Below are 72,089 nucleotides of genomic sequence, written 5' to 3'. Positions count from 1 at the left end.
TTAATTTTTATTTTGTGGAAATCCTCTAATCGACAAGACGTTGCTAAAGTTCCTTTTAACTCATTATTTTTCTTTTAATAATTTTTTATTTTCTATTTCTAATTTACAAGAACTTTTCGACAATATTTTTATAAATTCAAACAATTTATCTAGAGGTAGAAATCGTAACCAACTTACCTTTTCGATCTCAGACGCTCCCTCTTAAGAGCTGCTTTCCTTTGATGTGCTCCCCCTTCATCGATACTTTTGATGCTCATTTATGATGAATTTTCATTGGCTTCAGGTAGGTATTCAGCTATAAGAGCTATTCCAATAATTTCCTTGGTCTCATATTCTTCTAACGACTACTCGGTGTCTATCAAGGAGTCTGATTCGACTTCTTTTGGTTCTTCGTAGAGCTTCAAGAATCTGTCGAGATCCTGGGCAGGTAGAATGCTCAGAAGGTGGAACTCAGCCTTACCATTTGCCATAAAATCGTTGCCCTGCTTCTCAGTTCATCGATGCTCCTCAAGTTCTTTTCCTTCTTCGCATTTAGGCATATCAAAATCATATTTAATCGTTAGTAAAATATTAAAATCAGTTTTAAAATATACCTCCATTCGACGTCTCCAAAATGTAAATTCCCCCTCTAATACTAGTGGGTCCTTCTAAAGTGACCATTTCTTATACTTTGGTCGGCGGTTAGTCCTTCTAAAGTGACCTAGCTGTAATACTACTTGTTGGTCCCCTGACGGCCAACTAGAGGGGGTGAATAGCCTGAAATAAAAAACAAATATCTTTCTCTGACTTTACAACTTAATTAACATAAACACTTGCATAAAAGGAATTAAGAAACTGATTAAAAAGAGAAAGAGGAACAGATATTTTACTTAGTTTACAATCAGGGGAATGCTAATCCAAGACGTTGAAAGTTCACTAAAGTCTCCTTTAGGCGGAGAAGCCTCTTACAAAGGTTAAAGCACCAAATTACAAAGCTAAACTCAAAGTAGATTGTTTACGAGTATTCTATTTAGCTTCTAGGATCAAGGCTGCATTTATAGCCCTGATCAAGGTGTCTGGAAGGGTCCTAGGTACCTGGACGTGGATAGAATTTTATCCGCAACAGATCATGCCATGTCAAGTTTTGATAAGATTTTTGGTCTGGGCACCTGGACTTGGTCCAGGTGCCCAGACCAAAGTCAACCTTTATGTTGACTTTTTTATCCGGGCTCTCACTCCTGCTCCACTCGGTTGGGCGATTTTGGCCATCCGGAATAGGGCTCATCTGAACTCATTTCCCGGCCTTCTCGAGCAATCTTTTGCTCCGGTTTCTTGTCCCTCAAAATCATCGCGTGCTTCCTTCTCGTCTGTCGACATACTCCGTTCGTTTTATGTGATTTCGGCCATCCATAATAGGGCTCATCCAAACTCATTTCTCGACCTTCTTGAGCAACCTTCCACTCCAGCTTCTTGTCCCTCGAAAATGTCGCACGCTTCCTTCTCGTCCGCCAGCGTACTTTTCTGCAGCATCTCGTCCCTCAGACGCACCCAGCCCTTTGACTCTCTCCCGTGTTGCCCTTCTCGTTAGTTGTATCTTTCGCTCAACCTCCTATGCTCCTAAGTTCCTACACACTTAGACACAAGGATATTAAAACATAATACGACCTAACTTGACTTGGTTGATCACATCAAAACTATCACGGGGTATTTGCACACATCAACATACTTTAGGCACATGGACTGGGTCGTGGTGCATGGAACTGATAAGTCATTGACAAAGAGTCATTGCGGAGTGGATTAAGGTGACCATATCCAGGTGTCAGGACAGGCTCCAGGCACCCGGGAGTTGCCACTTTAGCAAACAGCTAGTTCGACCAGTGGGCTATAAATAGAGCCCTAGTCTTTGATGTTAGATACAACAACACACTCAGTATTTCATTTACTATATTGTCAAGTCGTATTTTAGTTTTTCGAGTTTTCAAAGTTGTAAGAGGTTACTCTACCTACACCGAAGGGGACTTTCTTTAGAGAAGCTTTAACTTCCTTAGATTAGCAACCTCCCTAATTACAGATAAAGTAAAACTCTTTGCCTCTTATATTTTATGTTTATCTTAATTAACTAATGTGTGTTTATCTTTGCTAAGTTTAGAAGCAAGAGAAAATTTTAATTTATATTGTAGGCTATTCACCCCCTTTAGCCAGCCGACACGGGTCGAACAGTCAAGTCTCATAGACCCAACTGGATTTCCTTCCAGTTATCAACCTATCTGGGCTTTCTGTTAGTTATTAGGTCCTCCAAACCTAATTAAACTTCAGTCTGGTGTCAGATTCTATCAAATCTTTCATTTCTGCACACTTGGTAATTCGATTATAACATACAAGATCTAAATTTAAACCATTTATCATTCATCAAAATCTAAGTTTGACTATCAATGGTGATTGTACCAACAATTTTTAGATCATGTAAAGAAATTTATTATCGTCGATCCTAGTCCAATGAGTATTGTATTAGATAGATATTAAGGTATTATATCAGTAGTTAGAATGGTCTACCCAACTGTCTATCATGCTTTCTGTTGCTACCACTTGGATTGTAACATGTTGACAGATACTCGGGATATGTTTGTTGTAGGCTTATTTTGGGTAGCAACAAGAGCAAATATAACATTTCAGTTTGACCGTGTAATGCAGTCCATTCTTGTAAGAGATCTAGTTGTGTATCAGTGGCTACATAAGATTGATTCTAAAAGATGGGCTAACACACACTTTAGTGGGAGAAAGTACATAATGCAAACTACCAATTGTTCAAGGAGTTTAATGTTTGTTTAAGGATACACATGAACTCAGCATTAACAGTTTAATTGATAATACTAGAAGAAAGGTAACTTAATGATTCTTTAACCATAAGGAGATAGCTTCAAAATGTTATGGGTTTTTAACAACTTATGCTACAAAAGAAATTGATTCAAGGAGACAAAGAAGTTTTCAATATATAGTCCACCCTTACTCCCAAACTAAAATGAAAGTACAAACATTGAGTTTTTCATACATTGTTGATTTGGAAAGATATTGTTGCAATTGCGGTGGATTTCAAATTATAGAAATTCCTTACTCACATGCTATTGTCATGATCATACATTGGAACACAAATCTAGAACCTTAGTCAAAGCATTATTTTGAGTCACAAAATTTGAAGGACATTTACACGAATCGTATTTACTCATGCCGAAGTAAGAAATTTTGGCCTACTAGTTTAAACAATATTATATTTCTACCTCCTTGTAGCCTTGTGCAACCCGGTAGGTGAAAGAAGACACCCATTGAAACCAAAGACAATGGAAAGATGAAAAAAAATGCAACAATTGCAAGCAACTTAGTCATAATAAAAGGTCTTGTAGAATGCCACCAATTCCACCAGCTCCACCATCTACTGGTTCTTGAAATGCAAAGTGCAGTCCCCAAGGGTTGGTGCAGTTGATACTTGCATGGATGCTTACCACATGAGGTATTGAGATCAATTCCAAGCGGATACGAAATGCCTCGTTGGATTCCTAACCTCTTACATGCAAAGAACCACTGTGTCAGGGCTTCACCTTTTTTTACCACTTGAAATGCAAAGTGTAAGAACAACAAACATTAACTCTGTTGTAATCTTGTTGTTATAAGCGAAATTGTAAAAAATAATGTAAGTGTTTACATTATTGAGAGTGTATAGGGTTTATCTTCTAGAGTTTCTCTATATTCTGTTGCAAATCTATTTACTTGCAAATCTTTTCATAGATAGTGGTGCTGGTTTTTGAAGACTAGTACCACTGTGTTGCTGATTTGAGGATTTCAACACAACAGTAGTGTTGATTTTTGAAAATCAGTACCATAGTGGTCAAAAGGTTTTCAAATAGTTTCAAGCACTACTTGGAAGACCTTAAAACAATAAAAGAGGGCATATTCATATTCTTGTACATTTGATTAGCCTACATGATGAACCTTAGCTCCAATTAGAGGTTTTTAAGGTCATTAATAGATTTTGATTGAAACTCATTGAAAGACATAGGGGCTCAGATTATGAAAAATTACAATGAGATGGAAAATAATAGTGTGAAGAATGTATGCATAGTGTCCAGCCCTAGTTCTAAGCTTCATAATTAAAGTTATCAGAGTGTGACAATTGACACAAACTATGAAACTTTTTAAACCCTTTTAGAAATGCTGAGATTTCTTTAAGATGATAAATGAGGGCACATTCGAACTCCAGGGAACTGAAAATATCCATAGGAGTTGGAATGAGCCTGATTAGAGCTCTCTAAAGCCATCAATGTATTTTGACTGAAATCCATTGATGATCTTAAGAGACTCAAATTTTGAAAAAATTAAAAATGGGATGGAAGATAATAGTGTGGAGAAGGTATATATGACGTCTAATCCTGGTCCTGAGTGGTTGTGGTCTTTCTAAACCAACACCATGGTGATGATTATTCTGGAACACTGTTGTGCTGGTTTTCTAATATCATCACCACGTTGGTGTTGGTATTTAGAAACTAGTACCATTTAGTTTCGAAACTTGAAACCCAAAACTCAAAAATGCCTAACCCATAAAGTTTAAATCAAGGTTCCCCTCTCCTGCTCGGGTCCATCACTCTCGAAGTTACTGTTCGTCTTCCTGTTGGAGCAAGCTATTTGGCGATCTAAGAGTCTCGAGCATCCCTTCATCCAATCATCATGTGTACGTTGCTTTAGTATGTCACATTAATAAATTATCCATGATTTTTTGATAGTATATTTAGTATTGCTAAATTTTAATTATCTAGTGTAGGGTTTAGTATTTTCGGATTAGGATTTCAGCTGGAGCAAGAGTATAGGGTTTTAGGGTTTTCAATTCACCTATATAGTATGTTAGGGTTTTACAAATTAGGGTTTCTGTTTATAAAATTAACAAATATTAAGGTTTCAAGTTTTCAGCACCATCATCATCCTATTTGTGGTTTTCAGCACCATCATTGTATTCACAACATATATCTTGTTTTACAGTTGAGGATGGCTTCAGATACATCATCATGAAGTGATGAGGCTACTAGAACTAGTGGCAGAGGTCGACTGAAGAGAATGAATTGGAAAAGCAGTCTTTTCCAATTCAAGAAATTTATTATATTTGTGCCACCTAATAATGAACAAGAAGAGCTTATTAGAAGCACCCCCTTCGTGTGAGTCATGGACACCCCTGACAATTGGGATCCTTGTACAAAATATGGTTGATAACTGGGATCCTAAGCAAAAATGCTTCATCTTACATAGAAAAAAAAAAATAAACTTCACAAAGACCAATATGATGCTCCTTCTTGGCCTACCAACTAATGGAGAGTTAATTCCACTTTAATCTAATGAAGCCTCCATCTCACTGTATTTGTAGCATTTCAAAGATATTAATTGTACATACAAGGAATTGGAAGAACCGATAAGATGTTCAAGATCTGCTGAAAATCCAAGATCTGACAAGTTGTATTGTCAGTTATTATTTTGTATTTTTTTACTTGTGTTCCTTTTTCTGCTACTAGCAGTATTGCTAAAATACCTATGCTATCCTTAATCGATTGTGTAGATGATTTTGATAACTTAGAAAGGTATAATTGGTGTAATGAGATTTATAGATACATGACTCCTCAAATAGAGAGTCAATTGATTTGGCAGTTATATTGCGGCCAAAATCAAAGGGAGTTGGTTCAACAACTAAGACCATGCTAAAGGGTTTCACAACTATTTAGCTATAAGTTAGATTATTTCTTCATACAATTATTTTTAGATTAATTTTGTTTGCATAATATGATCACATTTTAGGTATGGATGTGTGAGCAAGTTCGTATCATCAATCCACACCAGCCACATGTTGTTCCTAAATTGCTGAGATGGAGGACTATCTCTCATGTAGGCATAGTTGAAAGAATGATAGACTGTCTAAGTCCAGAGAAAATAATCATTGACATGATTTTGGCATCGTCAGATGCTATCTACTATCTGAAATTCCTCCACCAACTCAACAACCTGAATTTGTTGTTGAACTTCAAACCAGTCGCTTGATACATCACAGCAGTGCCCATTGACTGAGGTATATTACAGACATTGTAAGGATATGGTGATAATCATTGACACTTTAACCTCAGAATTGATTGTAGCAAATAAAGAATTAAATACCAACTTGGAATCTAAAGACATGATCATCTCTCAGAAGGATAAAGAACTTCAAGATCTACTTTGTCATGTGAGGAGGTCAAAAGAGATAATTACTTGATCATCTCTGAGAAGGAAAAAAGAAAATCAAGATCTTCTTCACTATATGGTGGAGGTTAAAAGAGATATGGAGAGGGTGATGTCTGAAAGAGACAAAATTATACATGAGCAAAAATTACTAATTGCTTAAAAAGACAGTTTGATAACTTCAAAAGGTTTACAAATTCATGGACTGGAGAGTCTGATATCAAAAAGAGATCAACAAATTGCTACAAATGAGGCTTCAATAGTTGAACTACAAAGTGATGTTGATCAATCTAGGACAGAGCATCTAAGCACCCCATCAACACAACAAGAAAACATTTTAGAAATAGTAAAAACCTTCCTAGCACTAGGAGAAAGGTTTGCACTAGAAAAAGTTTTTCCTACTAGAGGGCACCCAAAAAAATGAATCTTGATAACCAATTAGTTGTTGTAGAGTCTATTAAGTGGGGTGGAATTGTAAAGGAAGATGTTGAGGATTTTCGGGTGACCAAGACTCCAAGAGGTAACTAAAGAAGCCAATGTAGAAGTAACTGAAGAAGTTGTGGAAAAGGGCAAGGACATTAAAGAGTCGTCCTCTAAATCGAATCTACTTGAAATCCTTGATGCGATTATGAACATAGTTATGGAGGTAGCCTAATTTATTTTACATAGGAATGTTTTAATTTAATTTAACAAGGATTTTTTGCATTTAATATGTAGCAAGCTTATAAACATTTTGGCAAAAATATGGATCTAGTGGTTGATGATACACTGAAAAAGATGAAGAAGTTGAAGTGAGATAATTGTTCTTACAATCAATTTTTTTTTTGTTTCAGTAGTCCTAATTTTATGCATTGTTCTCCTTTGATGTAATTATGATTAGTTCTTCGATTTTTTTCTGGTCCAACTGCACAACAAAGCATATGCGCTCATCAGATTTAGTCATATTACACATGTAGTCATTCTTAACAATATTTGACTATAATTTGTTGATCGACGGGGAAAGCCTCAATGTTTATTTTGTCGTATTAGCTGATGAGGGGAAGCACGATAATGGTTTATACCACCCATCGATCTTCTGTGGGATCGGATTTCTGGTATGTTTAGTTTACTTTCTAATAAATGCAAAAATTTGTTAAATATTTATTATATGATCCTGGTTTAACTTGGATTTCAGCAATTTTCCAAAAGGTGCATCTAAAGTTTGAGAATATCCAAAAAAACATACATAAGTTTCATTCTTCTTAAAAGTTACACTTAATTCTAATTTTACCCCTCTAACAACTTTTAATTTTTTTTTCTTCTTTTTGAAGTCATAAACAATCGTGATTAAAAGGTTTTCAAAGTTTTAGATTTTAAGGTAATTGACACATACACATAACTTATCGTAGAGATGTGAAAATCAGGATTGGACACCATATACTTTCTACACACTTATCCCTCCCATCGCATTGCAAGTGTTCATAAATTCAAGTCCCTTAGGTCAATCAATGAGTTTCGGCCAAAATTCATTGATGGACTTAAAGAGCTCTGATCATATTCATTCCAACTCATGGTCCATCAATAGGTTTCGGTCAAAACTTATTAATGGACTTAAAGAGTTCCAATCAGACTCATTCCAACTTCTATGAATTTATTAGGTGAACTTGAGTCTAAATAAACCTTCGTTTACTCTTTCAAAGCTCTCCCAATTGTGCTCAAAATGATTTAAAACCTTTAGAACACTGTGGTGCCATTTTCTAAAGACTAACACCGCTATGATGTTGGTCTTCGAAAATTGGCACCACAGTACGTGATCAGGACCAACACTATGGTGTTAGTCTTCAGAAATCAACACCATTGCGGTGCTGATCTTTGAAAACCAACACCATAGTCTGTACTAGTTGGCATGCGATCATAATTTTACCTACGTGTATTAGGATAGAATTGGACACCGTATATACTTTATGCACACTAACCTCTCTCATCGCATTGCAAGTTCTCAGAAATTCAAGTCTCTTAGGCCTATCAATGGATTTCAGTCAAAATCCATTGATAGACTTAGAGAGCTCCGATCGAGCTCATTCTAACTCATGTAGGTTTCTACAGTGGCTAAGAGTCCAACCGTCGTTTACTTTTTAAAGCCCTCTTGCAGTGCTTAAAACGATATGAAACTTTCAAAATACTATGGTGCTAGTTTCTAAAGATCAGCACCACTGTGGTGCTGGCCTTCGAAAACGAACATCATAGTCTGTGATTAGACCTAGGTGACTTAAATTTATGAAAACTTACAATGAGATGAGAGAGGTAAGTGTGTAGAAGGTATATATATGTCGAATCCTGGTTTTGACATCCATATAATAAGTTATATGTATATGTCAATTGCCTTAAAATCTAAAACTTTGAAGACCTTTTAATCACTGTTGTTAATGACTTCAAAGAGAAGAGAAAAAATTAATAATTGTCAGAGGGCTAAAATTGAAATCAAGTGTGTCTTTTAGGAAGAATGAAACTTATGAACGCCTTTTGGCATTCTCAAACTTTAGATGTTGTTAGTACCCCAAGGTAGTCTTGATGTGATCAACCAAGTCAGGTTAGATCCTGTTGGTTTTTAACCCCTGTGTCTAAGTGTGCAGGAACTTAGGAGCACAGGAAGTTGAGTAAAAGACGCAGCTATCGAGAAGGACGACATGGAAGAGAGTCGACGGGTTCAGTGTGTCTGAGGGATGAGGTGCTGCGAAAGAGTACGTGGGCGGATGAGAAGAAGGCGTGCGGTGTTTCTGAGGGATGAGAAGTTGGAGCGGAAGATTGCTCGATGGCCAGAAGTTGGGTTCGGGTGAGCCTTATTCCGGATGACCGAGATCACCCAAGCGAGCGGAGCCGGAGCGGAAGACTCAGACTAATGCGAGCGGAATTGAAGTGGAAGACCCAGACTGAAAGTCAATAGGATGTTGACTTTCTTGGTCTGGGCGCCCAGACCATGATTTTTATCTGGAACGCATCAAACAGGATCCGTTGTGATGGGGATAAAGTTTTATCCCCCTCTAGGCGCTTGGAACCCCTCCCCTCCAGGCGCCCCGACCAAGACTATAAATACATCCCTAGTCCTAGAAGCTAAATACAATACTAGTAGTAGATTCCTTTTGAGTTTAGCTTTCTAGTTATGAGATTTAATTGCTGTAAGAGGCTTCTCCGCCCAGAGGATATTTTTACTGAGCTTTTCATCTTCCTTAGATTAACAACCTCTCCGGTTGTAACCTTGTAACTCTTTCTGAGCCTCTTCTTTTTTTATATATATTTTAATACTTTTTATGCAAGTGTTTATTTTGATAAAGCTATAAATCGAGGAAGGTCTTTTCGTTTTATTGTGCAAGCTATTAACCCTCCCTCAAGTCGGTCGCTAAGGGACCAACAAGTGGTATCAAAGCCCAACAGCTTTAGGAGGACTAACCACCGAACGAAGCACTGGAGATGGCCGGACTGAGCATCTTCCCACCAAAGTTCGAGGGAGAATTCATGAGCTGGAAGAAAAGGATGGAGGTATTCTTTAAGATAAATTTTGATTTACTCTTAATAATGAAATTTGGTTTTGTAGCACCCGAAGGAAAAGAAAAAAACCAATGGGCTAAGAAGGAGCAAGCCGACTTCGTGCAAATGGCAAAGCAGAGTTCCATCTGCTAAGCGTCTTACCGTCACAAGAAGTCAATCGGATCAGAACCTATGATCTGCTAAGGAGTTCTGGGAGAAATTTTTGGAACTACACGAAAGAACCTCGAAGGCAAAACTTGTAAGATGGGATCTGTTCAGAAACCAGATCAGCAACATCAAACTAGAAGAAGGTGAAACCGTTACACATCTTCACTCAAGGATCAAGGAGCTCATCACCGGACTCACAAATCTCGGAGAAAAGATAAGCAATTGAGATTCGCTAAGGTACACGCTTAACACATTCCCTAGAAATACTGAATGAGCATCATTAGATATGTTTACTATATATCTAAGGATCTAGAATTAGCTACTTTAGAAGAATTATTTTCAACATTTGAAGTCTATGAAACAAGATGTGCAGATCTGAAGAAGGAGCCAAAGCACAACATTGCCTTGAAGGCAAAGATGGATGAACGAGATTCTGAATCGCCTCTCGATGACGATGAAACAACACTCATGGTAAGAAAATTTAAAAAATTATTTAAAGCTAATAAATTTAATCAAGTGCAGGGTACAAAAAGAAAAAGGTGTTGGGACTGATTATGTAGCTAGAGGGGGGGTGAATAGCTCAGCGCGATCCTCGCACTTGACGTTGCTTGTTTCTTCAAAGATATGCAGCGTAAATACAAGAAACAAAACATACAATACTAACAAAAAGAATTTACTTGGTATCCATCTCAAGATGAGGTGACTAATCCAAGGATCCACACACTCACGCACCCTCCACTATGAAAACACTCCTTTATGGTAACTACCAAAGGCGGAGAAGCCCTACAAGTTCACACTACAAGAAGAAAGGGAAAGGTAACAAAATACAAGCTAAAAGCTTACAAGTTAGCACAAGAAAACCCTAACCCTATATTTCTTCTTCTTGCTGTAGATCCGCCTTTTGACTTGGAAATGCCTCCAAGAACCCTTAAGATCTGGCGGTGAGAACTTTGTGAAGTTGCTGTGAAGATCGCTGAAAAGAAGAATCGAAGCCGTGGAAGTTCTACCGAGAGAATAGCTCGCCAGCAGCTAAATACGACGCCAACGGTCGGATCCCAATCAATCGGATTGCTCCCAATCGATTGGGAAGGCTTTGGATCGATCGGCTGATCGATCCAGAACGCCTCTGTGCTCCTGGAGTTGCCTGGATCGATCCACCAATCGATCCAGGTCCCATCGCGCGAAATCGTGCCTCCCAATCGATCACTCGATCGATTGGGGGCTCTGGATCGATCGGTCGATCGATCTAGAGCTCTTCTGTTCGCGTGACACTGATCGATTGGGAGAAAGCTTGTCGCGGGGACTCACCCAATCGATCGGTCGATCGATTGAGCATGTGCCAATCAATCGGCTAATCGATCCAGCTTCTTGTTTTTACCCAAAAATAAGTCCAAAGTCCCCTAAACCAACATTTGGTTAACCATGACCTGTTGGTTCATCATGCCTAGCATCCGGTCACCCTTGACCAGCTAGGACTCGCTCACCAAGTGTCCGGTCAATCCCTTTGTCCCACTTGGATTTTCCTCCTCGTGCCAAGTATTCGGTCAATCCCTTTGACCTACTTGGACTTTCCACCTCATGCCAAGTATCCGGTCAATCCCTTTGATCTACTTGGTCTTTCCAACACCAGATGTCTGATCAGCCTTGATCTATTTGGATTTTCTCGTGCCTGGCTTCACTCACCAGGACTTCCAACTGCCTAGCTTCACTCACTAGGTCTTTCACCTAGCTTCACTCACCAGGATTTTCAACTGCCTAGCTTCACTCACTAGGTCTTTCACCTGGCTTCACTCACCAAGATTTTCCTTCTGTCTGGCTTCACTCACCAGGACTTTCAACTGCCTAGCTTCACTCACTAGGTCTTCCCATTGCCTAACTTCCCAGTTAGGACTTTCCATCTACCTGGCTTCACTCACCAAGACTTTCACCTAGCTTCACTCACTAGGATTTCCATTCAAGTATCCAGTCAACCTTGACCTACTTGACTCTCCTTCACAATCTCACCATATGAACAATTGCACCTGCAATCTTCATGTGTTGTCTACATGTATTGTCAAACATCAAAAGCCAAACATCAAGACTCGAGCTTGACTCAATTCAAGCTCAGTCAACCAGGTCAACCTTGACCTAGGGATATTGCACCAACAAAAGAAAAGTAAGATGTTACCACTATAATGAAGGACATGTCAAAGATAACTGCCCAAAGTTGAAGAACAAGGACAAGGTCAAGGAAAAGAATAAGAAGTCAGTCCAACCCGAGTATAATCTAAAGGTGACGTGGGACGACACGTCATCCGAATCGGAGATAAAAGCCCTCGCCGGACTTGCGCTAGTAGCAAGTCACCAAGAAGACGAAGACGAAGCAAGCTCGTCCGAAATAGCATCGAGAGCATTGATGAAGGGGGAACGACATTGGAAGAAAGCAGTACTTCAGGGGAAGCTTCAGATTACAGAATTGACAAGGTAAGTCAGGTATGATCTCTACCTCTGGATAAAATGTTTGAATTTATAAAACTATTATAAAAAATTACTGCAAATTAGAGAAAGAAAATAAGGATTTAAAATCAACCTTAGCTGGCTCTTATCGATTAGAAGAGTTTGACAAAGTAAAATTAAAAAAAGAAAAATTGAAAAAGGAAATAGAAAATTTGAAAAGTCATGCATGCTCAAAGTTTATTCCTTCTAATTTTAGAAATTTTTTAGAACTTAACTGGTATCTCAAAAATCATAAGGGTCAAATTAGAAAATATTATAAAAATATACTCCTAAGAAATCCTTGATTAATCCTATAGGAAGCAATTTATATTGGGTTCCAAAATCATTTTTAGACTTAGGGTTTTTCAGAGAAAAAATTAAATATTTAATTTCTTTAAAAGACTTTGTCTAGAAAGTAGTTATTGTTCCAATAATTAAGAAGGCCTAGTGCCTCGCTATAGCCTCAAAGTCAATTATTGAAATAAATATTTAATTGACTTACTGTGAAGCATTTGACTAATGTTTTAATTTGTTTGTCAAATTTCTGATAGAAAAATTCTGATCATTAAAATTTATTTAACAAAAATTATACTTGTTAGAGTTATTTTAACAATTTTTTCTGTGAAACTTTATCTAAATAATTTTTTTTTCTTAAAATCCAACTTTTTGTGCAAATTTTGTTTTCCTGTTCAACCCTTGTTAAATTTTTCAACAATTAAAAGAGTTTTTTTTTATAAAACCAGAGTTTTTTTTTAAAAAAAACTTAACCTTTCATACTTTTTCCGTTTTCCCTTACAGCCTGTTTGGAATGATATGGAATTCAATTCCTTTTAGAATTGGAATTGAATTCCATGCTTTGGAATGATTTTTTAGCTAAGAATTGATATGGAATTCAATTCCAATTCCATCAAACAAGGCAAAAGCAAATCACACCTCTTTATGTGTGATTTAGATAGGGAATTCAATTCTCCATATTATGTCCATTGTGCCCTCATTCTCTCTTCTTTGTAAAAAAAAGAAAAGAAAAAAGAGAGAAGGATAAAATGGTAAAATATAAGAATTCAATAACTTAAGTTGCAATTCATTCCAAACATAAGAATTGAATTCAATTGCTTATGGAATTCAATTCATAATGGAATTCAATTCAATTCCATGACTTAAGTTATTTTCAAACAGGGTGTTAGACTTTAAATTTAGATTTTCCAAAGTCATTTCCAAGTATCCTATTTAATGTGATCAAAGGGGAACAAAGAAAGATTAAGTGTAAGGGGAGGGTAATCTAATTTTTTGCACATTAATGAGTTACAAATTTATTACCTGCGATCAAGGATCGCGCGCCTTGGAGTAGGAGTCAACCTAGGCTTCGAACCAAGTAACCAAACCTGTTCTCTACTTTTTCGCTGCACGACTTTGATTTAAATGAGTAAAAGAAAATTTTTTAAAAATGGGTTACCTATAAGAATGGAATGGAAAAAACTAATAGTACATAATTTATACTACAATACTAAGATAAACATAAATCTTGTATGCTCACCACTTCTTCAAAAACTGATGATGATTTACCATTATGTACAAGAGAGTTGTAATAATTGAAAGTCATTGAGTTTATGTCAATAACTAGCAAGTGAAAGTGTGCATTACCTGTGTTGATAGGTATAAAAATATACCTAACGCCTCACTCTTTCATATCGGTCTCTATGATATACATCGTGGCATAATTCAATAGCTATTTTGATGTTGACTGCAATTGTGCAAAGATACACATAAGTAATCAGTAACTAATTAATATAATATATTCAAATATTTTATCTTATCAAATGATTTAAATTTCTTACAATGTAGCCGGTAGAACAATATACAACCTTGCTGTATGGCCTACCTGACGAGGAGGCCCCCCAAACAGAATCGAACAATATGTATCAATTAACTCTCATTTTATAAAAATATTACCATTTACACTAAAGAAGAAGGAAGTCATAGTTAAACTAAATGGTCCTTTCGCCCAAACAAATTCAGTAGTAGTCCTGCAAAGAAAATGAATTACTTCCAATAAGTAAACTAAATATCATAACATGTGATTTAACAAAAGTCATGACAGAAATAAATTAACTATATGATGAAGGGTTGAATCTACCATACTTTAATTTTCTAATGTATTTAACAAATATATCACATCTTTATCTTGATTTTTCTTCTTCATTATCTTAAATTGTTTCTTGACATACTACCATAAACAAAAAAAACATATGTGATTAGTGATTGAAATCAAACTAGTCAAACTAATTGATGTGTAAATACAGACTTACGACAATAGCTTCCAATCTCATTTTGTTAATTGTGCCAATCCTCGCTACCTCCTTCTCGGCCTCTTTTTCAGAATTGCCTTAAAAAATTGAGATAATATCTTCCTCTTCTTACATATCATCCATATCGATTTTTTATTTTTCCGATCCTGAACAACTTTTGCTCTTTGTACTGTTATGTTCTCAGAAGACTTGTAAATTTGTATCTTGCATCTCTTCTTCTGAGGTAAAGCTTGTGCTAAATTGGACTATCAATAGGAGTATTTCAGTAATCATAGCGAGTTTGATCACGTCGGCTTCTAGTCCTAGTTCTAGAAGCAATTGATTCCGGATTTGGATTGACTATAAGGTCGCTTGATTCAGTCAATTTGTCTTGATTGTCTATTATTTTAAATAATTCTTTCACCCTTCATTTAACTGAATGTTCTCCGTCATTAGCTCCTTGATTCGATTTTGATGAATTATGTAGTTGGGGCATTCACTATCACTCGGGCATCTAGCTTCTATAGCATGTAATGCTAATGTCTCTAATGGATTTGGAGTATCATCAAGGTAAGAGAGGTTCTCAAACATTGCATTTTCAGAAGGGGTATGGACTAGTTCAATAATAACCTATCAAAAGCCCTAAAAATTTATTTATCAACTTCATATGAAAGAAATTTAGTTGACAACCTCCCTCATTTACTTGTTCAGGTGAGACTTGGCCCATCAAAGTTGTCACCTTGCTAATATGTGAGGAGTAAATCTTCACTTATTTATTCATGGACTTTTGGTATTATATGATTTTTTTAGATTGACACATGCTTCAAAAATCATGTCTACTTCATAATACGGAATGTTACATACATATTGATGTGCATATAAAAAAAAACAAATTTATCATTAAAAAAGAAACTTACAGTCAAAAGACCAGCAAATTCCTTTAGGTAGGAAACTGATGTGGGCATTTTATATATCTTACTTGATGAAAAGAGTTCATCGATGGTAGATAATTGGAGAGCAATAAATTGATTGATGACTTCAACCCAATTGAATCTTTCTAAATTTTACAAATCATCTACAATATCTACAAGACTTATAGAGGCCTTATATGTACTAGAAGAAAATAACAAATAAATAAACATATACAAAATGTATAATTTACAAAAGACTAAAACATCATAATCTACTTCAACTCTATGAGAATGCATTTTAAGCAATTTCTCTCTATTCTAGATCTAATATATTCTTTTTTATTAGAGAAGTAAGAAAATCATCACCCGATGCATTAGTTGAGTTTATAGGAACGAAAGTACCTTTCTCTACAATACCAAGCAAAAGAGACATATTTCTTCTAGTGAAAGCAACTAGGACACCTCAAACTAATTAGTTTTCTATTACGAGCTAACCAAACTAAAAAACATAAGGTAACTTTACTTTCAAAACTTGAAAATGTACCTGAAAATATAAAGGTTTGAGATGTTGAATACCAACTTTGAAATATATTTGCCAATAGACCATGAATTTGGTGAATATCTTGTATGTGTAAAAAATTGGCAAAAGGGGACTATTTACTGATACATTAGTTGAGTTCATAGGAACGAAAGCACCTTTGTTTGCAATACCAATAAAAAGATACACATCTTTTCTAGTGAAAGTAATTGGGACACTTGAAAATGATTAGTTTTTTATTATGAGACGATCCAAGTAAAAAAACATAAGGTAACTCTACTTTCAAAACATGAAGATGTACCTAAGAATATACCGGTTTAAGATGTTAAATCCCAACTTTAAAATATATTCATCAATAGATCACGAATTTGGTAAATATCTTGTATGTGCAAAAAAAAATAGCAAAAGGGGATTGTTTAATTATCACAATATATTGATCATGTAAATGAACAAACCCACGATGCTTTCTTTTTATTGTTGGAGCCAAAAAAAAATAATTAAAGTGACCTAAAATATTGGTCCATTAGAGTTTCTTGCCAAAATTAACTAATGACTATAATTTTAAAAAATATAAATTATTAACATGAAAAAAATAAATGTCCAGATGTACAAACAATGGTTGTAAAATTTTGACATTAAAACACTATATCCCTCGACTTCTCTATCTTTAGCAATAGTGATGATGTTTTTTCAGAAACAACATCACGTTGATCTAACCTTTATTTTTAAAAATTGGATGATACCGGTTTTAGAACAGCAACACCACTATTGGTTTTTGAAATTCAGAACCACCTTGTTCTGATTACACAAGAATTACTCTTTAGGATGGTGTTGTACTTTGAAATCTAGCATCAAAGTGTTCTTCGGTGTTGGTTTGTTAAATCCAACACCATAGTAATAATAGTTTGTTAAATCCAGCACCAGAGTAATGATGGTTTTCTATATATATATATGTATGTATATTTGCAATCTAATGAATTTTGACTACACCCCTAACCCTAAAAGGCACATGTTGCAGATTATCAAAGAATGCAAGTTAATGTGAAAGACATACCGTAAACATGTCCAACAAATGGGTACTACATTAGAAATGTAATACATACCTTTGGAGATGAACAACATCAAGAGGTTGAAGGACCTAGCACCGTCTGTAGAGAAACGGGTCGCCGTTGACAAACAGGATGTTAAGGCAAGACTAAACCCTAATTTTGAATGGAAGAGTTCTTATCAATAAGTGAGCTTTGATGAAAACCCTAACTCACACCCTGCAAGCTAAGAATCTATAGGTTTTCAGCTTCTACAATTTTCAACGACGAGAGAGAGGAATTGTTTTAACCGAGCAGAAAAAGAAAATATTTGTTTTTGTTTTTCCTTGCACTAAGAGATGTGAAGGTTACGTGAATACAAACCAACAAACAAATTTTAAATTAAAAAGTGGTTTGAATGCATTAGGACACTGCGAATGAAGTAAGCGGTTGAGGGGTAGAATCAGTATAAAATACACCTTTTGGGAATTGTTAAACTTAAGTACGCTTTTTGGGCAAAACTAAACTTGACATCCGTTCTTTGGGAAAAAACTGAAACTAAATATATTTTGCATCGGATTTGATATCCTGTTTACCCACAATGCACAACACTCATGGATGATTTAGTATGCGAGATGTCCGGAAGTATTCCGGATGCTCAGAAGAATACTTAGTCACCATGTATGTCACACATCAAGGATGTACAGGGTATCCATTCCCTATATATCCCAATAATTCCTTGAAAATGGCATAGTTCTTGGTAATAATTTATCTGCACCAATTTCGAATCACTTACTTTATTGCATAGAAAAAGATGTAGCCATCACCCCTCCACATATTTTGGAAAAAAAATTAAATCACAAAACATAATTTACTCAGTACAACGGCCTTTGAATAAGAAAAGTAGACACCTAACAAAATATTTTCATATAAAATTGACTCCAAAATTTATTACAGTAAAAACTCGTCAAAATTCCAACTACACCCGTGGGACTAGTCACGTGCTTTACAAGTCTACTGGAAGTATCATAAATAAGCACTAAAGGCATATAAATTTACTACCAGTGTATTTATTGTATTCAAAATAACATATAAATGGTGATTCTACAAGCTCTGAGTTTTTCAAATTGAATCAGTTCAATAATATGTATAGCAGAAAATAACTGGACTGAGAGAGACTCAACCACAGCCGACGGTGAGTGAGTAAAATTTATCTAAAAGCAAATACAAAAACACAAAAATTGCACAAGAAATGCTTGCGGTAATAATATGGCTCCCACTCTTATTAATACGGCAAGAAGTACTTGGAACAGATATATATCTGCATAACAAGCTTGAAGAAGCATTTAAATGTGTTCCACATTTCCTGATGTGTATGGGAAAAACTGAAGGGCGATCATTTTGAAAGGCCAAGAAGAACAGCAGCGGACGAGATTTGCACCTTAAGGTCTGCAATATCAACATCATGGCCACCTTCTACAAGACCCCATCTATCTATCTGAAGGAACATTAATCCAAATTCAGAACCTATAAATAGCAAAGAGACCAGAGAAACCATACCATGTCACAGTGACAAAGCAATAAACTAATGTTTGTTATGAACCTGTTGATCTTCTTCAAGTCGTATCAATTTGATGGCTTCCTCGATTCCTATCCTCCCGAAGAAATATGCAAGAGGAATAACTATAGAATGTGCATTAGCAGCAAGTGCATCAATTGCAGCCAGTTCAAAGTCATTTGTTCCTTTTAGAGCATCTTTGATAGCTTGAGCAAGACCCTTATCTTGCTTGCCTCCAAACAAACTGGAATAAACTGCTGGTTTAAACCCAAATTTTGATTGCACCCAATCAAGTATAGGATCTAAATTTTCTTCTTGCTTTTCTGTAAATTATAGATCAATAATTGGAAAATATTAGCAAGAGATTCTAACATCCCAAGACAATTAAATCTCAGTGAAAATTTTAGAACCATTTGGTCAATGAGAATAAATAGAATCAAATGTAGACCCAAACTTGTATAGAACATAAAAGTGAGGATAAACTCTATCCTTCATAAATATTGAATATAAAGTTAAAAAAAAAGGGAAAAAATTTAGTGTTGTATTGGTGCATTCCAATTTACTTACTTTGTGTCTACCTGAGAGGAAGGGAGACCAAACAAAGGAAACGAGGGAAAGCAATCAATTCCCTTATCTACTTTGGTGGAAAAATAAAAAGAAAAGAGAGGAACAATTTGGCTCTCTTTTTCCTACTTTTAGTACGTTGGTCCTAATTCTTGTTGTTGTGTTACAAGCTGTAAATGTTTCTTTCCTAACATCTTAAGTAGTTGTATTTGTTTTTTAAGTTGTGTCTGGACAGTAATTATTTGATGCATTAAATTTACATGAGGTACTGATTCGTCTTCTGTTTCTATTTCAGGTATCATTGACGTTGGTTGATAGCTAGAAAATCTTACAGAAAGTTGATTCTTACTATCTTTATACATAAGTGGCGTAGTAGGTTTTAAAGTGGCGTCATGGTTTTGTAAATTGATGTTCCATTCTAAACTTGCTAAGGTTTCTGAAGTGTATTCTCTTGGTTTTAAAAAGTATATGCCTTTTGTTGTTAAGGCTTCAATCATATCTCTAACAGATATTTTAAAGTGATTATGCATATGGTTCCTGGTTTTTCCTAAGAAGATAATATCTAATGGAAGATTATCTCCTTGAAATTGACCATACCCTTTTGCTTGGATATGTATTTGAATATGTTTTACAAAATCACGGATAGTCATATTAAAGTTTGGACATAAGTAAGTAATGCCTAAATTAGCATTCATATCAACCTCAATAAGGCCTATAATAGCTTTCTCTGTATCTGAGAAACGAGTATCATGTAACACTAATAAAACTTTTCCTCCTAATTTGGCTCGAGTTAGTCCTCTTAATTCAAAGACAATAAGGCCAAGATGTATATAGTTGTGTTTTCTCGGATAGAGGCTTTTAGTAGCCTCTTCTGTCATAAGACCAAGTTTGACTTCACCTCCATTTAGAAGATAAAGAGCTTCTTGTCTATAATGTCTGTATACAGAAGTGGAGAAATTTAAAATTCCTTGACTATACAGTTTCTTAGGATTTAAGGCATTTAATTGTTCATTAGAGAAAATTGTAAGATCTTTATTCACATCAATAACTTCTTCTAATCTAAGAGCATCCACACCAGCTTCCCTATCCAAAATGCATAATTTAGGGTAAAAAAGTTACTTTATTAAATTTGGATATCCATTTTTCAAAATATCATATATCAGCTTCCCTATTTCTTCTCTCTCCTCTATAATGTTTAGGGAATGGAATCCATTCCCTAAATTTAGAGAAGTATTGTTCATAAATGCATAATTTAGGGAATGGATAGGGTAGCTGATGCAAAGATTTTTTAGCTACCCTATCTAAAATTTAAGGTAAAATATTTAAATAGGGTATCTGATGCAGATGCTCTAAGAGGTCCTAAAGTAGAAATACTATTTCTTCTGGTTATGATATCTAACTAGGAGGAGGAAGTATTGGCTTCCATAAATCTAACCGATCTGGAAGGTCTTGAAAATGGTTCAGTTTTTGTTAGACTCATTGGGGTTGCATGTTAAGAATTTAGAAGTAACTGGTGATGTTTTAGGAAGGGTTTTTCCTATGGAGAATTGACTAAGATCTTTAGTAAGTTTAGCAAATACTTCTTTTACTTCAGTAGAACCAATATTACCGGACCACTGTGTTTCTAAGTGGAGAAGGTTTGACTCAATCAAAGTTAAGCGATAATGAAGAGACGTAAGAAGAGCTAGAATAGTATTATTTTGTTGTATTTGAATTTGATCTCCTTTTCCAGGAAGATCTATATAACAATAGCCGTCTTCTTTGGTTGTAGAGAATTGTCTTGTGTATTCTACAGTTTCTTCATAATGTGTATTTTCATATTTTAATTTATTCATTTATATTTAAGTTCTTCTAATAAGTGGTTTATTTTATCTAGTTTTTCGTTTATCTATTTTATTACTGACAATCAACTCTTTTGATTGTAAGAAAAGTTGTTGAGCATCTATTTCTGCAACAGGTTTTAAGTTTCTTGAAGTTTTTATATAATCAAGATTTCATAAAACTTCTGATAATAACTTTTGTTGTTGTAAAGAAATTGTGAGTAGATGTTCTACCTTATGTGCTAGGGCTTGATTATGAGTTTCCAAAGAAAGGGCAAGGCTTAACAGCATATTAGTTAAAGTGTTTAAGTGTGGTTGCTCAGAATGTAATAAATGACCAAGTTGTTTACTTCTTATGTAACAAGTGTGTTTGTTATGGTCTAGAGTTACTATATTTCTAGGTTGTAAGGCAAGATCTAAATACTCAAGAGGTTTAGAAGAGATAGAAGTTGTACACATACAGGTTAACCAAGATTAGTGGCTCTGATACCAATGTTTCTGCTTTTAAAAAATGAGCATAAAAAATAAGAGAAATTTCACCTCCCTCCCTCCCTCCCCTTCCACAACAATGATTACCATGCTAACATCCTCAATGGACTGATGCCTTACAAAACACTCAAGCAATGTTTACTAGAAAAACTGAGAAGACAAGGGTAGGAGGTGAGGGAGAGAGGGGGGAGAGAAGAGACAAGTGAGGGGAGGAAGGTTCCATTGTGTTGTTTACATGGTGGAAGGGACATAAACAAGAAAAAAAATGATGTGTTGAAGAGAAGTGACCACACCATCATCCTCACATTCTCCTATTCCACCTTCTTTTGTGGAGACTGAGTTTTAAATCATTTACAAACTATTCAGGTTATTTCTTATTTTGTTTGCAATGTAAAAATACCAGAAAATATGCTCTATTTTTAACAAACTTGGGCACTGCATGAACAATATACTCTCAACAATCTTCAGGAAAAAATGCTATGAATATGCTTCAAGTCATGAAACCTATTTTGTTTGAGTTATAAATCTGATAGTACCAGCATGGCTATGTATGTTCTTCAGACTCATGAGTTTCTTACATGGGTGGATATAAGTGTCCAGCATGAATTTTTTTTTTTTACATGTTATCAATTGAGTGTTAGTGTCCTAGTGTTGGTATCCAACATAGGTATGGAGGTAGTAGTTGAAGAGCCCAAAGTACCGAAGCGTCTCATACAAATTTACGGAACATGCACTGGCACGTACTTCTGATATACACCAAAAGTCTTCCCCGAGACACTCTGTTTAAGGGACATATATAAAGCAATGATTGAAAGCCCCTATGCAGCTATTTATATTCTCCAGGCCTTCCATCACCACCGCAAGTCCACAAGTGGATAAACAGGTACATATCGATAACCAGCCAATCTATGCCAAGTGTATATAGAACAATCAAATTATCAAATTATGTTATCCACCTCACATGTTATCTTGTTGATAATGACATAATTATTGAAGTAACCAAGTGACCATAAGAAGTATTTGGTTACTTTGTGTGTTAAAGCTGATCTCAGTGTCTGAACACGGATTGTACCAAAGTAGTACAAGAATGAGAAGCTAAAGAGTGAAAAATGATGCTCTTCCTAGCTACAGTGTAAGATCTTAAGATAGTTATCTATTCACAAGAAATATGGTTAACCTGGGATGCATTACAACACATGCAAATATGGGTTTAAAGGGATAATGCAAACTCACACCTGGTCAAAACGGTAAGTGATGAAAAAGAACTGCTGCTCAATCAAGCATGTACTGGCAACAGGACGCTCCATGATACATTCTTACTATATTCAATTGATATAAAAAATTATTTCTAAACAACATAAAGTAGAAATTCAAATAAGAAAATGAACAGAAAGAAACTTGAAAAAGTTATGACAATGAATAAAGTTGCAAAGCCAAATGAAAACTTACTAAGAATTCTTATTGTCGCATCATTGTCACCTGGAGATCGGCAAAAAACCAAATCCAGATGAAACTTATTCATCAAATTTTCAATAATGGTTGCTCGTGTAAGTGGAACCCTTTCCAGTGCAGTACATGTAAGCTTCATCAAAGGCATTGTAAAAGGTCGTATTCCATCTTTTTCCTAAAATATGGCAAATTTACTGGGAAAGTCTATATAAAAAAATCCAGTATAATATAAATAAAGAATGCAATGCATTAATTGGCGTAACATGATACTTAAGGATGCGCAGTAGATTTCAAATATCAATTAGCTAATAACATCAAGATCTTGAGCTCCATTAAAATTTGGACGGACATAATTATTTGCTCAATAATACCTCCAGCATTCAACACATACTGATACCACATTTTCTAAGAACCAGTTTCACAAGAGAAAGACTCAAACTATAAAGGATAACATAAAATGTAGATGCAAACTTTCCCATTTAATCGCTTGATCTGATATAGCTAAATTAATAAATCGCCATCAAAAGTCTCTCATATATATACTTTAAACTAAATCCACAGGCTAATGAACCAACTTGAACCTTAACACTAGTTCAGAAGTCACTTTTTTTTTATTATTGAAATAAGCAAAAAAAACACCAGCATTCTATAATCTTAATGGTGTATACAACACAGAGCATTACAGCCAAGCACTTAGAACGACACTGTTTTTGATCTACCGAGGGAGGGACGGGAAATTTATTATCAAAATCTCTTATCTCGAACGTGCTTCATCGAAATAAGAACAAAGAACTTTAGCAACAAGCCACATTGAAGAGAAAGGAGAAACTTTGTTCGGATTAAATACAGCAAAGAAGCGGACCTGGTACTCCCACTCGGCCGCAATGGCCTTGGCAAGCGCCAGACTCCGGAGCTTGAGAGGCCTCTTGCTGGGGGTCTTCAGCGTCCTGTAATCGAGCATAACCGTCCACCCATTCCCGTCCTCGGCCATGCGAGTAGTGACCTCCTTGTAGAAGCGCTTTCCTACAATTGACCCCGTCATGAACGACATGGGCATCGTCACCGACGCCTTGTCCCGGGTGGACGCCGACTCCGGCGACTTTAGAAAAATTTTGTCGTCCTTGTCCTCCGCGGCAGCCGAAGCATCGTCACCCTTCGCGGGGGCGTCGGAGGTGGCAGCAGCCGTGGCGAGGAACCGGTGTGAGGCAGGAGCCGAAGAAGCAGAAGGCTGGATGGCGGTCGGAGGAACGAGAGACCTCAGAAACCGAGCGATTCGCGACGCCATTGCCGCCGGTCGCTGAAGGAGGAAATTCGATCGGAGGCGTTAGGGTTTTGTGCGTGCGCCTGCTCTTGGGAAGTTACCAGAAAGCTGACGTGGAATTAACGTTGACCTTAATATTACATTCAACAACTAATCCACGTCGTCAAGGCTCTTTGCCCTTTATTAAATATAAAACAATAATATAAATCTAGAAATTAAATAGATTTTTTTATTATTATTTCTTAGAATATTTTGATCATATTGATTCTTTGATCAATAAGTTTTCATAATGAATCAAGGTCCAAACTTGAGACGAAAACTTTCAAACGCTAACAATTCTCATCGTCGTTATTTCCTTTCTATGAGTTGATTTAATGAGATAAGATATATTTTATTCATGACTGATTTATATTTTTGGACGTCCGGATCACTTTCAAACACCCTAATCACTCCCTATCAATTTTGTTGATTTAATTGTATGGTATATGTATCGTAACAGCATCTTTCTTAACTTATTTGACAGGACAAGAGGCAAGAACATAAAAGAAGCTCACCAAAGTGACATGTTAGGTGATTCCTTCATCAGTCTATTTCCATACGTTAGCAATGGAATAAAAGTTTAGTCGGAATAGAGAAAGCTTTCGAATACTAAAAATTTTCAATCATTTTTTCTTTCTACAAATCAATTTATATGCGTATGCATATCGAAACAATATATATGCATATCACAATAATATCTTTCTTAACTTATATGATGGGACAGAAGCAAGAATGTAAAGGAAGCTCACCGCAAAGTGACACATTAGGCTATTTCAATTTCGAAGTTGCTAGCAATGGAATAGAGCTTGAGATGGAATAGAGAAAACTTTCAAACACTAAAAATTTCATCATCATTTTCCCTTTTTGCATTTATATAATATGCCTGTCACAATAATATATTTCTTAACTTATTTGATGAGGCATGGAAGTAAGAATATAAAGAAAACTCGTCACCAAATGATATACAAAAATTACAGGGGCAAGTCAATTTCTAAACTTATTAAATAAAAGTTGATGATTTCTATGTATATGACAGTGATTGAGTTTTAGTGGATAAGTATGAACTTACCAATTAGAGGTGAATTTTACTTTGAGTGGGGAAGGGATAGATTTTAGTGGATTAAATAAAGAATTTATATAGATAGCTATATGTAATATCAAAAGATTTTTGACCATTTTATTTATGGGTAGAATTATATGGACTCTATCTATTATATAGGTAGGGTTCATAGGATCTCATCAATGAATAATTCTTAATTCAGGAGCAGACCAGATATAAGGTCCAAAGAATCTCATCCCGTATAAGTGAGCATCTTAAAAAGAACTTAGTCCATTCCTATACATTAGATGATTCCTTAATCGATTAATTTCTATATTAGTGATGGGATAAAAGGTGAATGCTTCACCTTAACCCAACTCATAATTTGTTTCCTTCGTGATGCAATCCACTTGTTGATATAACGTAGCAATGTTCACTCAAAGGAATTGCCGACAAAAAGTAGGGTTGCAAGGGTCACATGAACTCAAAGTACAAATATATTTAATTGAGAAACAAAACTTTGCATCCACTTGTTTTCTCTAATTTACCGTTTAATGGGTAACTTTGCATGCACTTTCTATTGGGAAACAAAACTTTGCATGCAGTTCCTAGTGGTAAAAATTTTTATTTTCACTCCCTAGTCAAAACACATTATCTAATTGCCCATGATACTTTTAGGTATAAAAAGTCCAAAAATCAGTATTATATTATTCCTCTTAGATTCAGTACATTAAATTAGAATCTAGTATATTTTCTATCAAATTGAGTACGATTTTTTTTCACCTTAATTGGATGAAAACTATACTAGATTTTTTTTTAAATGGTACTCAATTTGATGAAAAATCTACTATATTTTCTTTAAATGGTAAATGGTGCTAGATTTTTAAGTAATTATATTAAGCAGGAAAAAAATCGTGCTCAATTTAATAGAAAATATACTTAATTCTAGTTTAATGTGCTGAATTTAATAGAAATTATACTCATTTTTAGACTATTTGTACCGAAAAAATATCAGGGTTAATTTTGATAGAAAATATACTCAATTCTAGTATAAAGTACTGAATTCTAGTTATAAAGTATTGAATTTAACCTGAATTATACTCATTTTTAAACTTTTTATACCTAAAACATCTGAGGGGTAATTTAGGTAACAAAATTTACATGAGGGAGTTAAAATAAGTAATACTTTGTGGTCCTGTCCGAATCGCCGAACCAAAGGACGCTGGGCACGTGGCGCTTTCCTAGTCGATGGCGCAGGCCTCCGAAGCTCCGGCGATCCTGCACAGAAGTCGGGCCGGGAAGGGGTTCCCGGCGGCGACCCTCCGACGCTCAAGTCAGGCAAAGCTCAATAGAGAGAAAGGGGCTCCCAAACTCGTAGTGTGCGTACCTCCGGCGAAGTAAGAGGTTCTTTATATAGAGCGGTGAAAGAACTAATGCACGTCCACCGAGGTGCATACGTGTCTGCAGCTCATACCCCGGTATGCACCTGTCAGAGAGCTTACCTGACGCCATACTGCAACAGTCCCATTGCGCCTTCGATGGGACAACAGGACATCCCGTTGTCAGACTAGGAGTATGGCCTAGCCATATGACTTGACGGCTGTCAGAAGATGTTCCCCCTTCTTTACTACTCATAATCCGGGGCGTCCGACCGGCTGGACAGGGAGTCCGTCCGGCCGGCCCCTCCTCCTTTTATGCGCTGGCCGGACGACACTCACTTCACGTCCGGCCTGCCGTTGACATTGGTGTGCTGGGGAAATTTTCAGCTATGTAGAGACTGTTAGCAGTGTCATTTTCTCCTGGTTCTTCCGCTCGGCTCTTAACTACTGTTTCGACAGAGCGTCGGAACCCCGACCCGGTCGGGGCGCCTTTTACTACCGAATGTCCCTTGGTCGGCCGATCGGTCTTATCCATTTCTTCCAAGTTCGGTCGGCTCACCCTTCTCCGGTGGGCTACTTGGCCATTTGACCTCCACGTGGCGTTAACCCCTCGTTAGGGGGTCCCGGGCTCTTACCACTGGATCACTTGCCTTCCCCTCGAGTCTAGTCGAAGGAGGCGAAGTCCGACTGACTGGACTGCCGATCTGACTGAGCAATGATCGCTGCATTGGGCCGCTCGGCCAGGCAGAAGGATGCTCGTCCGTTCGACGGCATCTTGTCCGTGCCTTGTGTTTTCTTGGAATCCATGTCCGATGCTCTCCCCTACTATCCATCACGTGCGCTGCGCACGGTAAGGGGAGCTCATTAAATGCGGTCAATTTCCTGCCGACACGTGGCGATCGTGCGTTTGTCAGCGTATGGCGGTGGCGTCACTTCCGATGGGACAGCCGTCGTTTGAAATGAACGACTGGATGACGACCTGGATATCGGTGACCTGCATCGAACGGTGGAAATTGATGGCGGCCGCCCATATAAAGCTCCCGACCCCTGCTCTTCGCCGCACTTCGACCTCCTCGTTTCCAGACATCCCTCTGCTCCTCCTTTCGCCGGCGACCCTGCGTTTCGGCTTTTCGGCGACCCTACAGCTTCTTCAGACCGTCTTCCTTGCTCGTAAGACCTTTTTTCTCGCTCCAAACGTTTTCTTCTTTCTGTTAATCGTCTCCTTCAGTCGGTTTCCATCCATTCCTTGCTTGAACCTTCCCCTTTTGTCCCGCATTCTTGTCTTTCGATCACGATGCCCCGGGTCTTTGGTATTCGACCATGGAAAGCCGGTTCGACGAGGAGGACGCCTTGCGCCTTACTCGAACCTATGACCTGCCGACCGACCACCAAATAGTGTTAGCCACACCGACCGATCGGCCTCATGAACCACCGTCCAGCGCAGTTCTTTTCTTCCGAGACCAATTTCTGGCCGGACTGCGTTTTCCACCCCACAAATTTTTCTCACAAGTTTGCAATTATTTTCTCATTTCGCTCGGCCAGGTAGTTCCCAACTCTATTAGGCTGCTGAGCGGAGTGATAGTTTTGTTCAAACTGAACGGCATCCCCTTAGACCCAAAAATTTTCCACTACTTTTTTTATCCCAAGCAAGCCGAGTGGGGCACCTTTGTTTTCCAGTCTAGGATAGGTTTCGTCCTCTTCGATAACATGCCGAGCTCCAACAAACACTGGAAGGAGCATTTTTTCTATATACGTTTTCCCGAGCAGCCAACTTTTCGTACCAAGTGGCAGACGGCGATGCCGGCACAACCGGAGCTCGGCAAATTTAGAGGCGACGCGGCCTACCTTCATGCAGTCGAACGGCTAGTAGTAATGCACATATTCGGCTTGTCTTCTACCCCAGCCGATCTGCCCTGCAGCATGAGTAAGTTCCCTTATCCTCCCGTTTATTTTGTTCTAACTGATTTATTTCTTGCTTCTGCAGCTGAAGTCATGTGGCGTGCTAAGGCGACCGAGAAGCTCAAATTGAAAGCCGCTCAGATCGAGGCGGTGAAGAACAAAGAGGTCGCCGAGCGGGGCTTGGCTCCAGCTGATCCGGTCGGCGAAGAAGGTGAGGGGACACCAACTGTCCCCGAGCCTTAGACGCCCCTGCCTCTCACGATGAGGCCGTGGGCGACATAGAACCTTCTACCGAAGCCGGGGTGGAGGGTCGTTCGGCCGATGATGTGCCGCTACGCACTCGGAAACGCCGACGACCGGAATCCGCATCTGCCTCAACTCCATTTGATGAACCACAGCCCGAGCGGGGCGCGGATGCTCCGGTGTTGTCCGGGACGGTTTCCCTAGAGAGTACCCCGACCCCACATGGCTCTCCGAGGGCAAGCTCCGAGTTGCCGCCGTCCAGTCCTACAAGAACTCTGCGCCGTATCAGGCGCTTGGGCGAGCTTCCCTCCTCGTCCACCGGTGGGCCGTCCGGTAAGGCCGACGCTTCTCAAAGTGAGCCGAGCGGCCAGAATTTAATTAAAACCGTTCTGCGTCTTCCTTCGGAGGCGTACATGGCTGCTGCTGATCGGCCAATGGTCCCTGAGCAGCAGATCACCTTGACGGGCCCTCTTGCCCAAGCTTGGGTGGACGCTCGGCGTCGAATAGCCAAGATGACTCCCGGGCAGCTCGGCGACAGCAACCTACAACAGGCCACCGGGGTATGCTCTGTTGTTTTTTTTTTGTTTGCATATTTGAATTATGTTTTTAACCTGTCTACATTTGCTAGCAGAACTGGGTGGAGCAGATCGCCATTAGCGATCGATTGGCCGAACTGGAGGACGAGTTGAAAAAACAAAAAGCTGCGGACGACCGCTCTGGAGAAGGCCAAAAAACTACTGGATGTCGAACGGAAAAGGGCTTCCGATCTGGCGAGCAAGGTCGTTCGGCTTGAGGCGATGATCAAGCAACGAGATAAGGAGATCAAGACGGCGACCACCCGGAAGCTCCAGGCCATCGATGATATGGACCGAATGAAGGTGGAGATCCGAGGGCTGGAGCAACGCATCAAGAATCTAGATGCTCTGCTGGCTACCGAGAAGGAGAGCCGCTCGGCCGATCTCCAAAGATTTGATGGAGACTTGAAGGATCTCCAAGCCGCCAGCGACGCTGCCCACGCCGCGCTCAAAGAATATCAAGAGGGGGAGTCGGCTCGGACGAAGTGAGGAAGGCGTATCTCCGCTCGGAAGATTTCGGAGAGAAGTTTACCGACAAGATATCCCTCACTTTCGAAGAAGCAATCAAGCGGCGGTGGATTATCGAAGACCAAAGCGGCCGAGCTGGCCATCCCCCCCGAGGACCTCGCGACAGTGATGGGCGCCAACCCAGACACTCTTTTTGATTTTGACGCGTGATATGCGTTTTTTGAACTTTTTTGTATTCCAGCCGTTCGACCCAACTTATTTTTGTAGTAACTTTTTTGGTTCACCCAGTGCATAATAGATAATCTTTTCTGTTCCTTCAACTTCTGTTTTGGCAAGAAATTTTTCTCTCGTCACGACTGTGAGTGTTCTTTAAAACTCTTCCGCTCGGCACCACGCTCTACCAGACAAGTCAATTGTCTTTAATGTCTTTTATCATGCGACTGAGCAGCCGCTCGGCGTTTACACGCTAATATCTTTAACTTCTACTGACCACCAACTTTTGCTTCGTGCCTTACCCCCAAAGGGGTTTTCCGTACATATTTGATAAGCGAGCCGCTCAGCCGTATGTTGGTCTTAACGACCAGGCTATCGCTGATCGTATCATGTGAATGGTCTTCCGCTCGGACGTTTATAGACGCCGGCTTGTCTCTCGATATTTAACGTCGGAGCTCGACGGTCTTCCGCTCGGACGTTTATAGACGCCGGCTCGTCTCTCGATATTTAACGTCGGAGCTCGACGGTCTTCCGCTCGGACGTTTATAGACGCCGGCTCGTCTCTCGATATTTAACGTCGGAGCTCGACGGTCTTCCGCTCGGACGTTTATAGACGCCGGCTCGTCTCTCGATATTTAACGTCGGAGCTCGACGGTCTTCCGCTCGGACGTTTATAGACGCCGGCTCGTCTCTCGATATTTAACGTCGGAGCTCAACGGTCTTCCGCTCGGACGTTTATGGACGCCGGCTCGTCTCTCGATATTTAACGTCGGAGCTCGACGGCTAACTTTTAACTGATTATATACGCCCTGCCGAGGGGCGAGGGGTCTTCGTTATCGAGCGTGCGGCTCGTACAATATACCTCCGGCCTAACGACCCGAGGTCTTCGATATTGAGCCTTTGGCTCGGGTACAATTCCCCCTGCCGAACGGCGCGGGGTCTTCACCTTCGAGCATTTGGCTTGTATATTTATACGCCCTGGCCGAACGGCACGGGGTCCTCACGCAGTAAGCCGTTCGGCAGATAATGCTCAATGTGTTTTCATCTTTTTGCTTCTTGCATTACAAGGACATAGGCGACTAGTATATACACAAAAATGAATTACGTTCATGCATCTTTCATCCAGCTCGATAAGGCTGGAGATGATTTGCACTCCACGGTCGATCCAGCTGCCGCCCGGCTTCATCCTCCAAATAATATGCGCCCGAGCGGAGCTTTTCAATAACTTTGAAGGGGCCCGCCCACGGTGCCTCCAATTTGCCGACGTCGCCGACCGGCTTGACTTTCTTCCAGACAAGATCGCCGACCTGGAATGATCTGGGGATTACGCGGTGATTGTAATTTTGCTTCATCCGTTGCCGGTACGCCATCAGCCGGACGGACGCCTTGGCTCTTTCCTCTTCGACCAGATCCAGCTCTGTGTTCCTCCGCTCGGCGTTGCCCTCATCATAGCTTTGGATCCTAGCGGATTCGACTCCGACTTCAACAGGAATGACCGCTTCGCCGCCATATACCAAGTGGAAAGGCGTGACGCCCGTCCCTTCCTTTGGAGCCGTTCGGATGGCCCATAGGACGCCCGGCACTTCATCTGGCCAACTTCCTCCCAAATGGTCGAGCCGAGCGTGCAAGATACGAAGAATTTCCCGATTGGCCACTTCGGCTTGACCGTTGCTTTGGGGATAAGCCACGGACGTGAAGTGTTGCTCGATGCCGTAGCTTTTGCACCAATCCTCTAGCATCTTCCCTGTGAATTGCCGCCCATTGTCTGAGACCAATCGGCGAGGGATGCCGAACCGACAGATGATGTGTTGCCAGATAAATTTTTTGACCATCTGTTCGGTGATCTTGGCTAGCGGCTCGGCCTCCACCCATTTGGAAAAATAATCAACCGCCACTAGCAAAAATTTCCGCTGCCCGGTCGCCATCGGGAATGGACCAACAATATCCATTCCCCATTGATCGAACGGACATGAAACTGTTGATGCCTTCATTTCTTCTGCCGGTCGGTGGTTGAAGTTATGGTACTTTTGGCATGAAAGGCACGTCGACACTGTCCGAGCGGCATCTGCTTGTAAAGTCGGCCAAAAGTATCCAACTAGCAGGATCTTCTTAGCTAGTGCTCGTCCGCCCGGATGTCCTAGAAAATATACTTAATTCTAGTTTAATGTGCTGAATTTAATAGAAATTATACTCATTTTTAGACTATTTGTACCGAAAAAATATCAGGGTTAATTTTGATAGAAAATATACTCAATTCTAGTATAAAGTACTGAATTCTAGTTATAAAGTATTGAATTTAACCGGAATTATACTCATTTTTAAACTTTTTATACCTAAAACATCTGAGGGGTAATTTAGGTAACAAAATTTACATGAGGGAGTTAAAACAAGTAATACTTTGCATGCAGGGAGTGGAAACAAAGTTTTTTGTGATTGGGGACTGCATGTAAAATTGTGATTGTGATTAGGAATTTTTCTCTAATTTACCGTTTAATTGATGAAAAATGTACGTATATTGTGGCAAAAAGGCGAATACGCTCGTCTCAGCGCCCCCGTCAACCCGTTCCAAGACCAACACAGAGGAGATAAATCACGGACGACTACTAACCTTTGGAATAGTGACTAGCACATAAAAAAAGTATATGGATCGAGTAGAGATGGCAATGGATTTTATTTGGATGAAATTTTATATTTTTTATCTCCATTCTCATTTATTATATGTATTCTCATTCTCATCTTCTCATAGAATTTTAAACTTTCATTTGTCAGCCTTAGATTTTGAAAGTACGGTGAAAAAATCTTTTGTATCCATATAAAAAATTCTTTGTATTCATATAAAAATTAATTAAATAGATACTATAAAAATAATTTCATTAATATAACATAAATCAAATTTATGTTTAGGAATTTGAAGATCTAGGGAGATAAAAATAGAAATATGAAAAGACAGTGTTTTTTTAACACTGGTTTAAAACTCTCCATAATATTTCAAAATTTATATTTAGATTTTTTTAAATTATTTTTTAAAAAATTAATTATTTTGTTAGTATATATATATATACACACACGAGTACCCAGATATCAGGTTTGCTTTTTTTTTTTCTTTTTAATTATTTTTTTAATTTTGAATTAAAAAAAAAATTAAAATATATTTTTAAGATTTTATTTCTAGGATTGATATTTCTAAATTGGATTATAATTTGTAAACTATTTTTTTTTTTAAGATTTTATTTTTAAGATTTAGACTTCCTAATTAAGTTATAGTATTTAGTAAAAAAATAAAAAATAAAATAAATTTAAATATTTATGAAGTATTGTAATATGTTTAGAGGATATATTCATGGATTAAGAATTTATAAAAAAAAATATTGTTTTTTTAAAATTCAAAATCTAAAAAAAATAATAGATATTGTCTTATTTTTTATTATTAGTTATTTAAATTTTGAATTAAAAAAATTAATTAAAATATTTTTTAAAGATTTTATTTTAAAGTTCATGTTTCCTAATTAGGTTATAATTTTCAAGCTATTTTTTTTTTTAAGATTTTATCTCTAGGGTTCAGGTTTCCAATTGGGTTATACTGTTTGGTAAAAAAAAATTAAAATTAAAATAAATTTAAATATTGAGTATTGTAATGTGTTTAGGGGATATATTTATGTATTAGGAATTTATATAAATAAATATTAATTTTTTAATTCAAATCTTAAAAAAATAATTAAAAAACAAGTCTGATATGCTGCATACGCACAGTCACGCATTGTACGGCGCGCAACATATCATCACTATATATATATATATATATATATATATATATATAGGAGATTCCACCTGTCACGGGTCAATTGACACAGTACCGGTAAAAGTCAAGGCGGTCAATGCCGAGACTTACGGAAAGAGCCTCGGCCAAATGTGGTTGTTTGGTTGGCTCGGTCCACAAAGGAGGGGCCGAACGAATCACCCGGCTGGTCAGACGAATGACCATCATGGGTCGGTCGGACGAATGGACAAACCCGTTGCCGGTTGTTTAGGTCGGCAGGAAAAGGAGCCGCTCGGACCACCCGTCCGACGGAAGGAATGACATTACACAGGAGGGGACAAGAAAACAAAATAGAATACATCTATAATTAAATATGAAGAAGCCAAGACAAAGAAGAACACTCCATCTTGTGAGGGATCGGTGGCCGACTAGAAGGGGGGTTGGATAGCTAGGTCACCCTCAACTTCTTTTCTTCTCTACAAAAGATTAGTGCACACGCGGAAATACAACTAACTAATGAAAACAATAAAGAAAGAATACCAAATCGCTAACAAGCTCGATGTAACGTGGTTCGGAGATTGCTTGCTCCTACTCCACGACGTGTCCTTGAGGTGGACGAGCCCTTGATCCTTCGGTGGATCAATCCCCGGCAATCTCCGGCTAGAGCTTTCTCCTTCTCGGTGGAGCAAACCTCTCACAAAGGATCTCTTCCTCTTTACAATGATGAACTTAGGTTTAGGAGGAAGAGAGTAGGCTTGGAAGCTTTGGGCAATGACAAGGAGTTATTCAACAAGCATGAGTAACCTCTTTCAAGCCCCAAAACTTCCCTTAAATAAGAGGAGAGAGTTGATCATCATATCAACTCATCTCGGCACCAGTCGACTGGCAAAACCATCAGTCGACTGGTGTTACCGTTAGAGGTAGCCAACGGCTACTTTCCAACACCAACGGTCATTTACCAGTCGACTGCTAAAACTAGCAGTCGACTGGTAGCTGTTTGCTGAGCGAACAGAATGCTTTTGTTCGTTACCAGTCGATTGCTAAAACATGTCAGTCGACTGGTGTAATTGACTGCTAAAACATGCAGTCGACTGGTGTAGTCGACTGCTAAAAGTTGCAACCGACTGGACTGCACCTTGTTACACACTCACACTCATCCTCTCCGGAGTCGCCCTTGAAGTCCTCTTCCTCGGCCTTCGTCCCTCAGATGCACCCGAGCCCGCGGCTCCTCTCCGTGACATCCTTCACGTTGCCTTGAAGTCTACTTCCCTCGGCTCCACTCCGTTGCTCCTAGTCCGGCGGTCCCTCGGATGCCTTCCACACCATCCTTCACCGACTCAAGGATCCGAGCCCTAGGATGAGCTTCCCAAGCTTAGTTGCAACAAGCTCCTCATGTGTATTTCACCAAGTCCTGCAAGACTCAAACACACATATCAAACACATATGAAATCCTAACTTAAACTCTTTGACACACACATCAAAACCATGATCGTACCGATCAAACTTAGGTCGATTGCATCAACACATCTATCATTAATGCACGGAAGTTAAGACAAAGAAACCTTCATCTGACAATTAATATCATTAAATAAGGGCAGATGAATTATTACAAAGAAAGGTATAAAAGGGTACGTTAGGTATGAGGAAAGGCAAGATTGATCTATTTTTTGATTACTCATTCTCTTCCTGATTCTAACTTAAGCGTCGGAGGGCCAACGTCAGGGACCCCTTCATTGGTTTGGTTTTGTTTTGTAGGATTGAGGCCTTCATCCCTTCAGTAGTCACCCCATCCCCGGCTTTTAAGCTTCCCTCATTCAGACAAGATCATTTTGGCGTCGTCTGTGGAAACATAGCCTGCATCCGAATAAGAAGATGGAAGACGCTGGACGACTCACAACAGTGACGCTGACGCAAGAGGATCTCGATGCACTAATACAAGCTTGAGTGACAAAGATATTGGAGCAACAACAATAGGCGTTGGTCGATCGACCAACGTATGAGCCTGCTGCCTCTGCAACAAGTCGACAGGCTAAAAGAGGAGATCGAGCGGATCAACTTTCCGCTCGGGAGCCAAATAGGAGACCGATCGACTCCTATGGGAACACCCTTAATACACCAGGCCCCTTCAACCGAGCGCTATCGTGGGCTCCCCTTGAAGAAAGGGGCCAAGCGGATATAGACCGGGGGTCTTCCTCGGATGAGGCGCCCATGCGGGACGCACAAAAGGGAAAAGCACCGAGGGAAGACAACTCACCTGAGTGGGTCAATCAACAATTTTCGGAGGGGATATTAAATGACCCTTTGCCAAAGCATTACACCTCGCTGACGATCGAGGAGTACAATGAAGCAACCGATCCGGACGACCATTTGACCAAGTTTGACAACGCGACCACCCGTCACCAGTACACGGAGGGGGTGAAATGCCGATTCTTTCTTACCACTCTATCTTGATCAGCGCAACGATTAACGGTGGCCGAACAGCTCGATCAACAGCTTTAATGCCTTCCGAGCGGCATTCCTACATCACTTTGCTAGTAGTCACTGCCACCAGAAGATGAGCGTTAATCTATCCTCACTAAAGTAAGGGTCTCGAGAGGCCCTAAGGGCCTATATCCAACGCTTCAATCGGGTGGCAATGGACATTCCAACAACCCCTTCAGATATGTTGGTGAACGCCTTCACCCAAGGGCTCACCGAGAGAGAGTTCTTTTGATCGCTTATTCGATGGGTGCCAAAGGACTTTGGTCATCTCCAAAAGAAAGCCAATTGATACATTAATGTGGAAGAAACCCAGTGTTAGAATGTATACTAAAAGCCTAATTTTTTGTATAAACATTTATATTGAAATGAGAATCACATTGGTCAAATGTCTGTATTTAATTAAATACAGTTGTCCATTTAATTTATATTGTAGATAACATGGTGTATGGTGTCACACAGAAGATCATGTTATCAGTTCCTTATAAATTATAAATAGAAGCTCACAACCAAGATGGATTGGGACAAACCATTGGAATGATTGTAGTGTAATTTGGCACTAATTTATCTTGACTATAAAATTACACTAGTACACTATGTGTGTATAGAGCAGGACCATTTGAGGTTGCTCCTTTTATACTGACTGCATAAAAGAACAGAACCTCTGTTATTATGGATGTGCGTACTCTTAATCCTGATATAATAACAAGCACATGTACTTAGTATTTATTTCTTTAATTTATCAAAGGGTGAGATTTATTCGTTAAATCAATAGTCTCGATAAGTTGGGAAATAGTATTATTTAAATGGTATGTTGTTGATTATAGAAGGAAACTGTGTCCTATTTATTAGGATGATGATGCCCCCTTGAGGAGCTCATAAGCATTGTCATGTAAGCCCTGCAGGTGGACTTAGTTCCGACATGACAATGAAGTTGAGTGGTACTACTCTTAGAACTAGATGTTAATTAAGTGAGTTGTCAGTAACTCATTTAATTAATTGAAATTCGATATCTTAAACACAGGGAGACTAACACACTCATAATAAGAAGGAGCTCATAATGTAATTTGGGATTGGTGCGGTAGTGCGATAATAACTCTCTAGTGGAATGAGTTATTATCGATGAACTTGAGTTGTGTGTTCGGGTCGAACATAGGAAGCTCAAGCTCATCAGGAGGCCAAAATCAATTCCTCCTCTAGGTCCCTGTTGTAGCCTCTATGTATAAAGCCTCTCATCCACCCAAGTCATCCTTATGGCCGACCATATCCTTGCTTGGTGCCCAAGCAAGGGGCCGGCCACCCCTTGCTTGGTGCCCAAGCAAGGGGCCGGCCAAGATGGGTCTAAAAGTGGGTTTTTAATTTTTTAAATCTTTCTTTTTGGAGCCATCTACAATGTTTTAAAAGAGAGATTTTAAATTTTAAAAACGTTCCTTTTTTGAAGCTATCCCCACATGGTTTTAAAAGAGAGTTTTAAATTTAAAAAGTCTTTCCTTTTATAGTCATCTATAATGGTTTAAAAGAGAGATTTTATTTTTGTTAAAATTTTCCTTTTTTGTAACCATGATTTAAAAGAGAGGTTTTAATTTTAAAAATCTTTCTTTTTTATAACCATCTACAATATTTAAAAGAGTGATTTTTAATTTTAAAACTTTCCTTTTGTAGTCATCCATAATAGGAAATTTAAAAGAGAAATTTTAATTATTGTTAAAATCTTTTCTTTTTAGCCATTACTAAGGATTATAAAAGAGGATAGATGGTGCCTTAGAAATAATAATCATCTATACAATTTCTATTCCTCTTCTATTCTCCTTGTAGCCGACCCCCTCATATTCTTATTCTCCCCTTGCTTTCTCACCTAAGGCCGGTAGCATCAAGAAGCTTCAACCATCTTGTGGCCGGCGGGTTGCAAGGAAGAAAGAAGAACAAGAGGTGGTGTTCCTAGCTTTGATCCCTTGGTGGCCAAAAGTCTTGGAAGAAAGAAGGACTTGGGTGGTTTTTGCGTCTTGGTAGATCGTCGCTCACACGACGTCTAAGAAGAGGAGAGGAATACAGCAAAAGATCAAGAGGTCTTTAAGTTACAAAGAAAGGTATAACTAGTTAATTGTTTCCGTTGTGTACTAGTTTATTTTTCCTTTGTATGGATCCTGAAGTACCAGCACAAGAGGCTAGCAATCTTGTGCTTTGATTGAGGTCTCTGTAGTTTAACCTAAGGTTTACTGTAAGAAGTTTAAATATTCAATTTCTTTGAAAGACTTTAATTAGAAAGTGGTCGATTATCCCATACCCAAGAAGGTCGAGTGCCTCGCCAACGATTTGGAAGCCAATTCTTGAAATAGATATTTAATCAACTTCAGTAATATGGTTTAACTTATGATGAACACATGGGTTGAACTTAGATTAATAATGTTAAGTTTCATTTGCAATTCAAGTTTAGCTTCTGAAAAGCACATGGATTGCTAAGAAAAGTTCTGTACTTGTACAAATTTTTGTACAGGGGAAACAGAACGAAATTTTGAGTAGCGCCAAAAATTGGTATCAGAGCCCGTTTTTTACCTCTGTGTGTTTGATTTTCAGTTAAATTATGCACTTTTCATACATAAATTTAGGTAGGATAATAGTATGATGTGCAAATAGATTAACTCTGTGGTTGCAGACATCCTAGTTTCAACTATTATGACCCTATTGTGTTTGTGTGTGATTTAGACCCTTGGGCATGTCGAGGGCATTTTATGTGCGTGCATGATTATAATTATTAAATATAGCAGGAGATGTATTAGTTTTAGGATTTTACATTCTGTTCGATCTAGATTACATGTACATTCCCTTACGGAATATAGGATCGATAAATGTAAAATTTTATTTTTGTCGCGGATCATATCCTTGCGAGGCGTGGTGCTATTTGAGGACCAGAGGCGCAGCGGAAAAGGAAGCAAGAAAGACGCGATGACATGACTCGTTGGCGGCGGCTAGGTTTGGTGGCACACGGAGGACAGCTATGGATGAGGTCATAATAGTTGGACAATTATTTTTCATATTTATTGCCTTTTATGTTGTTTATATGTGATGTGTGTGTGTACATGTTAAAATTCCTCGTTTTAAATAACTAAGTGGGAGAGGAATTATTTAAATTCCACGGTCTCCATTATTGGTTTGTAAGTGATGCATTCAAACTTGCGCGTTGGCTTTGAGTGCCTTCCTCCATATCGGATGAGTTTGTTTGCGGATCACTAGATCAAACTCCCTTTATGGATGATTATAGGAAATTATTTAGGTTTGTGTGATCTTCTCCATCTGAAGGGGCACAATCCTATTTAATGGACTAAGTATCAAGTAATGGTATACACTTAGGCGCATTTAATAGTATCCTCCCCATCGGAGTCACTACTATTATTTGTGTGACCGAAGAAAAATCAACTATTAATTTTATTTGTCATAAAGTTAAGCTGACAAGATAATAAAATTAATGGGTAAAATCTCCTTTTATAAATGTTTGAATTTGTATATGTCCACACTATTGTGGTATACAAAATTCACGGTGTTTTGAGGTGTTAGTGAATTTAAATGATATTGTTTGAGAAATCAATATTATTTTAAATTCTAAAGTTTTGACCAAATATTTTATGATTCTTAGGATTTCAAATGGCTTTCAATCCTCTTGATGTTATATTTAAAGAAAACAAACTTACTAGTCCCAATTACATTGATTGAAAACGAAACTTGGACATTGACTTAACTGCTGAAGGTTACAAGTTTGTACTTTTTAAGATCTGTCCAAGCCTGCCTAATAGCGATTCTAGTGAAGAGGAGATTGAGTATCATAAGAAATGGGGTAGGGCAGATGAGATGGCGCGGTGTTACATTTTGGCTTCTATGTCAAATGTACTGCAACATCAACATCAGGCCATGCCTACCGCTTATGACATGATACGCAATCTCAAGGAACTCTTCAGACACCAAAATCGGGCTGCTAGGCAGGAGGCTATGAGAAAATTTATGACGACCACCATGACTGAGGGGACACCCGTAAGAGATCATATCCTCAAAATGATAGCTCTTTGAATGAGATGGAAGTCCTTGGAGCAAAAATCGATTGGGAAACCCAGGTCGATATCATTCTCCAAACATTGCCTAAAAGTTTTGAGCAGTTTCGCCTGAACTACAACATGAACAAAAGGGTTTATTCATTGGCGAAACTTTTGACAAAACTTCAAGCAGCAGAAGGGTTATTTCGTCAAAGTTCTCAAATTCACATTGCTGAAAATATTTCTGTTTCTAAGCCGAAAGGCAAAAAGAAGAAAAAGAAACAAGTTGGTTCAGCAAAGAAAGTGAATCGATCTCTAGGGACTGGGTCGCATGCAGGTGTGAAGAAGCCGAAGGGCAAGTGCTTTACATGCAAGCAGTCTGGACATTGGAAAGTGGACTGTCCTAGCAGAAAGAAGAACAATAAATGTATATCTTATTCTCTAGTGGTTGAAACATGTTTAATGGTGTTATCTACCGGTACTTGGTGTGTAGATACGGGAGCCACTGATCATGCTTGTAATTCATTGCAGGGGTTCCAGGAAACTCAACGACTACATGAAGGGGAGATTACCGTCTGCATGGGTAATACTACAAAAGTGGCGGCTGTTGTAGTGGGAGATGCTTATTTATCTTTTGATAGAAATAAAACATTGATTTTGAGAAATTATCTTTATGTACCATGTTTTATAAAGAACTTGATTTTAGTTTCTAAACTATTTATGGATGGATATTCTGTTTCTTTTGATGACAAAGTAGGTGTCAAGAAAAATAGGGTAGTTATCTGTTCTGGTACGTTGGTTGGCAATTTGTATACTCTAAATTCAATAACTCCCACAATACAACAAATGAAAATTAATAACACATCCTCTAATTCTAATAAGAGAAAGAAACCTTTAGAAATAAACCAAACATATTTTTGGCATCTAAGGCTTGATCATATTAACTTGAGTAGGATTCAAACGCTGATAACCAATGGACATTTGGGTTCATTAGTGGTGGAAAATTTTCCAACCTACTAATTTTGCTTGGAAGGAAAAATGACCAAGAGACCTTTTAAGGCCAAGGGGTATAGAGCCAAAGATGTGTTGGAATTGGTTCATTTTGATTTGTGTGGACCTATGACTATCCAGGCAAGAGGTGCTTTCGAATATTTTGTCTCTTTTATAGACGACTATTCGAGATACAGGTGCATTTACTTGATGCACCGCAAGTCTGAGTGCTTTGATAAGTTCAAAGAATATAAGGCTGATGTAAAGAAACGTCATGGTAAAGGTATCAAGACTTTATGATCTGATCGTGGTGGCGAGTACCTCTTAGGAGAGTTTAGGAGTTACTTATCAGAGGTCGGGATTCAATCCCAATTGTCTGCACCTGGTACACCCCAACATAATGGTGTGACGGAACGAAGGAATATGACTCTTATGGAAATGGTTAGATCAATGATGAGTTATTCAGAATTACCAAATTCGTTTTGGGGATATGCTCTAGAAATGGTGGCGTACATTCTGAACTTGGTACCTTCTAATTTAGTACTCTCTACTCCCACAGAATTGTGGAATGAGCGTAAGCCTAGTCTGAAACACATTCGGATTTAGGGTAGTCCAACACATGTGCTGAAAGGAGACGCTGATAAGTTAGAATCACGTACAGAAGTTCACTTATTTGTGGGTTATCCTAAAGGAACGAAAGGTGGTTTATTTTATAGTCCTAAAGATCAGAAGGTCATTGTTAGCACTAATGCCCGATTTTTAGAAGAGAACTATGTAATGAACCACAAACCCATGAATAAAATTATTCTTGAGGAAATAAGAGAAGACACGTCTACTTTAGTACCAACGGTACAAGATGAGATACCACAAGAAACTGCAACACGTGTTACAAATGATGCACAATTACAAGTAGTGTCTCATCGTAGTGGGAGGGTCATTGTTAGGCAACCACAATTACAAGTCTGGGCCAATACCCAAAACTCTTTATTTTTGATCTCCAGATCTTTAATAGCTCGGAGTTTCCTAGTATTGGCCGAATGAATTTTGGATTCAATGATGCTAGCCTGTTTATTAAGCCGAGCTAATTGGGTGGTATGTTCAGCGTTTTTTCCCTTCGCCGCCTCCAGCTGCTTGGTGCTCTTAGCCAGATCGACTCTTAGTTGAGCCATCTCAGCATTCATCTACTCTAGCTGCGCCTGAGAAGCAGATGATTGGCTGCTCGGCGCTCTCAGCTGCTTAACTTCTTTCTCCAAAAAAATAAGCCTTTGACACATGATCAGATTCTCCACCCAATACTGTGAGGAACCCGGAAATTATAAGAGTCGATCAGAGATAAATTAAGAACATACAAAAACTTAACCTAGTGGACATCTGGGTATGGATGTCCACGAGTGCCCCCGGAGGTATGACCACTGCATGGGCTCGGGCATTAGCCCATATCTGTGCAAGCGACCACTGAATGATTATCTGGTGCTCGGGAGTCAACGTCGTCCAACTCACATCATTTCTCAGTCGGAAGATGGATAACCGCCATTATGTGGTGCCGACCGCTCAATGTTGATTGGGCTGAGATCGCTCTGCCGGATGGCCTAGACATTGACACCGGCCGGATGCCAGACTTTTGAATCTTCTGCGGCGGCAACATGAAAGCAACTGGCCGCGTGTAAATAGTTCCCTATGGAAGACTGGATAGGGATGGTGTCTGATCATATGATGTAGGGGGAACGGTCGCTATGGCAGGAGCTGCGTCGAGGTTTCAACCCCCTCGGTGGAAGGAAGACACAGGCTAGTGTTAGGTGCTACTCGGAATTCCGTTCTGTTTCCTCTGTACAAAAATTTGTACAAGCACAGAACTTTTCCTAGCAACCCATGTGTTTTTCAGGAGTTAAACTTGGATTGCAAACGAAACTTAACATTATTAATCCAAGTTCAACCTATGTGTTCATCAGAAGTTAAACCATATTACAGAAGTTGATTAAATATCTATTTCAAGGATTGACTTCCAGGTCGTTGGCAAGACACTCGGCCTTCTTGGGTATGAGATCATCCACCACTTCCTAGACAAAGCCTTTCAAAGAAATTAAATATTTAAAATCCTTACAGTAACCTTAGGTTCAACTACAAAGACCTCAATCAAAGCACAAAATTGCTAGCCTCTTGTGTTGGTATTTCAGGATCCATATAGAGAAAAACTAAACTAGTATGCAGCGGAAATAATTAACTAGTTATACCTTTTTTTGTAGCTTAACGACCTCTTGATCTTCTGCTGTATTTCTCTCCTCTTCTTGGACATCGTGTGGGTGATGATCTACCAAGACAAAGACACCCGACCTTCTTCTTCCTTTCCAAACTTTCGGCCACCAAAGAATATAAAGTGAAGAGGCGCCTCCTCCTCCTTCTTCTTCTCCTCCAAGCAACCAGTCACCAAGTGCTTCTTCTCTTCTTCTTCTTCTCCTCCTTCAAGCTGTGACCACCAAGGTGAGATGGGCACCGACCCTAGAGGGAAGAAAGGGAAGAAGTGGGGCGTCGGTTTAAAGAGAGATAGAGAGAAGAAGAGGTCGGCCACCAAAGAGAATAAAAGAGAGAGAACTTAGGTTCTTTGGGTACCACCCTCCTCCTCTTTTATATTCTTTGCAAGCGGCAAAAAAGGAAAGTTTTAATAAAATTTTCCTTTTATTTCTATTGTGGATGGTTTACAAAAAAAGGAAAGATTTTAACAAAATTAAAATATCTATTTTAAATCATTGTAAATAGTTATAAAAGGAAAAATAACAAAATTTTGTTTTAAACAAAATCTTCCTTTTATTCCTATAATGGTTGTTTACAAAAAGGAAAGATTAAAAAAAAAAATTAAAATATCTCTTTTAAACCATTGTAGATAACCATAAAAAGAAAGATTTTAACAAAATTTTATTTTAAATAAAAACTTCCTTTTCCCTTCTTTTATGATATGACTGACCCCTTGCTTGGACACCAAGCAAGGCTTGGCCGACCACATCTTGGGCACCAAGCAAGGCTTGGCCGACCCACATCTTGGGCACCAAGCAAGGCTTGGCCGGCGACCCTTTCTTGGGCACCAAGCAAGGATGTGGGCGGCCCCTTTCATGGGTAGGAAGGATAATCAAAATGGGTGAATGCGAGACTTTATAGAGGCTACAACAGGGACCTAGAGGAGGAATTGATTTTGGCCTCCTGATGAGCTTGAGCTTCCTGTGTTTGACCCGAACACCCAACTCAAGTTCATCAATAATAACTCATACCATTAAATAATTATTATTGAATTACAACACCAATCCCATATTATATTATGGGGTCCTTCTTATCATGAGTGCATTAATCTCCATGTGTTTAAGATATCAAATGTCCATTAATTAAATGAGTTACTGACAACTCATTTAATTAATATCTAGCTCCAAGAGTAGTACCACTCAACTTCATTGTCATGTCGGACTAAGTCCACCTGCAGGGTTTACATGACAATCCTTATGAGCTCCTCAAGGGGACATCATCAACCTAGATAACTAGGACACAGTTTCCTTCTATAATCAACAACACACCATATAAATAATATTATTTTTCAATTTATCGGCCCTATTGATTTAACGAATAAATCTCACCCTTTGATAAATTAAAGAAATAAATACTAAGTACATGTGCTTGTTATTATATCGGGATTAAGAATACACACATCCATAATAACAGAGGTTCTGTTCTTTTATGCAATCAGTATAAAAGGAACAACCTCAAATGGTCCTGCTCAATACACACATAGTATACTAGTGTAATTTTATAGTCAAGATAAACTAATACCAAATTACACTACAACCATTCCAATGGTTTGTCCCAATCCATCTTGGTTGTGAGCTACTATTTATAATTTATAAGGAATTGATAACATTATCTTCTGTGTGACATCATGTTATCTACAATATAAATTAAATGGACATCTGCATTTAACTAAATGCAGACATTTAACCATTGTGATTCTCATTTCAAAATAAATGTTCATACAAAAAGCTAGGCTTTTAGTATACATTCTAACAGCTAGTTCTAGTGGAGGTCTGCACCATAGAAGAAGCAGATCGCGATGTAGTCTCTGCCCTGCTCCTCTTGTGGCTTATCAGTGGTTCCTTAGAAGAGGCCGAGTCCGACGCCCCTCAACCGGAATCACCAGCAGTCGTGCGGAGGGAGGATTCGATGCACTAACCGCTCCACCGCTGGGCGTCTGGCTGGCTATCCCTTCGCTCACTAGGGCTGGCGCTCCCTCTCTCTCTTCGAGCGGGTCTTCTTGTGAGTTGATCTATTGTAAACCGCGGCTCTCCAACTCAGCCACACAACATTGATCTCTGCGTCCGCAAGTTTGGCTTTGCTAGGTAGGCATGCCCTTAGCATTATGTGAGCTGCAAAAATGGAGAAACAATAAGTTAGATTCAATGAAAAGGACGACAAAGAGCATACCTAAGCTAGTTGGGAGCTTCGTGCGGATCGGGCTCAAGACGAATACATAGAGGACTCTCTCATGCAGCAATCTGTGGATATAGTATTTTTGTTCGGCCAATTGTGAAGCTGCGTGGAGGTAGTCCGATTGACTCTTGTATTTCTCGAGTTCTGGAGGGTTTGGCGACTCTAATTGCCATTTGTTCGGGAAATCCGCCCGCTCGGGAAAGTGAGCAAAAAAGTAGTAGTCCTTCCAATGCTGGTTGGAGGATGACATCTTATCAAAGAAAACTAAACCCTCTCGAGCTTGGAAGAGAAAAGTCTCCGGCTAGAATAATTTGGGATAATAGAAATAGTGAAAGAGCCGAGGAGTGAGGGGAATGTCGTGCAAGCATAACAGAACGACGACCCCACACAGCGGCCAAAAGGAGTTCGACAAGAGTTGGTGGAGAGAAATACAGAAATATTTGCAAACAGTAGAAAAGAAAGGTGGATCGGAAACTGCAGACCGACGGTAAATTGGTCCCTAAAAAATGTTACGAAACTGGGTGGCGGTTCGCTCGAACATTCAAAGGCATGGGAAAGACCAATTTGATAGTTAGGCGGAATTTCATATGCAACCCTCAAACTCTCCGCATCGCCGACATCGAACCTAGACTCAATGGAGGTGTACTAGAGTCCAGGGACGGGGACGGGATGTTGAGATGAGCTTGTCATCGAGAGAATGAAAGAACAAGATCGAAGATGAATGATAAATGAACACTGAACTGAATCGATCGAAGAATCTTACAAGGAAGATCACACAGAATCGATCAAAGAAGCTTACAGGGAGACCACCGGAGTACAGGGAGACCACCGACGAAGAAGCGGAATGTTAAAGCGGCGAAGCTCGAAGACGAAGGCACGAAGTGGAGAAGATGACGGCACACGCGAGGCTTATAAACCTCATGGTCGGTCGCTCTCAACCATCTGATCCAAGGTTTCGAAAACCTAGAACATGATCTGACCGTGGAATTCAAAAAGGCGCTAATCACGTCAACAGAGGATATCCGCCTATCTTGTCAGGTGTGCGGCGACAGAAAGAGGGACACATGACATGCGGTTACCAGACAACATTTAATAAATTTAATTAAAAGGGATGACCGTGTGCTCGACCATAATTGTTAAGGATTTGCATGGGCTTCGAGAAATATGGATGACGTCGACGACATCCACGATCGCTCGAAGAAGCACATTTGGATAATTATTAAAGTATTACCACTCATCGTCCTGCTCTGTATAGAGAATGGGTTACTGGACTGATCGTCCATTTGCCATGGTTAGACAACGACTGAGCGGCGTTGGTTGATGTGCCGATCATATACTAGGGACCGAACACTCCAATCGGACGTAGAAATCGCCAAGGAAATCAGTTGTCTAGTCAGTTGGACCTGTAACCTCCTTCGACTAAACTTGAGGGGGAGACTTATGATGCGGTGATAAGGGAGGTCTCACCTGTCAGGGGTCAGTTCACACGGTGTCGGTCAAAGTCAAGGCAGTCAACACCGGGGCTTACGAAAAGAGCCTCGACCAAAGGTGGTCGTCTGGTTATCCCGGTCGGCAAAGGAGGGGTTGAATGGATAAACCTGTAGCCAGTTGTTTCGGTCGGTAGGAAAACGAGCCGCTCGGACCGCTCGTCCGGCGTAAGGAATGACATTACACAGGAGGGGACGAGAAAATAAAGAGAACACTCCGTATATCATTAAATATAAAGAAGTCAATACAAAGAAGAATACTTCATCTATCATTAATGCACGGAAGTCAAGACAAAGAAGTCTTCCTCTTACAATTAATATCATTAAATAAGGGTAGATAAACGATCACAAAGAAAGGTATAGAAGGGTATGACAAGTATAAGGAAAGGCAAGATTGATCTATTTCTTGATTATTCATTCTCTCTTCCTGATTCAACTTGAGCATCGGAGGCTCAACACGGGGATCCCTTCTTTGGTTTTGTTTTGTTTTACAAGATTGAGACCTTCATTCCGCTAGTAGTTAGTATAATTTTTTTTAGAGCTTAGGATATAGGGTTTGGAGTTTAAAGTCTAAAGTTTAAGGTATAATATTTAAGTTAAAGAAATTCAAAAAAAAAAAAAAAAAAAAAACACATTAGGTGCTCACAATGTGGGTATATATGTGAGTTTTGATATGTTGTACTTGTATCCCTTATGCCACACACTCCATAAGATCCTCAAATTTTTTATACTTAATATTATAATTTAATCCTTAAATTTTGAAAGTTAGTTTCAAAATAAAATCTAATTAGAACAACGGAAAGAATAAAAACATAAATAAAAAATAATTAAAAATATATCGATTACACTGGGCGCACAACACACGAAAATGTTACGATGCACTCCAGTGTTAACGTTTTTTTTTTATTTTTTATTTTTTTTATTATAATTTTAATCTAACGAAGTGAAAATTGAAAAAAAAATAGCACTAGATGATAGATGTGCAACATATCATTATGGAATATTCGGGTCAGATATACAGATTCTATTAGACCGGTCTCTATACCCAATTACTCAAATATTAATATATAATTATTTAATTATTTAATTATTTAATCAAATTAAAAATTTCTCTATAACCTTCTTCATTTACATCCAATATTAATAAATTGACACTCCTAACCGAATGACATTGCATTTGCCCACTGCTCTCTTTCACATGGCAGATGGACAAAGGAGTTGGTAAAAAGATATTCCACCTTTTTAATATAATTATTTTGCCTTTGAAAACAAATTAATTAAGTCATCCGTAACTCATAATGGATATCCCTATATAATTAATTAAATCATTAGGGACTACTAATTGAGGCAAACATTAAAAAAAAAAGGTACCCTTTATTTTACTTATCATAATATTGTGGTACTTTTTTGATAATCTAAACCGTTTTGATGGAAGTATACTCTGTAAATTGCTCTAGTGTTCCTATAGTATTTATTTAATTTTAATTAATATTGAAATAATTTTAACTTAAAATTACATAAAGTATTTCTGATAATTTTTTTTATTATTATAATAACATCAAAATAAAAATATTTTAAAGATGAAAAATAATCCAAACATATTTTTTTTTACAATATATATACAGATACAAAATTATTATATTATGGACCGATGACCTAGGGTACTCCTACCTCAATCCAAGTACTTAGGTCTTGGATTCAAGTATTTTTAAGAATATATTATATATATTTAAAATTTAAAATTTAAAAAATTAAAAATTAATTATAATAAGTTGAGTCAATAAAATTTTTTTTTATATCAAAATCTTTAGATAATTTCATTAAATTGAATTCATCAAAAGGTTTGCGTTATTATTTTTTGTTCTCTATTTCTCTTTTTCTTTTTGTACAATGCGATGATGCATCCAGCTCCCAGACAAAACGGAAGCGGCCAAGCAGTCCCATCCCTTTCTCCGCGTAGAGACAAATGCAAAAAGGGGAGGCATTTTGGTTGGGCACGTCAACTTACAGAAATTCAGAAAAGAAAAACAATAAATAAATAAAGCAAAAAAAAAAAAAGCAAAAAAATCGTATGGTGGAGAAGCTTTGTTTGTGGCAGAATTAATTAATTAAATAATTAATAAGTGGTTGAATTAAATAATGAGACAGTGGGGTTTGTGTTCTTTTTGTCGCGGAGCAGATTTTCTCGACTCGATTGGTGGCGACGCATTGATTGAATCGGCTTGTGAAAATCGTACAGGCGTGCCGCGACGACCGACTGGGAGCGAGTATCTAATGCCTTGTAAAAATAAATAAAAATCACGGAATTATAATTATTTTTTTTAAAAAAAAATCCATTAATTTCAAAATCCAATATGACATTGATGCTGATTACAAGATTTGTAAAATGAAAAATGAGTACGCTTTTCAGAAATTTGAAAGATTTTTTTGTAAATTCAAGTGTTGTTAGAGAATTTTGGAAAAAAAAAAAGAAAAAAAACTTTCATTTGCTCGACTTGGAAACGAGATGGACGGAATTCGTTGGTTAGTGCCGTTTTAATGATTGAAACTTCATTGGCAAGGAGTAAGAAAGATACGTTTATCCACCTTACTCTTGTCTTTACATATGCTAATAAATGTGCCTATGGCCGGTTGCGTCTTCTTAGGTAAGCTTCGTGGTTTAGATTGCATTGGTTTGAATTACTTGCTCATTAGAATGTGTTTGTTTACTAGGTTACATCGCTTTGCTTAGATTTGACTTTGGTATAGTCACTCACACGATGATGAATTGCTTAACCTTTTTTTTAATATAAAGTCAAAAATGAATTAGACTTGCTAACTGATCTGGAAAATATCGAATTGGGATTGAATTCAGATTTTTTAAATTATGATGAAATATTGAGATAAATAGGAAAAAAAACAAATTAGATATTATATTTTATTTTTTTTAAAATATGGCTATACTAACTTAATTGAGATGCATAATTTTAATAAATACTGTTATTGTAGCCTTGTGGAATATATAAATGAGGATTTAGTAAGGTGGCATCAGCTGCCATACTTAAAATTAAACACGTCAAATTAAATTGTGATAATATATATATATATATATATATATATATATATATATATATATATATATATATATATATATAAAATATTTTAATTTATATATATAAATATATATATATATATATATATATATATATATAAAATAGTTTAATTTATATATATAAATATATATAAAATAGTTTAAATTAAATTTTTATTAATTTGCTAGAATCATTAAATGAAATGGAATACGTAGATAAATGTCTGAGAGAGGAATGCTGACATGGCACTGCCTGTTACGGACGTGGTGGATTTAATCCAACAGGGCTGGTGGGGCCCAATTTCTATTTATTTTAATCTACTTTTCCTTAGCTACCCCAATTTGTCGTCTCTTGCGTCGCTCCTCCGCTTTGCCATCTCTTGTTACCTTTTTTTTTTCCCCTTCGCTTCTAGTTCTATACTTCTCCTCCTCCTCCTCCCCTCTCTCTCTCTCTCTCTCTCTCTCTTCGCTCGCGTGCCCACCTCAATCTTCTCCTCTTCATAACTTCTACCTCTCCTCCCCCTTTCTCCATCCTCCCTCTATCTCTTACCGCCTAGGCCTTGCGTTCGGATCCGGAGGCGGCGGCTTCCGGCGGGATCCGGCGCCACCGCGACGGAAATAGCGGAAAGGAGGGTTCTTTCGGAGTGGGAGTTGCCGATTTGTGAGTGATTATTTCCGGATTCGGTCTTCCAGGTGGAAAAGGGCAGCTTTTTTTTTCGCTTCTTTCAGCTTTCCGAATTCGATTACCGATTCTTGGTGGTGGTGTTGCTTTTCCCAGTGCGATGGCGGGAAGCAACGAGGTGAACGCCAGCGAGTCGAAGGTATGTACAATCTGTCCCATTCCTCACTTTGAATTTGGTTTAAAAAAAAAAATTCGCTTTGGTGGATTCGCTGCGGTGCTCATGCTTTTTGTTAAGTTGATGCTGTGGTTTTGCTGCTTTCGGCCGATTTGGGGACTTTATCTTGATTTATGCGTTCATTTAATCCGTCAAAGATCGGAGCTTTGGTAGTTTTTATTCGTTTTCTTTTCTTTATTGCTTTGTTCCTTTTCGCTCCCTTCCCCATTTGCCTGATGGGTTTCTCAACCAGTTCGTGCATTCCAAAGAGAAGAAAACTTGTCGGTCTCCGATTCGCTCAAAAAGAAGTCACAGAAAAGTTTAAATCCTTTGGCATTATTCAAGATTGAAAAACAGTAGAAACAAATTCTCGCTTCTTGTCTCCATCTTTGTTTTTGCTGTTAATCGAACGCAGGAAGGCGTACACACCGTGTAATCCTCGAAATCTTCCCGATAATTGCAAAAAATTCGAATCTTGCTTCCCTTTTACGGCCTGTAACTCAAGATAAAAGATCGAGAAAAGAGAAAGAATAACAACTTTTTCTTTGATGCGCGCGCAGATGGTGGTTCCCCTCCACACTTGGGTTCTAATCTCCAACTTCAAGCTGGCCTACAACATGCTCCGCCGCCCGGACGGCACCTTCGACCGCCACCTCGCTGAATTCCTCGACCGCAAGGTCCCCGCCAACGCCTCCCCAGTCAACGGCGTCGTCTCCTTCGACCTCCTCATCGACCGCACCAACAACCTCCTCTCCCGCATCTACCGCCCTGCCCCCCCAAACCACCCCTCTCCTGCAGCTACTCCCCTCGCCGATCTTCACCGCTCTCCCTCGCCGGACCCGTTCCCGGTGATCATCTTCTACCACGGAGGCAGCTTCGCCCACTCTTCTTCCAACACTGCTATCTACGACTCTCTCTGCCGCCGCTTCGTTTCCCTCTGTGGCGCTGTTGTTATTTCGGTCGATTACCGTCGGTCACCGGAGCACCGCTACCCCTGTGCTTACGACGATGGATGGGCAGCCCTCGAGTGGGCTTCCACTCAACCATGGCTCCACAGCGGCAAGGATTCTAAGCTTCGGGTCTTCCTCTGCGGTGACAGCTCCGGAGGCAACATTGCCCACCATGTAGCTGTGAGAGCCGCAGAGTCGGGGGTCGAAGTCTCCGGGAACATCCTCCTCAACCCCATGTTCGGCGGCAATCGCCGAACTGAGTCGGAGGTGAGACTGGACGGGAAGTACTTTGTCACCATTCAGGACAGAGACTGGTACTGGAAGGCATATCTCCCAGAGGGAGCCGACAAGGACCACCCAGCTTGCAACCCTTTCGGCCCCAACGGTGCGAGGCTCGAAGAGCTTCCCTTCACAAAGAGCCTCGTCATAGTCGCCGGATTGGACCTCGTTCAGGACTGGCAACTAGCCTACGCCGAGGGCTTGAAGAAAGCTCACAAGGACGTGAAGCTCGTCTACCGCGATCAGGCCACCATTGGGTTCTACCTGTTGCCAAACACTGACCATTTCTATGAAGTAATGGAGGAGATCAAGAACTTCGTCACTTCTAACCTATAGTCCTTATGCTGCATAATCACACCTTACCTCGCATACATCTAAAGCTCAAAACTGCACAGAAGCTGGAGTGGGCATCGCAGTGACTTATGCAGCTGCTTTGGTTGCTATATTTTTGCTGCTTTCTTGTTTGGTTCTGTTGTTGCCTGGTGTCAAAGAATTCACATTTCATGGAACTTCCTCTCATTTCTGTTCTATTGAACATTGAATTATAGGTGACTTGGTCGAAGGAGGAAGTGCCTCTCTAGTTCATGGTACTAACTTTATATGTTACTTGGTTAGATGGGGTTGCCTTGCCAAAGACTGGCTAATCTTGTAATAGATGCAATAATATGAAAAATAATCCACCTTTTATCTAAATATTCCTGCTTGGTAACTCTCATACTCATCGGTTTTTTCAGAAAAGTAAATCTCTAACGCATTTTTCTGTCAATATGCAGAAAATGGGAACTCAACAAATAACTTTCTATATAGTTTCGATAATCAGGTTGTCTGGTCATAGATGATATATGAAGAAGCTGTGGCCATTTTTGTCTCTTACTGAATTGTATACTAAATTGCTTGGAAGTGTTCGGGTCAAAGTAATTAGTTTTTCTCTAATATAAAAAAATGGCAGAGAATCTAACCCAGGTTAGAATGCAAGAGGAAAGACACAGGAAGAGTTTACCAATCTAACAGTTTGTCCTATGCAGTGGCCATTAATTATTCGTGTCGTTTGTTTCCACTCTTTTCCAAGTGGAGGGTTTTGTATTTTTCTGAGTGCGCTCGTTGGCAGCTTCCCTGGATCAGTTGTTCTCATGTGGGAGGAGTCTCTGGGGAGTGGGTGATGCCTCAAGAACACATGGCCTCTGTAATTTATCTTTGCTGCTGCTCCTTCCCATTATTGACAACGTTGGAAGGACGCCCGTTTCACTTTCTACTAAATGCCTTTCTTTAATGGGGCCTCTGTTGCTTGACTTCTGAGTCTTCTTCTTGACAAATGGTTATCGGTTTACTCACATATTCCATCCACAGTACTTGTGATATGCAATCCACATAGGTCATACAATTAGGTATAGGCCACTGACCTTTTTACTGGACTGCTCTTGTCTGTTTCCAGAGCCAGGCCTAGATTGGTTGTTCAGCATTTGGACGTGTCTTTATTGTTACAGGGAAGGGAAAGATCAAGATAAAGGAGGGAAAGACAGGCAGATCTTTGTGCCATTATTTGCAAGGTTCATTGTCTCTTTTGATACTGGTTAAATGGTCTTCATGCCAAAGGGGTTGTTAGATATGATCATTATGCAATAGATACCATCAGTAGACGTACTGTGCAAGAAACACCACTAACAACGTGCAGAAATCCAGTGTCACTGTGTCAGGATAAAGGATAGAGGTGACAGCATGTAATGTAAAATATAGTGCTGTTTCTTTTTTTTTTTAATAATTCTTGCCAGTAAGTAACAAGTGATCAGTGTTTGGCAGGACAGAGTCGGACCATGCTTAGGGAATTTCCGTTATGCCTATTTGGACATGAGAACTGTCCAAACAGTGTCAATCAACTAAGATAATAAAGGTTTTCAGTGGAATGGAAACAAGTGGAAGTGTATTCAATTACCAAGTTGGCCATTGACTAGAGCTAACTATTTCAACATTTCAATGTGATATATAAACTATGGTGGTGCCTTGGGCACTTGAGACTCTCACCAATCTACATACTCGATCGTTATGCTCCATAGCTGAAGTGTCCAAAGCATATTCAAAAGCTTGGACAAGAATTTGAAGGCTTCAACTCTCTCAAGATCTTATTAATAACTTTTCTCTGTTGATTTTTTCATTCCATCCCTTTTGGAGAGAGAGAGAGAGAGTATTATTATGTTGAATGAAACTCCTAGAAATCCTGTTGATTTGTATCAAAGTTTTATCCTCGGAGGCTTTCTTCTCAGTTTGTAGAGTAGAAATGGAGCCTTTAAATCATGTTAAATCTTATCGTGTAGCTTCCTCATGCATTTACCTATGACTTAAACTATCAAGATCTTAACTTGAAACACACACATACATATATTGAAGTAACAATTCATTGAAGTGCCTTTAGCAAGAAATTTTTGTTCTTCTTTATTCCCTTACTCTGGCCATTCAATCCTACAATAATTACCTCAATTTCCATCATGGTGAAGGGCGTGCTACTAAATTTGTCAAAACTAGATTTTCAATGTTTGTAGTGACCTCAACGAAGTATACTGGTGTGTCCATCGCAAAAATCAGTAAACTTATCGGTGGCTTATGCTTGATCAGATATTAGGATGTTGTCCATCTCAAACCAATGAATCTTCAATCTAGGTTTTCTACAAGTTGTTATCTTATGGAAACAAGAGGTGTTCGCATTTCCTTCCATTAACCATATCACCTGTACCTTTATTTATTAGTAAAGTATCAAGCTTATCTTTCAAGCTATTCATGTCATTTTTCAAGTCCTTGTCCTAATCCATGGTCGATGTACCATTTTTTTTTCAGTTTAGTTTCCAAGTTCTTAGCTTCTCGACGCAGACTGTAGTTACATTTTGATCTTGTGCTGGTTGGCACCAACAAGCCTTAACCAGGTCCAAAATCCCTTGCCAGCGATCCACTTTCATTTTCAACTTGAAAAATCTATTTTAAACAATGAAGCTTATGATTGAGCAACAGTAGATGGCCCTGTGATCACACAGGTAAACAGATTTGATGCAAATTCTTGTTGTTGGGAAGTGATGCGGCGTATAAGGTGGGGCATCCCGAAGTCAAGAGAGTCAGTTACGTTGAGGTGACAATTATAATTATTAAGGGGTCACCACTTAGGGCTAGTACGGTCACATATTTTGGCCGAATAGGCTAGTCGATCGGACGTCTGGTCTGATCAGATCCTGAGCTCACATTCGGAGCTACATGGTCACATTTCTCGGCCAACGACCTGACCAGGCCGGACTCTTTGGCCGAGCGGAGAAGGCCGAGCGAAAGCCAAGTCCTCGAAAGGATCATCATTCTTTAGTTGACCCAATCCCATCCACGAGGAAAGTCCGATCGGATAATAAAGAGGACTCGGTCGGCCTATCACCAAAGCATATTAAGGGTTCATCAACCCAGCGAACTAATATTTTTTTTTGGCGTTTTGTGTAACTGTTGTCAGAGAATCAAGAGAATATTCTCTGTGCAAGTTGTATGTCGAAAACTTTTATCCTATAAGGCACAGAAATGATGGGTCTATTTTTGAAAAGGTGGTAGAATGTCAGAATGATTAGTTATTTTTTGGAAATACATTGATATTCATGCATAGAGAAAAATTAACACTATATAAGGGGTCTTCTCGTAAAGGCACAGGTACATAAGATTATGCACTTGGAGTTCACTGTTCATTTATACTGTTCACTGCATTCTTTTTCCTCTCGGCCACTTGTTTGACTTGAGTGTTAGAGTGCCTGCGCCAGGGACCCCTCCCTATCCAATTGCTGACATTTTCTTCACTCTATTTCCTTTTTTTTGACATGTAGGATCGCTCGGCGCCCTTTGCTTCCCGCTCAAAGTCTTCTCATAGTCAATATTGAAGTCACCTACCCATCGCACCATCTTCCCCGATTTCAAACAGGATCAAATTTGACATTATCTATGGGAACCTCTAATTATGAAACGCAAAGATAGAAGAGACTGGACAATTCACCACAATTACTTTGTTGCAAGAAAATTTGGAGTTGCTAGTGAACTCCCGAGTGCAAAGATTAGTGCAGTAGCAATAAGCAACAATCGGGTCCCCTTTGCCAAATGACCATGCTATATCGATGGTGGGCCCACACATCGAGCGCGGGACCTGAGTGGAAGGGCTGACTGGGTTTCAACCTATTCCTTCTCTTCCAGCAGGCTTCAGGCTTCACGTAAGCACCTGTGTAGTCGATCAGTCTCCCACCTGTGCCTCCATCTCCGGTCGCATATCACCGAGCACTATTTAGAACTCCCTTTGATGATATGGGCCGAGCGGAGAGACCCCAAGGATCATCTTCCAGAGATGCACCTGCACAAGATATTCGGAAGGGGAAAGCTCTGATGGTCAGTAGCTCTTCCAAGTGGGTAAGTATGTCATTCTTCCAGAAAATATTGGAAGACAAACTGCCAAGCCATTTCCGACCCTTAATGATCGGAAAGTATGGAGGAGTGACCGACCTGGAGGACCACCTGCTCAAATTCGAAAACGTAGTCATCCTTCATCAATACACATATAGTGTTAAATACCGAGTGTTCCTGACTACGCTCTCTGTCTCGACACAAAGATGGTTCAACCGGTTTCCCTCCGACTCCATATGATGCTTCAAGGATTTTCGCAAGGCATTCCTCGACCACTTCGCCAGTAGCCGCAGATACCATAAGACCACACTAAGCTTATTTTCCCTTAAGCAAGGGCCCAAGGACGTATTGAGGGCGTACATCAAACGATTTAACCAAGTGGTTATTGATATTCCTTATACCACTCTAGAAATTTTAATGAGCGCCTTCTCCCTGTAGGATCGAAAAGAATTTAGATATCTCCACAATTACATGATATTGTCCACTTTGGGCCTAGACCCTCATGACTTTGCTCTTGGGCTCTCCCCAAAAGGCCTCATGCCAATGGAGATATCTTTTCTTTTATAAACCCATGATCTTTCCCATGTATTTCCAATATGGGACTATGTTTGCAACCTTGCAACCCCAACAATCCCCCCCTCAAACAAAGGACCATGGGCTTCCCACGTCCGATCCTCGACCCACCAGGTCTTCCTGCCCCTCGGTCTACTCGACCTACTAGGACTTCCTTGCCTAGCCGCAACTAGGACTTCCTGCCCCTCGGTCCACCCGACCTACTAGGACTTCCTGCCTGGTGTCTGGTCCTCTTGATCCGAACATAGGAGCCCCCACTTTCTTTGTTCGAGGTCAATATTGTACTCATATGGTTCAATCAGACCATAGCTCTTGTGCACAGTCGGCGGTTAAACCTTCTGGCAGTCCGGGCTCTGATACCACTTGTAGGATCGAAAAGAATTTAGATATCTCCACAATTACATGATATTGTCCACTTTGGGCCTAGACCTTCATGGCTTTGCTCTTGGGCTCTCCCCAAAAGGCCTCATGCCAATGGAGATATCTTTTCTCTTATAAACCCATGATCTTTCCCATGTATTTCCAATATGGGACTATGTTTGCAACCTTGCAACCCCAACACTCCCAAGAGCTCAAAGATGAGGACTTCTTCTGGTTCCTGATCAAGAAGCCCCCTAGCGACTTCAACCATCATCTTGGAAGAGCAACTAAGTACATCAATGTGGAGGAGGCTCAGTCAACTCAAAAGAAGGTAGCGGCGCCTGCACCTGTCCTTGCCTCGGAACACCGAGCCCCTTTCCTGCCCCTTCCGCACAAAGGGCCTCGAGTGGGACCCTAGCCGCATTAGTACGAGCAGAGGCCTAACGTTGAACAACCTGTGGAAGCTGATTGGGTACCATTTGTCGAGTCCTGTCAATAGATCCAACTTTTTTACACTTATCACTGAAAGGGAACCCATAAAACTCAAGAGTGTTATAGGTACAATCAGGAGAGACACAGAGCGACCACCCAAGAGTTCCGGCTGCGTTCATTATCCCAGACCCCCTAAAAGAGATGCCCAAGACACCGATCGACCTCGGCAAGCACCCCAATAGCGAGAGAACAAGGCTCCGACTCCCGCTCGAGTCGAGCATGAGCTTCTCCCGACTCGGCAAGAAGAAAATCATGACAATGCTGCTCTGGGAGATATTGGCATGATAACGGGCGGACCGACCGATGGAGACTCCAACCGAGCTAGAAAGGCACACGCTTGCCGACTAAAAATCTATGCTGTCGGGTGTAGTCAAGAGTGAGCACAGGGATTATAAATTAGCTTCGGTCCCAAGGACTTGGAAGGCGTGGAAGTATCGCATAATGATGCCTTGATCATCAAGGCTATTATAGCTAACTATAATATATGTTGTACTTTGTTGATATAGGAAGCTCTGTCAATATTATCTTCAAGAAGGCGTTTGATCAATTACAGATTGAATGAAGTGAGCTCCAACTCATGACGACACATTTGTATGAGTTCATGGGCAATGAAGTGCAATCGATTTGGCAGATCTGATTGACTATCTCTTTTGGGAGAAGCCCCTGATGAGGATTTGTCGATCGACTTTCATTGTGGTGGACGCACCTTCTGTTGTGCAGTTAACATCAATAGTCAAACTCAGATTTTGATGAATGACAAATGGATTAAAGTTAGGTGATATATTTGTCTAACCTCTTTACCAAGTGTGTGCAGGAATTGATGGGTCTAGAGGACCTGACACTATGTTGAAGCCTAATTAGGTCTAAGGACTTGATAACTGGTATGAAGTTTAGATAGATCAAGGTGTGACCCAATATCTAGTAGGAAGTCCACTTGGATCTGCAGACCTGACAACTGACGAGAGGATCTGGTGGGTCAAGAGGCAAGTCAACTGATTGCAAATAAGTCACTGGAGAAAAGTGATCCTGTGAGGACGAATCCCAGTGCGACTATAGGCGCGGTTCATCTTAGAGCCATTTCAAATATCTAAGCTAAGACCATGACTAGATCCTAGTCTTGGGAAGATAAGATCTAATTAATAATCATCTTATTTTTGATGTGTTAACTCTATTTTGTAGATTATATTTTATTATTTGGACTTGTAGGACCGTTGGACCGGCTAGAAGGGGGGTTGAATAACCTTGAATAAAACACAACTCTTTCTCGAATAATTAAGCTAACACTTGAAAAATAGATTAAACAGAAAATAAAGCATAAAGATGAGGCACCAGATTTGACTTGGTTGTTAATCCAACCGGGGAGGTTGTTAATCCAAGAAAGATGGTTGCACTAAGAACTCCTTCAGGTGGAGAAGCCTCGTTTACAGCAGTGTAGACACTGAAAGACAGAAGCTTATCTAAACAGTGGAAACACACAAGTGTTGTTTATAATTTCTGAATTGATGATGAGCTTCTGGACCAAGGCTATATTTATAGCCTTGGTCGGGGCGCCTGGAAGGGGTTCCGGGCGCCCTGGAGGGATAAAACTTTATCCCCAACGATCAGATCGCGTTTGACGTGATCTGGTAAAAAAACTAGGTCCGGGCGCCCCGGACCCTAAAAGTCAACAGCGATTGACTTTTTCATCCGGGACCTCTGCTCCGGTTCGGTTCGGCTCGGTCCGGGTCTTCTACTCCATATCTGTTCGCTTGGGTGATCTCTGCCATCCGAAAAAGGGCTCACTCGAACCCAACTTCCGGTCTTCTCGAGCGGGTTTCCCTCCGGCTTCTCGTCCCTCGGAATCGCCGCGTGTTTCCTTCTCGTCCGCCGGCTTACTCATCCGCAGTCTTCGTCCCTCGGACGCACCGCGTGCCATCCTTCTCACTAGCTGCGTCTCTTGCTCCCCGAGCAATCTTCTGCTCCGGCTTTCGTCACTCGGAACCACCGCACGCTTCCTTCTCGTCCGCCGGTGTACTCTTCCGCAGCACCTCATCCCTCGGACTGCCGTCCTTCTCGCTAGCTGCGTCTTCCGCTCGACTACCTGTGCTCCTGCACACTTAGACACTAGGTTAGAAACAAACATGACCTAACTTAACTTGTTGATCACACTAAAACAACCTTGGGGTTCCAACAATCTCCCCCTTTTTGGTGTGATCAACCCAAAGCTAGGGTGAAAATAGACATTAAATAAAATTAAGTAAATTAACTTAATTTGTAATTTATGTGCAAAAAGATAGAAAAATTAAATCTATCTACCTCCCCCTAGACTTATACTTTCCCTTCTCCTTCTTTGATCACAAAAAATAGAGTTCCAAGAAAAACAATCTAAGGGTTAAAGACTTAGAAAAAAAATATTTCTAGAAAAGTTCTAAGTTTTTAAGAAATTTAGAAAATTTTTCTAAGTTTCAGGAAAAAAAAATTTTAACTTAGGAGAAAATGATTTGACAATTTTTCTAAAAAAATCCTAAGTAACAATTTTTTTAAAAAAATTCTAACTTAAATTTTTGAGAAATTTTAAGCACATTTTTTTTAAAAAAAATGACTTAGGTAATTAAAAAAAATTCTAAGTAAGTAAATTTCTAAATTGAAATAAATATTTTGAATAACCTTTTTAAAGCACTAATTAATGCTTCATTAGTAAGTTAATTAAACATTTATTTCAATATTTTGGCTTCCAGGTCGTGGCGAGGCACTAGACCTTCTTGGTTATTGGAGCAACAACCACTTCCTTGACAAAGCCTCATAAAGAAATTTTTTGTTTAATTTTCTCACTTAAAGCGCTAATTTTAATTTTAAAATTTAGTTTAAGCATGATTTAGGAACCCAATATAGGTTCCAACCTACTGGATTAACCAAAAAATTTTTAGGGACATATTTTCTTGAAATGTTCTTAATTTGTCCCGGGTGATATTTAAAATACCAATTTAAATTATTAAATCTTCTAAAATTGGTTTTAGATGAACATGCATAGTTTTTCAAGTTATCTACTTGAATTTTCAAATCATCATTTTCAAGTTTCAATTTTTCATTTGCTAGTTTTAATTTATCTAATTCTTCTAAGGGACAAGACTTAGCTAGAATTACTTTTAAATTTTTATTTTCACTTTCTAATTTGCAGCAATCTTTTGTTAAAAGTTTAACGAACTTAAACATTTTATCGGGAGGAAGAGATCGTACCTGACTTACCTTGTCGATCTCGTTGTCCGTTTCTCCCCCTAAGTTGCTGCTTTCTTCCGACGTGTCTCCCCCTTCATCGATGCTCTTGATGCTCATTTCGGAAGAGCTTGAATTGCAGTCGTCGTCTTGATGACTCGCCATCAGTGCGAGTCCGGAGAATGCTTCGACTTCTGATTCGGACGACGTATCGTCCCACATCGCCTTCAGGGCCTTTCGTTTTTGTATAGGCTTCTTACCCTTGTCTTTGTTCTTCAGCTTGGGCCAGTTGTCCTTGACTTGCCTTTCTTGGTCGTAGTGGTAGCAGCGGATTGTCCTTTTCTTTTTCCCCTGCAGATGGTTAGTAAATCTAGATTTACAAAGTTTCTTGAATCTTCTTACCATCATTACCATTTCCTCGTCGTCGAGAGAGGATTCCGATTCTGGTTCGTCTCTCGAGGCTTTGAGGGCAACGTTATTTTTAGGCACCTTCATTCCTACACATCTTGACTCATGCACTTCAAATGTTGAAAAGAATTCTTCTAATGAAATCTTTTCTAAATCTTTAGAAATGTAAAATGCATCTACTAATGATGCCCATTTGGTATTTCTAGGAAAGAAATTTAAAGCGTACCTGAGCGAATCTCGGTTACTTATCTTTTCTCCGAGATTCGAAAGTCTGGTGATAATTTCTTTTATTCTCGAGTGCAGATGCGCGACTGACTCGTCTTCCCCAAGTCGCAGGCTGGTGAGCTGATTGCGAAGCAGATCTCTTTTGACGAGCTTGGCTTTGGACCTCCATTCGTGCAACTCGAGGAACTTCTCCCAAAGTTCCTTTGTAGAGTTGTATTTACCGATCCTGTTGACTTCTTGAGGCGTAAGAACGCTTAGCAGATGGTACTCTGCTTTGTCATTCTCCACGAAGTCGTCCTGCTCCTTTTTTGTTCATTTATCTATTTCCTTGTCCTCTGGAGCTTCAAAGCCAAGTTTCATTGTTAAAAATAATTCAATATCTGTTGTAAGAAATACCTGCATCAGTTTTTTCCAGGTAGCGAAGTCCCCTTTGTATTTCGGCGGGTGGATGCTTGGTCCGGCCATCGCGTTGCTTCGTTCGGCGGTTAGTCCTCCTGAAGCACCTCGGCTCTGATACCACTTGTAGGACTGTTAGGCCGGCTAGAAGGGGGGGGGGTTGAATAGCCCTAAATAAAACACAACCCTTTCTCGAACGATTAAGCTAACACTTGAAAAATAGATTAAACAGAAAATAAAGCATAAAGACGAGGCACTAGATTTGACTTGGTTACAACCGGGGAGGTTGTTAATCCAAGGAAGATGGTTGCAGCAGTGTAGGCACTGAAAGACAGAAGCTTATCTAAACAGTGGAAGCGCACAAGTGTTGTTTACAATTTCTGAATTGATGATGAGCTTCTGGACCAAGACTATATTTATAGCCTTGGTCGGGGCGCCTGGAAGGGGTTCCGGGTGCCCTGGGGGGGGGATAAAACTTTATCCCCAATGTTCAGATTGCGTTTGACGCGATCTGGTCAAAAAACCAGGCCCGAGCTGCTCCAGGCGCCCCGGATAGTTCCGGGCGCCCCGGAGCCTAAAAGTCAATAGCGGTTGACTTTTTCGTCCGGGACCTCTGCTCCGGTTCGGTTCGGCTCGGTCCGGGTCTTCTACTCCAGATCTGTTCGCTTGGGTGATCTCTGCCATTCGGAAAAGGGCTCACCCAAACCCAACTTCCGGTCTTCTCGAGCGAGCTTCCCTCCGGCTTCTCGTCCCTCGGAATCGCCGCGTGTTTCCTTCTCGTCCGCCGGCGTACTCATCCGCAGTCTTCGTCCCTAGGACGCACCGCGTGTCATCCTTCTTGCTAGCTGCGTCTCTTGCTCCCCGAGCAATCTTCCGCTTCGGCTTTCGTCCCTCGGAACTACCGCACGCTTCCTTCTCGTCCGCCGGTGTACTCTTCCGCAGCACCTCGTCCCTCGGACTGCCGTCCTTCTTGCTAGTTGCGTCTTCCACTCGACTACCTGTGCTCCTAAGCTCCTGCACACTTAGACACTAGGTTAGAAACAAACAGGACCTAACTTAACTTGTTGATCACACCAAAACAACCTTGGGGTTCCAACAGGACTAACGTATTTTGCAAGAGTGAAGTATAAAAGCTAAGTCTTGGATGAATAGTATTCAAGGCACCTTAGGGCTATGGGGAGGCACCTCGAAGCTCGATTGGAGATAGCCTCAAGGAGATAAAGTTTACCCTACGAGGGGCACCCTGGAGTGCGCTGGAGGCACCCTGAATGCGCTGGAGGCACCCTGAGTGTGCTGGAGGTGCCCTGAGTGGCCTGGAGGTGCCTCAGAAGTGCATTGGAGGCTCCTCGAAGTGCTTGTAGGTGCCCTCATGCAGATAGAAGTTGTAGGCTTCAGAGCAGATAGAGTCCAATTTCCATGAGTTCAGATTTGAGGTCGGAGGCGCTTCGGATGAGGTTGGAGGCACCCTCAACACTCAATAAAAGCTTTGTTCAACCAGCATTGCGAACACAACTTACATACGAGCTCAAACAATCATTCTGCTACTTCGTCTTCACATTGTAGCTATACTTCTGCTCTACTACACTCGACCACTGTCGAAAAACTGACACCAACACATGAGCGCATCCGAACTTCCATTTTTGTTGGTAACAATTTTATTATGCATAATTATTACATCTGCAAAAGGAAGTGTAGGTTTGTTACACTGTCTTTTTTTTGTATTCTTATATTCGATTACTCTATCGGAAGTTTATCAGTAGAGAATTTAGTAGATTGCCCGTCGATAAGTCCGAGGACTTAAGTCTTGTGCCAAAGGCTCTGAACCAAGTAATCGAATGTGTGCTTTTGTTTTTCTTTACTTAATTATTTTTATTTTTTTGCTGTGCATTAGTATTTCCAAAACAAAATATTAAGGTTTTAAAAAGACACATGATTCACCCTCCTTCTAACATGCACCGATCCTACACCTTTAGCTTACAATGTGATTTTGGGTCAACCAATGTTGAATGAATTCTGAGAGGTCGTTTCCAGTATTTCTAAAAGATCAAGTTCCTGGTGGATGACTTGGTAGGAAAGGTGAAGGGGGACCAGTTAGTAGGATGTAAGTGTTGCTTGGATATGATCAGGACTGAAGCTAGCACCGCTTGGAAGGTCTAATGAATGGACATCAATGTCACTCATGAAGTGCCCTGACACTAATTTTTGAAGAGAAAGAGGAGGTGCAGATCCATCTCGTTCGATTGGAGGCCACCTCTAAGATAGCGGCCGACCTAGCCCCAGAACTCAAAGAAAAGCTAGTCACATATTTAACTTGCAATCATGATGTGTTCAGCTAGACGCCCTAAGATATCACAGGTATATCACCAGCCGTTATGGAACATGTGCTCCATGTCCACCAGGACACTTGGCTAGTCAATAGAGTAAGCAGGATTTTGGAGCTGAGCAGAATAAAATTATCTGAGCAGAGGTAGATAAATTGCTCGAGGCAGGACATATTCTAGAGGTGTAGTTCTCGACCTGGTTGATCAACGTAGTCTTGGTAGCCAAACCTGGGAACAAATGACGTATTTGCATGGACTTCAAGGATCTGAACAAGCCATGCCCAAAGAACTATTATCCCTTTCCATGCATCAATCAAGTGGTGGACTCAACTTCCGACGCGAGTTGATATGCATTATGAGCACATATCAGGGTTACCATCAAGTTCCATTGGCCAAAGAAGATCAAGAAAAAGTTAGCTTCATTACTACAGAAGGAACTTACAATTATAATGTTATACCATTCAGACAAAAAAATGTAGGGGCAACTTATCAATGGATTATGAATAAAATATTCCGAAATCAGATCAGACGAAACATGAAGGTATACGTAGATGACATTCTGAACAAGTCCCTTTGATCGGTTGATCTGTGTGCTGACATAGACAAAACTTGTCGAACGTTGAGGGAGTATGGACTAAAGCTCAATCCTAGTAAATGCTTATTCGGAGCTAAAAGAGAATGTTTCCTAGATTACATAGTGATAGAGCGGGGAATTGAGACTAACCCAAGAAAGGTACAAACTTTTCGAGACATGGCTCCTCCATGTAATCTGAAGGAAGAACAACGACTGACCGGACAGATCATAACATTGTCCAACTTTATTTCGAGAGCGTTTGACCGGAGCCTACCATTTTTCAAAATATTTCGTCGGACGATCAAGTTCCAATGGGGTGCTGAGTGCGATAAAGTACTAGAGCAACTAAAGAATTACTTGTCCACCTTACATGTACTTGTTAAACCAATAGTGGGCGAGCCATTGTGGGTGCATTTGTCCACCATTGAAAGCATCGTCGGGTCAGTGTTAGTAAGGAAGGAGAACAAGGAGCAGCAATCTGTGTATTTCTTAAGGTATTTATTAAAAAGATGTTGAATGCTGCTACATCGCTCTTGAGAAATTGACGTATGGGCTAGTTTTAGCTGTTCAGAGGTTGTCCCTACTTTCTCTCTCATCCAATCATAATATTAACCAATAACGCCTTAGGGTGAGTGCTCCTCAACCTAGAAGCTTTTGGAAAATTGATCAAGTGTACCATAGAGTTTAGCGAATATGACATACAATATCAACCCCGAACCACCATCAAACCTCAAGCCTTCGCTGATTTTGTAACTGAGATACAATGCCCAAGCAAGAATAAGCTTGGAAAATCTATGTGAATGGATCGTCCACTCGGTAAGGTAGTGGGATCGAAATACTTATGATATCACTCCGCAAGGACAAACACAATTATCCAAAGTATGAAGCATTGATAACCTATCAGTAAGTCGCGAAGCATGTGGGAGTTACTCGGGTCTTAATCGACTCGAATTCTCAGTTGGCGGCTCAGCAATTGTAGGGTAATTTTGAGATTAACAATAAATAGATGAGGTTGTATACGAAAGCATTTGAGAAGTTGAAAGCAGGGTTTCAAGAGGTGACCTTATAGAAAATCCCCTACATTGAAAACCAGAAGATAAATGAGTTAGCCAAGCTGGTTGGCTCCTTAATCTCGTGGACTATGGATAAGTTTATGGAGCAAACATTGTTAATAGCTCACATCGAAAGAAAGACTAAGTTAGAATTACAAAGTGACTGGAGAGCACCATTAATTTCATTCCTCCAACAAGAAATTTCACCCTCGAATCGGGAGTAGGTGCGTATGATAAAGAAAAGGGCTAGTCGGTTCACGTTGGTTGGAGACCACTTGTACAAGAGGGTTTCATCTCATCCCTTGCTCAAGGGCATCAGTTAGATGATGTGCAGTACATTTTACAGGAGATCCATTAGGGCTCCTGTGGAAGCCACTCGGGGGAACATTCGCTCATTCAGAAGATTTTGTTAGCTGGGTATTTTGGCTCTCTCTACAAGCTGACTCAGCTTAGCTGATAACTGTTGGATTGAGACGCACATGAGAAAGAGGGGGGGGGGGGGGGGGGGGGAATCATGTGGCTTTGAAAACTTTTCTTTTTTAAAAACAAAGTATGCATAGCGGAAAAGAAAGAAACAAGAAAGCAAGCAGAAAACACAAGTACACGATCGACTTTACTTGGTTCGGAGCCTTTGGTGACTCCTACTCCAAGACCCAGGTCCTGCGGATCTATCGATGGGTAATTCACTAAATATCTCTTCCGGGATTGCTAGAAGAGGGGATCAAGTACAAAGAAAAATTAGGACAAGTATAACACGCTACACTATCCTTTTATACAGAATTAAAGTACAGTATGAAATGTTTGTTACCCAACACCTTCAAATATGATTGGATTGCTAGGTGTTGGATAGCTCCTCAACAATAGTAGGGTGTAGCAGTGTCGTAGCAGAGCAGCAGTAGGAAATCGGAGCAGTCAAAATGCCAATTGGACGCCTAGAAGCTTATATTAGAGATGTTGTCAAACCCTTAGGCGAGCACCTCTTTGATAGAGTGTGGAAGGTGCCTTTCATAGCCCTCCATAGGCCAAACTCTATCCCAAAGTTGCTACTCCTTATCGCCGACGAAGTCAGATTTTATCCATTGGAATGAGCCTTCCATAGCACCAACGCTTACTGTCCTCTCAATCGGGACGCGTTCTCACTTAGTCACTATCCTCTAGTGACTTACCTTCACTTACCAAGTGTCGAGTTACCTCCTTGATGTCCAATCTAACCCACTAAGTCTTCTTGCCAGAATCGCACATCTAGACTTCCTCCCATCGGGAATCGAATATCTAGACCTCCTGCTAGAATCCCACATCTAGACTTCGCCAATCAAGAATTGCATGTCCCAACTGTACTTCCTACCTGGTGTTAGGTCCTCTTGACCCGTCAGGTTAGTCAACCCTACACACTCGGTAAATGTATTAGATCATGATAACACCTAACTTAACTCACTTGTCATTCATTAAAACCTAAATTTGACCGTTAGTGCAAATTATACCAATAATTTCTGCCTTTTTGATGCAATGATAACCTGGGTTAGAGTTAGGAAAAGATATGAAATAAAAGGAAACATGGTTCAAGAGAAATTTAATTTTTGTTCTGTTCCCTTGATCATTTTAGTGTTAAGAATTTCAAGATTTAGTTTATTTTTTTCTTAACCCTTACCGTCTCTCTTTGACATTCATAAAAAAAATATAGATAAACCTAGCAGATTATGAAAATTATAACAAAACTTTAGTAAGTATAAAACTTTCAAAAAAAAATCTACAGGTTTTATGGGAGGGAGGAGTTTAAAAATTCTTAAAGAAATTTTCATTTTTCAAAAAAGTTACAACAAGTTGAAAATTTTAATTTGTTAAAGTAAATCATCTTGCGAAGCTTAAATTATAAAAGAAGTTTAGAAATCATTTTGCAAGATATAAAATACCTTTTAAAAACAATGTTGCATGAATTCTGTAAAACAATTTAAAATATTTTTAAATAAATTTTGCTAAGAAAGGATAAATTTATGTAAGAAGTTTCTAAAATTTTTCAAAGTGATTGAAAAATATTTTTTAAAGTATTTTGACATAATTTTTTTAATTTTTCAAAAGGTTTTCAATATTTTAAAAATTGACTTTACAAAATAAATCATTTTATAAAAATAAATTTTGCAAGAAAAATAGATTTCAAAAGATAGTTTGTTTGAAAAATATTTCTTAAAATTTAATTGTTCAAAGCTCCTTTTAAAAAGTTTTGCAAAGAATTTATTTAAGTAAAATATTTTTGGAAGTATTTTCAAAGATAATTTTTTCAAAGCGGAAAAACACTTGTTTTAAAATTTTTTTTTTGCAAAGTAAGTATTTGAAAGGTATTTTTGAAAACATTTTATAAAATATTTTGAAAGTAATTTTAAAACTGAAAGGAAGTAAATTATTTTGAAAATCATTTTCAAATATCCTCCCCTTAAATCTGATGTATTTTTTTTAAAAAAAATATTAATCTAAAAATGTACCTTGAATGTCTAACCGTTAGTTACTAACTAACTATCAAAAAATAGTAGTGTTCACTTGGTTAGTTAAGTTAAGTAAATGTATCAAGTTAGTGTTTGACTAAAATAGATTACTTAAACTGATCATTGTAATTTTACTATTTTTTGCCCAGACTTGTGTTGATGCACTGATATAAGTATCTGAAGTATACCAATAGGCTTATCCATCTTACGTCGTTCTAAGTTACACAATCAAGGTAGACTTAGTATGTTTGTGAGATGCTCGTTCCTTAGATTTATAGGATTATGCTTTTTATGGGTGCGATCTAGGCTAAGGCCAAAACATATTTTGAAATATTAAGGAAATGAGAATTTTTAGAAAATATAAGTAAAGCATTTTTCTAGAATTTGCAAGCCACTTGAATTTTTTTTGAAAATGGCAATCATAGTCTATCATACACATTCCTAATTTTCATCGTAAGATGCTAAATTCGAGTTTTGATAATGATTTAGTAAATATGTCAATCAAATTTGATTTTGACTTAACATAGTTGAGTTCAATATCGCCTTTGGCTACTGATCTCTTATAAAATTGTGTTTAACTTCTATATTTGGTTCTTGAATGATGCACTGAATTTTTGGTTAAATTTATTGAATTTATGTTATCAATAAAGATTTTTGTATATTTATAGTTTAAGTTAAAGTCTTGTAGTGTGTGCATTATCCATACTAATTGTGCTACACACTCAACCATAGCTATATATTCTGCCTCAGTTGTAGATAAAGTAACATAATGTTGTTTTCTATTAAACCAGCTGACAAGTGATGATCCAAGTAATTGACATCCACCACTTGTACTTTTTCTATCTAATTTAGATCTAGTATAGTCTGATTCAAAATATCCTAAAAGGTCAAAGTTAGTTGTCCTAGGGTACCACATTCCTATATTTTGTGTACCTTTTAGATATTTGAAAATTCTTTCAACAAGTTTTAGATGGGATTTTTTAGCACATCTTTGATATCTAGCACACATACTAACTGCAAATAGTATGTCAAGTCGGCTTACAATTAGGTATAACAAACTACCTATGACACTTCTATAATACTTTAGGTCTACTGTGCTCCATTAGGATCACTATCAATATTTTCATTTATTGCCATGGGTGTTTTTATTTCTTTAGCATTATTCATTCCAAATTTTCTAAGTAATTATTCTATATATTTTTCTTGATAGACATAATTACCTTTATTAGTTTGTTTAATTTGTAAACCTAAAAAAAAAAGTTAACTTACTTACTAGATTCATTTGAAATTCTTATTCCATTAGGTTTATAAATTCTTGTAGAAAGTTTGAGTTTGTAGATCCAAAGATTATATCATCGACGTAAACTTAGGCGATAAAAATATCAAATTTAAAGGTTTTTACAAATAAGATTGGATCAATTCGACCTTGTTTAAATTCTTTTGAAATCAGATGAGTGGATAATCATTCATACTAAGTCCTAGGTGTTTGTTTAAGACCATATAGGGTCTTTTTAAATTTAAAAACATAATCAAGGTGTTCTAGGTTCTCAAATCCAAGTGGTTGACCTACATATACTTCTTCTTTTATTAGTCCATTTAAGAAAGTTGATTTGAAGCCCATTTGATAGAGCTTAAATCCTTTATGGGCTGCATAGCTTAGTAGAATTTTAATAGACTCTAGTCTGGCTACTGGGGGTATAAGTTTCATTATAGTCCAATTCTTCTATTTGACTAAAACCTTTAGCTACTAGCCTAGCTTTATTTATGACAATTTCCCCCTTTTTATTTGACTTATTCCTAAATACCCATTCAGTCTCAATGAATTTTTTATTCTTGGATAGAGGAACTAAGTCCCAGACTTGGTTTCTTTCAAATTGGCCTAGTTCTTCCTGCATGGTAATAATCCAGTCTGGGTCAAGCAAGGATTCTTCTACTGTTTTGGGTCCAACCTTAGAAATTAAGGATATTTGACTTAGGTATCTAAATGATGATCTGTTTTGAACCCTTAGTTTTGGGCCAGCTATTATTTGTTTAGTTGGGTGATCTGGGATGATTCTTATTGTTCTAGATTCAATTTATGTTTGTTTATTTTCTTGAGGTTGATTTATTCATCTTCATATTCGTCTATTGAGTTAAGTTAAATTTTAGGATTTGGTTTAACTTATGTTAAATTCAAGTTTAGTTTTAGGTTCAACAAATAGACATTCTTTGGATAAACGTCTAAGCTGTGGTGAGTCACCTAGACATCATTAGAGTAACCATGTCTTTAAAATTTTTTAAATAGTCCTATCCACTGAACTTAATACAAAACTTTAGTCTAACCAATTAGGATTAGTATGAGGTAGTTTCAGTTAGTTCTACTAAGCCAAATACACCAGATCGAAGCTATATCTTCCTAGACATGCATATGCAGAGTTTTTCTAACCTACTATTATCTAAAACTTCTTCAGTACCATTTATCGAGTTAAACTTTTGTCCATATTTATCCTAATCCTAATTACCTAGTCAGGTAAATTATTATTTTTGGAGGTGCTAACTAATTTAAAGTCCCCCCTTGAATTATTGAACTTTGAGATTAGGTTTTAAGTTTGTGTCGATTGGCTTTATAATTATAATAATAATAGACTTGGTTATAGTTTGAGTTTAAATTAAGTTTGTTTTTATTTAATTTAAGTTTAGTTTTTGATTTATTTGATTTGATTTTATTCTTTAAGTTTGAATTTAGTTTTGAAGGTTTAATTTTTGAAATTAAGAGTGAGTTATTTGGTTTGTTTTGATTTAGGCAGTGTATTTTATTTTTTAGTACATAGTATTGATTAAGTCCTATTTGCATGGTTATGTACACTTTTGGAACCCAAGCTTTAGTTAGTTTTTTATTTTGAGTTAGGGTTAGGAATGATTTAAAGGTTGAGTTAGACTTGTATCCAAGTCTGGATTTATTGTACATAACTTTTTGGGATCCAACTATCATGTTTAGATACTTAGATCCTAAGGTAAACTTTTTCAACTATTTCTTTAACTCTTTAACTTGACTTTTCAAGACAGAATTTTTTTCCTCAAGATTTTCATCCTGAGTTGAATTTCTATTTTGAACTTGGTCAGTTAAGGAGGTCAAGCTCAGTTGTTCCTTAAGGAGGAGTTTATCTTATTCCTCAGTT

General features: G+C 38.9%; 2 protein-coding genes across 3 annotated transcripts; one reads left to right on the top strand and one right to left on the bottom strand.

The window, feature by feature from the left end:
* Window positions 1-18,155: 18,155 nt before the first annotated feature.
* Window positions 18,156-24,363, bottom strand: LOC121967545 (ATP synthase mitochondrial F1 complex assembly factor 2-like). Its single transcript, XM_042517846.1, has 4 exons — window positions 23,874-24,363; window positions 23,012-23,186; window positions 18,735-19,012; window positions 18,156-18,629 (listed from the first exon to the last, which is right to left on the bottom strand). Exons 1-4 carry the CDS (start codon window positions 24,294-24,296, stop codon window positions 18,528-18,530), a joined length of 978 nt encoding a protein of 325 aa, XP_042373780.1. The 5' UTR covers window positions 24,297-24,363; the 3' UTR covers window positions 18,156-18,527.
* Window positions 24,364-50,814: 26,451 nt separating this feature from the next.
* Window positions 50,815-53,175, top strand: LOC121967544 (gibberellin receptor GID1C-like). 2 transcript variants are annotated; one of them, XM_042517844.1, is made up of 3 exons: window positions 50,815-51,088; window positions 51,174-51,216; window positions 51,792-53,175. In XM_042517844.1, the coding sequence occupies exons 2-3, from the start codon at window positions 51,178-51,180 to the stop codon at window positions 52,794-52,796; spliced, it is 1,044 nt and encodes a 347-aa protein (XP_042373778.1). In that variant the 5' UTR covers window positions 50,815-51,088; window positions 51,174-51,177; the 3' UTR covers window positions 52,797-53,175. The 2 variants fall into 2 exon arrangements, with proteins under 2 accessions (XP_042373778.1, XP_042373779.1); XM_042517845.1 differs by having other exon boundaries at window positions 50,815-51,216.
* Window positions 53,176-72,089: the final 18,914 nt, after the last annotated feature.

Source organism: Zingiber officinale, chromosome 3B, assembly GCF_018446385.1.
Source record: "Zingiber officinale cultivar Zhangliang chromosome 3B, Zo_v1.1, whole genome shotgun sequence".
NCBI lineage: Eukaryota > Viridiplantae > Streptophyta > Magnoliopsida > Zingiberales > Zingiberaceae > Zingiber > Zingiber officinale.
Note: the sequence above shows the minus strand (reverse complement) of the source record. Positions and strands in the feature narration are given on the sequence as shown.

Excerpts from the sequence above, each read along its gene's own strand:
- LOC121967545 (XM_042517846.1), bottom strand. The coding sequence starts at position 24,296 with ATGGCGTCGCGAATCGCTCGGTTTCTGAGGTCTCTCGTTCCTCCGACC. Across the intron at positions 23,187-23,873 it reads CGGCCGAGTGGGAGTACCAG|GAAAAAGATGGAATACGACC; the intron begins GTCCGCTTCTTT and ends GCCATATTTTAG. Across the intron at positions 18,630-18,734 it reads GACTTGAAGAAGATCAACAG|ATAGATAGATGGGGTCTTGT; the intron begins GTTCATAACAAA and ends ATGTTCCTTCAG.
- LOC121967544 (XM_042517844.1), top strand. The coding sequence starts at position 51,178 with ATGGCGGGAAGCAACGAGGTGAACGCCAGCGAGTCGAAG. Across the intron at positions 51,217-51,791 it reads TGAACGCCAGCGAGTCGAAG|ATGGTGGTTCCCCTCCACAC; the intron begins GTATGTACAATC and ends ATGCGCGCGCAG.